Below are 72,089 nucleotides of genomic sequence, written 5' to 3' on the forward strand. Positions count from 1 at the left end.
GGCATGACGTGACGGAGACGGTACGCTCACAATAGCAGAGACCTCCACATGATGACCATCAATAAGAGTCGTAACATTCTTTGCATCTACGACAAGTGGTGAATCAAAGCCCTTGGCTTGCATAACAGCCTATGAATCCCCTACCATCCCCGGTTCTAAAACCCAAACTGTATAAAAAATGGGAGTGGACAATCCCTGCTTGGGTGAGGACCTATCATGATCTGAGGCATCCTCAAGAGAAGGCATGTTTTCAAAATCATCCTCTCCTTCATTTGTTTTATCGGAGTCAAATTGACCCAAGAGTGACCCTGCATTAGTCCCGCCAAGAACATCAACTATATTACCAATAGGGCTTTCCACAAGCGTTAGCTGCAAATCTTGCTTTCGATACTCTTTATGTTGTTTAGGAACGACAGGGCCCCCCACAACCTTCCCCTATTCCCGTGCATCATGAATTTTCTTCTTATAAGACTTATGTTGAGATCTAGTAACATGACCCTGAGCATGAATCATGCGACACTAAGCAAGTTCATGCCCAATCATCTTGCAATAAGAGCAAAATGGAGGGATTCATTCATATTCCACGTCAGCTATAAATGCAAAGCCTGAACGTTCAACAAAAAGTTGATTTGGAAGAGACGACAAAAGATCAATATCCACCAGCACTTTAGCAAACAAACACCTATTCTTTTTCATGGTATGATCATCCAAAGACAAAGTAGTACCACTGCCTCTAGCGATGGCAAATATCTCCCTTGGTCTCCAATATTTCAAAGGAAAATTGTAGATTCTAACTCAGGCCTGGGTTTTAGTACTCTTCATAGTAGATGGAACAAAGTCTTTTGTCCAGGCCAACAATCTCAAGAAACCAGAAGATAACTTCCATAAACCCACCTCAAGAACCCACCGAATGTCTTCTAAAGAAGAGAACTCAAACTCATAAAAACCCTTCCCAAGAGGGATTGCTTTCCACGGTCCAATAACCTTCCACACAAGCTGCAACTTTTTAGTTAAATCAAGGTGTGTGAGAGGTTTATCCCCCTTAGATAGAATAATCTGACCATCTAGATGGGTCTTGCAATTCTCAAGACCAACCAAGTAATCTTTTAGTTATTATTGTTGAACCAAGTGGTGTTCAAGCTTTGAAGAATCCAAAACCTTTGAAGGGTGTTGAAGCCTCTACTGTGCTGGTTTAGCTTAGTTCTAGGGTAGTTTATATGTTGTAATCCACCCTTTGATTAAATCTAAAGCATTAGCATTCTCAATCTTTGTGAAAGTAAAAATTTTTCAAACTAAGTTAAAACAACCGATTGTTTTGTCCAAACAACCGATTGTTTGTACTTAGGTGTTTTGAGAAAAAGATTGAAAACTGTTTTTAAATGGTTGACCTATTAAGTACCAAAACAACCGATTGATTCGAGAAAACAACTGATTGTTTGTTTTGGGACCATAACAGAAAAACTATTTTCTGTTTGACTGAGCTTTAAATGATTTAACTGCTTACGCTCCAGTCATTAAATGCTTTGACCAATCTTTTAATGCAATTTAAGAGTTTGTTAAGATTTGATAACAAACTACATCTTTGAATATATTCAGAAAAACAGATTTGCAAATTAAGAATCTTTGACAAGTTTTTGCTAAGAGTTTTTGAGTTTTTCAAAAAGCTGAGATTGCTAAGAGTTTGTGATTGATCAAAGTGTATGGAATAGGATTCTGCTTGTATTGATTTCAGATTATCTTCTGTAACAAGTGTAATCCTTGTACTCTGTTGAACAAGTATTCGTTTCTCTGTTTGCTGGGATTGGCTTTGTGTTCTTGAGGGGTTCAAGATCAGCAATCTTAGTGTTGGTGTGTTGGCCAAGGAGAGTGTGTTTCTTGAGGTGTTCAAGGTCATTCTCTTGGTTGTTGTGTAAGTGATCAAGTGGTGATTGCTTAGTGGATTTCCTCATGGTTTCTGAGAAGACTGGATGTAGCTCTGGATTTGGAGTGAACCAGTATAAACAACTGTGTACAATCTCTCTATCCCTATCTCTTTAAATTCAGTTTTGCTATTTGATAACTAGTATAAACAACCGATTGTTTCGGTAAAACAACCGATTGTTTTTCCAGTATTGTGCTTTTGCTTTGTGTTTTGAAAAACTGAATTCTTAATCAAGGTTTTCTTGAAGTATTTTCATTCTAGGCCTAAAAGTTTACGAAAATCTTTCTTAAACAATTCAGCGCCCCCCCCCCCCCCCTCCGTCTTGTTTAAGGCCATATATTTTAACAATTGGCATCAAGAGCTTGGTTCTTGAAAGTTATTCAAGTTGATCAAAAATCTTTTTTCTATGGCTGGAAAACTATCTTTTGAGGAAGGTGCTTCAATCTACAAACCACCTTTATTCTGTGGATTGAATTATAAGTTTTGGGAAGCAATAATGAAAATCTTTATTGAATATATTGATGAACGAATATGGGATTCAATTGAGAATGGTCCTTACATTCCAAAGTTCAAAAAGGATAATTCTTTCATTGCAAAACCTTTGTCCAAATGGACAAATGATGAATGTAACTTCTGCTCAAAACATTATAGCTTCTGCACTAGATACTAATGAATTTTTCAAGATATCAAAGTGCAAAACTGCTAAGGAAATGTGGGAGACACTCAAGGCTGCTCATGAACCAAAGGAAGCAATGACAAAGAGTCAAGCAAGAAGGAAAAGACGGCAAAATAAGAAAAGCCTCAATCTTTGCTTAATGGCTAGAAGGGTGGATGACTCAAGTAGTGTAAGTTCATCAAACTCTTCAAACTCTGAAAATTATGGTCAATTGCTTCAAGCCTTTCAAGAAACGCATGAAGAAGCCAACCGATTGGCTCTCTTGAACAATCGGTTAAAAGAAAAGAACAGCTGGCTTGAAAACAGAGTAAAGACACTGGAAGAGGATTTAGAACATTCAAAAACAGATTTTGAAAATCTGGAAATCATTTACAAAAACTCCTCTTGCAAGTGTGATACTCTAGTTTGTGAAAATTGCGAAAATGTTGAAAAGAAGGTTCACTATCTTGTTAAAATAGTGGATAAGCTTTCTAAAGGCCAATCCAACTTTGAGAGTGTTCTAGCATCTCAAAACTGTGTTTTTGGAAAATCTGGATTAAGTTTTAATCCACAAAACAAACAAGATAGATTTTCAAAATCTTTTTCTAAAATGCCAGAAAAACAATCGATTGGACCATCGAAACAACTGATTGTTACATGCTTCTATTGCATGAAAAGAGGTCATTCTGTGAGGTTCTGTAAAATCAGAAAACATGTTGTTCCTAAAGGGCTTATGAAGTGGATTCCTAAGGGAAATAAAGCTTTAATTGATAAGTATAAACCAGATGGACCCACATTCAAAAGGGGACCAAATCTTTGTACTTGAAAATCTCTTTTGTAGGAAATTTTGGAGGAGAGCAAGCAACTATGGTACTTGGATAGTGGATGCTCCAAGCATATGACAGGGGACAAATCAAAGTTCCTGAGTATCTCCTTTAAGCAAAAGGGTCATGTCACCTATGGAGACAACAAGGAAGGAAGAACAGGTCTCTTGAAGAGCTTGCAAGGACAATGCTTAGTGAATCATCACTTCCTAAGTATTTTTGGGCAGATGCAGTGAGCACCTCATGCTATGTGATGAATAGGGTGCTTATAAGGCCCATTTTGAAGAAAACTCCATATGAACTTTTCAATGGAAGGAAGCCCAAAATCAGTCACCTCAAAGTCTTTGGCTGCAGCTGTTTCGTTCTCAACAATGGAAAGGAAAGCTTGGGAAAGTTTGATGAGAAAGCGGACCTTGGGATCTTCATTGGTTATTCACTCACAAGTCATGCATATAGAGTCTACAACAAGAGGTTGATGACTGTAGAAGAATTAGTTCACATTGTCTTTGATGAGGTAGATCATAGAATCAATCAAATCCCAAAGACCAGTGTTGAAGAAGATGAATAGAACATCAGTTTGGAGAAGCTGGAAATCTGTGCAGAAAAACAACCGGTTGATTCGCAGAAACAACCGATTGAAATTCTGCAACAGAGTGAGCTGCCCAAGGAGTGGAGGATTCCTAGAGATCTGTCAGTGGATAACATCATAGGGCAGATAAAGGAAGGTGTCTCCACACGTAGCTCCATCTCAAACTTTTGTACGCACACAGCTTTTGTCTCTCAAATTGAACCAAAGTCAATTGAGGAAGCTCTCAAGGATGAGAAGTGGGTTGAAGCTATGCATGAAGAGCTGAATCAGTTTGCAAGGAATGAGGTATGGTTTCTTGTCCCTAAAACTAATGAAATGAATATTATTGGTTCGAAATGGGTTTTCAGGAACAAGCTAGATGAGGATGGTGTGATCACGAGAAACAAAGCAAGGCTAGTTGCCAAAGGCTACAATCAAGAAGAGGGCATAGATTATGGTGAAACCTTTGCTCCTGTTGCTAGATTGGAGGTTGTGAGGCTGCTGCTGGCTTTTGCGTGTATGAGTGGTTTTAAACTCTTCCAAATGGATGTCAAGAGTGCCTTCTTGAATGGCTACATCAATTTAGAAGTCTATGTAGAACAACCACCGGGCTTTGAAGATCATAAGTATTCCAACCATGTCTTCAAGTTGAAGAAAGTTTTGTATGGACTGAAACAAGCTCCAAGGCAGTGGTATGAGAGGCTTAGCAACTTTATGCTATCTCATGGTTATGAAAAAGGAATGATAGACAAGACTCTCTTCATCAAGAAGTCAAATGCAGAAATAATTCTTGTGCAAATCTATGTTGATGATATCATCTTTGGTGCTACACAAGATAGATTATGTGAAGAATTTGTGACTGCAATGAAAGGTGAGTTTGAAATGTCTATGATGGGAGAACTATCTTTCTTTCTTGGATTGCAGGTTAAGCAAACAAAGGATGGGATCTTCTTAAGTCAATCAAAGTATTGCAAGGAGATTCTCAAGAAATTTGAAATGGAGAGTTGCAAAGAAGCAAGCACCCCAATGCCATCAAGCTGCTACATGGATGTTGATGCTGCTGGAGAGAGTGTAGATCAAACAAAATACAGAGGATTGATTGGATCTTTGCTATATCTAACAGCTAGTAGGCCGGACATTATATTTGCGGTGTGTCTATGTGCAAGATATCAAGCAAATTCTAAAGAGTCACATTTCAAAGCTGCAAAAAGAATTCTGAAATATCTCAAAGGAACATCATCTGTAGGATTATGGTATCCTTCTCACTCCCCAATACATTTGATTGGTTATTCAGATTCTGATTTTGCAGGTTGCAAGCTAGATAGAAAGAGCACAAGTGGCACTTGCCACCTTCTTGGCTCAAGCCTAATCTCATGGCATAGCAAGAAGCAAGCATGTGTTGCTCTCTCTACTGCTGATGCTGAATATATAGCTAATGGTAGCTGCTGTGCACAAATCCTGTGGCTCAAGCAACAACTTGCAGATTTTGGTTTACAAATCAGCAAGGTTCCTTTGATGTGTGATAACACAAGTGCCATCAATCTTACCAAAAATCAGATTCAACACTCAAGGACCAAACATATTGAGATAAGGCATCATTTCATTAGGGATCATGTACAAAATGGGAACTGTGAAGTGAAGTTTGTGGAGACCAATCTGCAGTTAGCTGACATCTTAACAAAGCATTTACCAAAAGAGAGGTTTTTCTTCTTAAGAAATGAGTTAGGTATCCTTGATCCTAATAATCTCTCCTAAATCTGTTTTTGATACATGCTAAAGTCTATTTGTGAAGACAAATAGGGTGAGAATTAATTGGTTCTTGTATATCTTTGTCTGATACTGTATAAAATGTTAAAATCTCTGGTATGAAAGTTTTTTCTGCTACTGCTGATAGAAACAACCGATTGTTTCGTGTAAACAACCGATTGTTTATCATGTTTTATGCTTTGAATGAGTAATAAACTAACTTGCTGTTGTAAGAAGCTTTGGACAGTATAAATGCTATTTATTTTTTTGCAGGAACTGCTTCAGATTTAATCAGATTGAACACAAGCTCCAGGAATTTGTCTTCATCAAATAGGGGGAGATTGTTGAACCAAATGGTGTTCAAGCTTTGAAGAATCCAAATCCTTTGAAGGATGTTGAAGCCTCTGTTGTGCTTGATGTTGTTGTGCTGGTTTAGCTTAGTTATGGGGTAGTTTATATGTTGTAATCCACCCTTTGATTAAATCTAAAGCATTAGCATTCTCAATCTTTGTGAAAGTAAAATGTTTTCAAACAACGTTAAAACAACCAATTGTTTTGTCGAAACAATCGATTGTTTTGTCGAAACAACCAATTGTTTGTACTTAGGTGTTTTGAGAAAAAGATTGAAAACTGTTTTTAAAAGGTTGAACTGTTAAGTACCAAAACAACCGATTGATTCGAGGAAACAACCGATTGTTTGTTTTAGGACCATAATAGAAAAACTGTTTTCTGTTTGACTGAGCTTTAAATGATTTAACTGCTTACGCTCCAGTCATTAAATGCTTTGACCAATCTTTTAATGCAATTTAAGAGTTTGTTAAGATTTGATAACAGACTACATCTTTGAATATATTCAGAAAAACAGATTTGCAAATTAAGAATCTTTGACAAGTTTTTGCTATGAGTTTTTGAGTTTTTCAAAGAGCTGAGATTGCTAAGAGTTTGTGATTGATCAAAGTGTATGGAATAGGATTCTGCTTGTATTGATTTCAGATTATCTTCTGTAACAAGTGTAATCCTTGTACTCTGTTGAACAAGTATTCGTTTCTCTGTTTGCTGGGATTGGCTTTGTGTTCTTGAGGGGTTCAAGATCAGCAATCTTAGTGTTGGTGTGTTGGCCAAGGAGAGTGTGTTTCTTGAGGTGTTCAAGGTCATTCTCTTGGTTGTTGTGTAAGTGATCAAGTGGTGATTGCTTAGTGGATTTCCTCATGGTTTCTGAGAAGACTGGATGTAGCTCTGGATTTGGAGTGAACCAGTATAAACAACTGTGTACAATCTCTCTATCCCTATCTCTTTAAATTCAGTTTTGCTATTTGATAACTAGTATAAACAACCGATTGTTTCGGTAAAACAACCGATTGTTTTTCCAGTATTGTGCTTTTGCTTTGTGTTTTGAAAAACTGAATTCTTAATCAAGGTTTTCTTGAAGTATTTTCATTCTAGGCCTAAAAGTTTACGAAAATCTTTCTTAAACAATTCACCCCCTCTCTCGTTTAAGGCCATATATTCTAACAATTATTTTAATAATTATTAAATTTATTTATATTTTAATTTTAATTTTTTATATTAATATATTTGAAAAGGTATATTTCAATTATTTCTTAAATAATTATTAAATTTATTTATATTTTATATTATGTTCTCGAGTTTCAAGAAAAAAAATTCAAACCTAATCCGAAATTTGGTTTCCTACAAATTGAATTCTCACTAGGTTTGGATGCTAGAAACTAAAGCATGATGAGGTTGATGACCTTACTACAACGGTTGCATGTTATACAAAATAATGGTGAAGTAGTCTCATGCGAGATAAAAATACAATTAAGAAATAAGAATGCAGGAAAAAACATGTAAAATATGAACATGGAGAGAAAATAGAAAACAAAACTATATATTGATTCATGCATGCAAAAATGTTACAATGCAGAGAGATTGTGCAACTCTAACAAATAGGGTTGCAGAGAGAAAACGGAAAATAGAAACGGTTTAATAGTTATTAACAATAGCCCCCTTCAAGTTATGTCAAGGTTATTTAGATATCAAGTTTTGATACAATGTCGTTGAAGCTTTTAGGTTTTAAGGGACTCAGTAAATATATCGAATATTTGATGCGAGGAAGAGATGAGAAGAAGATGAAATATTTTTGCTTGAAGTTTAATCCTGAACGACATGATAATCGATCTCAATATATTTAGTGTGTTCGTGAAAGTTAGGATTGAAAGAAATATATCTTACAGACTGACTATCACAGTAAAGAGCAACAAGAATTGAAACCAGTATTCCAAGATTTTTCAACAAATATGTAAGCCATTTAATTTCAATGAGATGGTAGCCAAATCATGATATTGGGCCTTAGATGATGGGTGACATGCAATGGTATGTTTTTTTATATTTCCAACTTATGAGAGAAGAGCCGAGAAAGATGCATAAATTAGTAGTATAATGACAAATGTTGTTTGGTCAAGCAACCCAATTAGAGTTGCTAAAGCCTTTGAACTTAAGTATAGAATTTCTGGGACAATAGAGACCTTGCCTAAGAGACTTCTTGATGAACTTAAGTATATGTTGAGTGACATTCTAATGATGAATATGGTAGGAGTCTGCAAAAAATTGGTTGAGAAACTAGACAACATAGTTTATATGCTTTTGTGTTAGTTAGGTAGAAAAGTCTTCTAATGTCTAATACCAAATAGTGTCACATGAAGGTCTTATTGATTGAAAAAACACATTGTGACTTTGATCACGGGAGTTAAGGAATGCTTGGTAGCATGCAAATCGATGTCAACAAGAATGTCAAAAACATATTCTTTGACATATGTAAATACCTTTTGAGGATCTAAGAATTTAAGTCCCAGAAAATATTTTAGCTCACCTAGATATTTCACTTTAAACATTCGATCAAGATAGGAAGTAACCTTTTGAATCTCATAAGATTAATTCCATGAAAGGATTATATCGTCATCATACACAAGTAAAGCCATGAATGTGGAAACAATACCTTTAGTGAAGAGAAAATTATTAGTATTGGGCTGAACAAACTCAATATTATTTAAAGATGATGAAATCCTAGAAAATCACTATTTGCTAGTTTGTTTTAAGCTAGAGAAAAGTTTTCTAAGTTTGCAGACTTGATTGTTATCGTTGGTAAACATTCTAGAAGGAGTTACCAAATAAACTTTTTCTTCTAAATCTCCATGAAAGAATGCATTATCAACATCCAATTGCCTCAAATATTAGTTTTGTGTGTTGTAATTGGAAGAAGAACTCTTACAGTTATCAATTTTTCTATGGGTGAGAATGTGTTCAAGTAATTGATTCCTTCAAGTTGATTGTATCCTTTTTACTACTAATTGAGCTTTATATCGTTCTATGTTTCTCTCAGCTTTGTATTTCACTTTGTAAACACGTTTGCAGCGAACGAGTTTCTTACCATAGGGTAGTCAGTTATTGTCATATATTGTTACTTTCAAGTGCACTGATTTCTTTTTTCATGGTCTCAGACCATTTATGGATTTGGACAACTTGATTTTAAGTTTGATGTTTAGGGTTGGTGGATAATGCAAGCGTGAATTGTAGTTGTTTTTTTATAGAGATGGTCATAACTAAGGACATAACATATAAGGTAATTTACCTTTTTTGTTTAGAGGCAATGCCCAGAGTGTTGGCAATGTCATCATGATAGTCTTTTAGAAAAGTTGGAGCTTTTCTATTCCTTGTGGATTTGCACAAATGATCTATAATATTATATTGTATTTGCATGGCTTGTGTAGGAGTGTGATCAGTAGCAATGTTTTATCTAATATGTGCTCAAGGAAAAAGTCGAATGAATTATGCTCTTGGATAGTACTAGTTTCAATATGTTCTCATAAAAAATAATGTCTTTAGAAATCAATATTTCTTTGGTTTTAATATTAAGAATAATGTATCCCTTTGTTCAACTTTCATATCCTATAAAAACCCATTAATCTAAGATTAAGTTTAGATTTATTTCTTCCAAAAGTGGAAGCAAAACAAGGGATCCAAAAACATTTAGATTTTTAAGATCATGCAATTGTTTGTGAACAAGCAAATAGGAAGTTTTCCTATTTGTAGCAACATGAGGTATTGTGTTTATAAGATGAATTGCATGAGAAAAAGCATAAGACCAAAAATTAATAGGTAAATTTGATTGAAATAAGAGGTTGCGAGTAACATTCAGGATGTGTTGATGTTTTTTTTTTCCAATGAAATTTTTTTGGGAGGGGGATTTCAACACAATTAGTTTGCTAAATTATTCTTGTCTTATTATACAAATCATTCCAAACAAAATTTCTTTACCATTATTAGATCTAACGATTTTTATTTTAATATTAAATTAACTTTTTATAAGAGTAATAAAGTTTAATAAAACTGTTTGGTTTATGATTTAGAGTTTAAGGTTTATGATTTAAAGTTTAGGGTTTAGGATTTAAAGATTAGGGTTTAGGGTTTAAAGATTTGTTCATTATGATTAAAGAAATATTATCTTTATTCCTTTTTAATTGACTAATTTTTTTAACAAAATTTTTTTGTTTTTATTTTTTTTATTTTTACATTTTAAAATAATATTTCTTTTCCAATTATATTCTTGATTTAATTAATATACTGAAAGAAAATATAATCATGATAACATAGAAAAAGAATATAATGATATGTGCATTGAAATCCAAGAAACTGAAAGAAATATAATAGCTAAGTCGCTTAAAATTACATTAAAAATAAAAAATATTTTTCTTGATTTGGGTAAAAACTTTAAAGAAGCCATCATAAATAAATAAATAAAGTGAAAAAAAAGGAAAAAGATAGAAGGTTCGAATTCGAATTAAGTCTGGTTTTATCGAAAAAGATCTAAAGTGAAATAAGATTGTACAGCTTACATAGACGACTGACATTGTACACTATTAACATTTAGTATTTTAAATTACTTGTAAGAAAAAATTTAACGTTACATAAATTTAAATTAAAACTGTTTACTAAATTATTTAATTATATTTTATTTACTTTCAATTCCTAGTCACATAAATGAAAAAAAAAGAAAAATAACCATCGAATGCAAATTAAGTTATATAGTAAAGATATATATTATTAAAATTTTCTTTAGTTTTTTCCTTTCAAATGGTTGAAATTATTGTATTTTATTCCTATTACAATATGACACTTCTAATTAATTACTAATGTATTCAATTTTAGTGCGACTTCAGTTATTTCTATTATTATAAAATATTTAGAAAATTAAGTACAGATAATAAATTAGAAAATTATTAATTGTTATCTTAATTTTTTTAAATGAACAAATAAATAGAAAAATCCTTTTGGAAATAGAAAAATAAATAAAAATAGGGAAGTATTTTATTTAATCTTCTTTGTTATCACTTAGCAAGAACCTACAATCACTAGTGTAGAAAACTCTTAAACATTGGTTTTTTAGCTATTAGATAGTGGTTTTACAACTGCAGTCTATCAGCACGTAGTCTATACTATTGAGGAATAGACAACGGTTCCAAATCGTTGTTTATAAGTCACGTCTAGACGACAGTTCTTTTGACCAACCACAGTGTATAACGAAAATCAAATATGGCTATAGAATACTTAGGTAAGGAAATAAACGACAGTTTGCTTAATATTATACATGGTCGAGGTATAGACGATAGTTATGGCTCAAAATCGTCGTCTATTATAAGAATTTTTTTTAGTCATTTTTGTTTCATGTGTTTCTCCTTCTTAATTAACTTGTTCATTTAAAAACCCAGTCAGATACATAAATTCAGACACATTCAAACAAGCAAATTATATATATTGATAAATGTATTACAAACACTAATACATATATGTATTACAAACATTAATGCATATTCCTATCTATCTAATTCCTATATTGTTCAATGGCTATCCTACAGTTATAGTAATTAATGAAATATGTGGCCTAAGCATTTCTCACATAATCTAGGGCTTCCTAAGGTCGTGGTTGTTCATCCATAAAAAACTACATTACAAAATAAGTTCAAATTAGTGTTAAGATACATATACTTTTACTATAAAGAATAATTTAAATAATATTACCTGCTTCCAATCTTTTTGAATGTCTACTCTTACAATGGTAATCATCCATTACATAACGTAGTAGCCACACTCATAGCCTCCTGATTGTTTATTACACTACAAATCAATATAAATTAAAAGTTAATATTGATATTTTGATAAACAATGGAAAAAGGAAGACAAAAGTTACAAACCTTTAGGTTCAACCATGTCAGATTTTGATAATTTGCACTAGACCGACCTCTGAGTATGCTATATCCATGCCATGCCCTAATTAATAGAAAAAACCTTGTTAGTAGACGTTTAAGTATTATACGCAAGTAAGTTTATAATGTAATTACACATTAACTATTTGCTTTAGATGTGTGGATGATTTCTTGTGCAGTGAACAAAACCACACAACATTGTTATCAACTAAGTAACTGTTAGTGATCCCGCATTATCCATGAAAACATATAGTAAATATTTAAAACATGAAATACTAATAATTGACGACTTATAATTGAATTTACTCAATAATATAAGAGCAAATATATATTTGTTTTCCCTCTTCAATTAAAGTGTTAGTGATGTATGACTTTCTTCGCTTCAATTGGATTAATGAAATAGGGATCCCAAAATCCATAGACATCTCGATTCCCGTCATTAATAGAAACTCCAGACAAATACCTACAAGTTATTAGTTAAAGCATAATCAATAATAATTTAACATAAAATAAATTGAAATATAGGTGAAAGATACTTACATCATAAAAATTGAACGATGGTTATATAACATGTCAATTACAAGTTACGTACTAATTAACTAATAAAAAGTGATTGTTCTTCTTGTTGAACCAAGTGGTGTTCAATGTTTTGAAGAATCCAAATCCTTTGAAGGATGTTGAAGCCTCTGCTTTGCTTGATGTTGTTGTGCTGGTTTGAACTTTGTTTTGGGTAGTTTATATGTTGTAATTCACCCTTTGATTAAATCTCAAGCAATTAGCATCTCAATCTTTATGAAAGTAAAATGTTTTTCAAACTAAGTTGAAACGACCCATTGTTTTGTCGAAACAACCGATTGTTTATACTTAGGTGTTTTGAGAAAGATTGAAAACTGTTTTTGAAAGGATGAAACTGTTAAGTACCAAAACAACCGATTGATTTGAGGAAACAACCGATTGTTTGTTTTGGAATCATAACAGAAAAATTGTTTTGTGTTTGACTGAGCTTTAAATGCTTTAACTGTATACGCTCCAGCCATTAAATGTTTTGACCAATCTTTTTATGCAATTTAAGAGTTTGTTAAGATTTGATAACAAACTACATCTTTGAATATATTAAGAAAAACATATTTGAGAATAAAGAATCTTTTGACAAAGTTTTTCTAAAGAGTTTTTCAAAGAGCTAAGATTGCTAAGAGTTTGTGATTGATCAAGGTGCTGGAATAGGATTCTACTTGTATTGATTTCAGATATTCATCTGTAACAAGTGTAATCTTTGTACTCTGTTGAACAATTTCGTTTCTGTGTTTGCTGAGATTGGCTGTGTGTTCTTGAGGTGTTCAAGATCAGCAATCTTAGTGTTGGCCAAGGAGAGTGTGTTTCTTGAAGTGTTCAAGGTCATTCTCTTGGTTGTTGTGTAAGTGATCAAGGTGTGGTTGCTTAGTGGATATCCTCAGGGTTTCTGAGAAGACTGAATGTAGCTCTGGTTTCGAGAGAACCAGTATAAACAACTGTGTACAATCTCTCTATCTCTAACTCTTTAAATTCAGTTTATTTGTTGTTTGCTGGTATAAACAACCGGTTGTTTTTCTGGTACTACAGCTTTTGCTTGCTGTTTTGGCTAACTGAATTGTTGAATCAATTGGTTTCTAAGATAAATTCATTCTAGTTTTTGAAAATTTTGCGAAAACCTTTTTAAACTATTCACGCCCCCTCTAGTTTAAAGCCATCTTTTCTAACAATTGGCATCAAGAGCTTGGTTCTTGAAAGTTATTCAAGTTGATCCTAAAAATCTTTTTAAATGGCTGATAGACTACCGTTTGGGGAAGGTGCTTCAATTAACAGACCACCTTTGTTCTGTGGTTTGAACTACCAGTTTTGGAAAGTAAGAATGAAAATATTTATGGAATCTCTTGACAAAGGAATTTGGGATGCAATTGAAAATGGCCCTTTTATCCCAAAGTTTGAAAAAGATGGATCTGTCATTGAGAAGCCATGGTCTCAATGGACTGATGCAGAAAGCAAATAGGCCAAATTCGATTGCATTGCCAAAAATATTATAACCTCTGCTTTAAATTATGATGAGTTTTTCAGGGTCTCACAATGCAAATCATCAAAAGAAATTTGGGACACTTTGGAAGTCACTCATGAAGGAACAAATGAGGTGAAAAGAGCTAGAAAGCATGCTCTCATCCAAGAGTATGAGATGTTTAGAATGCTTAAAGGAGAAACAATAGCTGAGGTGCATAAAATGTTTACACACATCATCAATCACCTTATGAGCCTAGACAAGACGTTTGACAAAGAAGAGCTGAACATCAAGATCTTGAAATGTCTTGATAGAGCATGGCAACCAAAGGTAACTGTTATTTCCGAATCTAAAGATCTAACATCATTAAGTGTTGCTTCTTTGTTTGGAAAGCTTAGGGAACATGAGCTAGAGATGAATAGACTCAATGTTCAAGAGAGTGAAGATAAGCACACAAGGAGCATAGCCTTGAAAGCATCCAAGCACAAGGGAAAGCAAGATTCAAGTGATGATAGTGATGAGGAAAATCTTAGCTTGCGGTCAAGAAAGTTCAGCAAATTCCTAAAGAGAAACCGCAACAAAGACAACAACAAGGATAGGTATGAAAACCAAGAAACCCAGTGAATTTAATTCAAATAACTATACTTGTTTTGGTTGTGGTGAGCAAGGTCATATAAAGGCAGATTGTCCTAACAAGAGCAAAGAGAAAAAGACTAGTTACAAGGAGAAGAAAGGCAAGACAAAAAGAGCCTACATAGCTTGGGATGAAAATGAGGTGTCATCATCAAGTTCTTCATCAAGTGAAGATGAAAAGGCAAACATATGTTTGGTAGCTGAAAATGATGATGAATCTTGCAGCTCAAGTGAGGTAAGTTCATGTGCTTCCTTAAATGAACAAAATTATAGTGAATTGCTTGAAGCTTTTCAAGAAACACATGATGAAGCTAATAGATTGGTTCTTTCAAACAACCGATTGAAAGATCTTAACAGTGGGCTTGAAAAGAAAGTTAAATCACTTGAAGAGGATCTGAGAAAAGCAAAAAGTGATTTTGAAAAATTGGAAAATCATTTCAAAAATGTCTCTTGCAAGTGTGATACTCTCATTTGCACAAATTGTGAAAATCTTGAGAAAAAGGTTCACTATCTTGTTGAAACTATGGACAAGCTTTCAAAGGGGAAATCAAACTTTGAGAATGTCTTGGCATCTCAAAGTTGTGTTTTTGGAAAGGCTGGTTTAGGCTTCAACCCACAGAACAAGCAAGATAGGTTTTCAAAAAGTTTTTTAAGAAAATATGAAAAACAACCGATTGTTAAGACGAAACAACCGGTTGTTACATGCTTTTACTGCATGAAGAAAGGCCACTCTGTTAGATTCTGTAAAATTAGAAAATATTATGTTCCTAAAGGTTTTATGAAATGGATTCCTAAGGGATGTGATGTTTCTAACTGCAAAGAAAAGTCAAACGGACCCAAATTTGTAAGGGGACCAAATCTTGCTACTTGAAATTGTTTATGCAGGAAAAATAAAGAGAAAAAGAAGAACTGAGCCATCTGATCAAGCTGTTGAAGAAAAAGGCAGTCATTGAAGCTGAATCAATGCTATGCAAAAGATCTAAACAGTGAAAAGGAGTTTTCTTGATCAACAAGCAATTGGCTCATTGAAGAATCAACATAAGGATAAGACTTTCCTTTATTTGTTCTCAATTTCTGTTTCAAAGTTCTTTCTTGTGATAAATTTTCTTTTAATCAATGTCATCTGTTTTAAACTGCTTCTACTTATGGTTAAAATTTCAAAATCAAGTTTTTAATTGCTGCAGAAAAACAACCGATTGTTTCTTCGAAACAACTGATTGTTTTGAAACTGACAGCACTATGAAGAAATTGATTTAATTGCTATTTTGAATTTCTATCCATTGCAGATCAATTTAAAAGAGAGAATCTTGGTCAAAGGATCTGTGTTGAAAGCTGATTATGATCAGAAAGAAGTTACAACAGTCAAAAAGGAATATATTCCAAAATCTTGGAAATTCAAGAGCCTTAATGACTAGTCAAAGATCACATGTGAAGACCATGTGATTTTCAGCTTTTTCTGACATTTTCTGTGCATAACAGAGTCAAGTCCTCTCTCTCTGAAAATCAGATGAAACTTCTGAGCTGGTCAAGTCAACTCAATAGTTGAACAATGGATCACTCAGCAAGATGGGCTTTACAAAAGTAGGTGGAAAATGGATAAGCAAGGATGGTGATCATGGTGCCTCATCTAGTGGTGCTGCTAATCTTGAACAAGATGAACCTGCTGATATGGATGTTCAACATGAAGATCCAACTGAAAATTTTCAAGATGCAGGACCTAGTGCTGCTGATGGACATCAAGGAGAAAGAATGCAAACCATGTCGTCTTTCGAAAGACTCATGGTGAATAGGCTTGATAGCTTTGCTGAAAATCAAAGGAGCCTCCATGATCTCTGTGTTAGTAATTTCCAAAGGATTGTCACCAGGTTTGACAACATGGATGCAAGGTTTATGACTCTGGATGAACATATTGAAGCTATCCAGAATCAAATCTTTGATCTTCAGTTTGTTGATGAAGAAGAATGAAGGAAAAACAACCGATTGGTCATCGAAACAATCGATTGTTTTTTGTTGTTCTTTTCTGGTTTTAAAATTTCTTTCCTTCTGCTATTGCTGTTTTATTTTGATGTAATGACAACAATATCTTGTTTTATCTATTATCTTTGTCTATTTATGAAGACAAATAGTGGGAGATATATGCTGTGTTTCTAGTTTGTTTTAAGTTTCTGTTTTTCAGTTGATAAAACAGTTTGGAATATGTAATATATCTCTGATATTAGATGTTTTCAGATTTAAACTGTTTATCTGTATGCTAACAGAATATCAGAAGTTCAATGTATTGCTCAAAGTTCTATTGCAGGAACTGCTTCAGATTTAATCAGGTACAACACAATCATCAAGGATTTGTCTTCATCAAATAGGGGGAGATTGTTGAACCAAGTGGTGTTCAATGTTTTGAAGAATCCAAATCCTTTGAAGGATGTTGAAGCCTCTGCTTTGCTTGATGTTGTTGTGCTGGTTTAAGCTTTGTTCCGGGGTAGTTTATATGTTGTAATCCACCCTTTGATTAAATCTCAAGCAATTAGCATCTCAATCTTTATGAAAGTAAAATTTTTTTCAAACTAAGTTGAAACAACCGATTGTTTTGTCGAAACAACCGATTGTTTATACTTAGGTGTTTTGAGAAAGATTGAAAAACTGTTTTTTAAAGGTTGAAACTGTTAAGTACCAAAACAACCGATTGATTTGAGGAAACAACCGATTGTTTGTTTTGGAATCATAACAGAAAAATTGTTTTGTGTTTGACTGAGCTTTAAATGCTTTAACTGTATACGCTTCAGTCATTAAATGCTTTGACCAATCTTTTAATGCAATTTAAGAGTTTGTTAAGATTTGATAACAAACTACATCTTTGAATATATTAAGAAAAACAGATTTGAGAATTAAGAATCTTTTGAAAAAAAATTTCTAAAGAGTTTTTCAAAGAGCTGAGATTGCTAAGAGTTTGTGATTGATCAAGGTGCTGGAATAGGATTCTACTTGTATTGATTTCAGATATTCATCTGTAACAAGTGTAATCTTTGTACTCTGTTGAACAATTTCGTTTCTGTGTTTGCTGAGATTGGCTGTGTGTTCTTGAAGTGTTCAAGATCAGCAATCTTAGTGTTGGCCAAGGAGAGTGTGTTTCTTGAAGTGTTCAAGGTCATTCTCTTGGTTGTTGTGTAAGTGATCAAGGTGTGGTTGCTTAGTGGATATCCTCAGGGTTTCTGAGAAGACTGGATGTAGCTCTGGTTTGGAGTGAACCAGTATAAACAACTGTGTACAATCTCTCTATCTCTAACTCTTTAAATTCAGTTTATTTGTTGTTTGCTGGTATAAACAATCGATTGTTTCTACGAAACAACCGATTATTTTTCTGGTACTACAGCTTTTGCTTGCTGTTTTGGATAACTGAATTGCTGAATCAATTGGTTTCTAAGATAAATTCATTCTAGTTTTTGAAAAGTTTGCGAAAACCCTTTTAAACTATTCATCCCCCCTCTAGTTTAAAGCCATCTTTTCTAACACTTCTCAAACTGTTCACCTGGACAATTCAAGACTCAATACAATCCTTTGCTTTAAAAAAATAAAAAATTACAATTGGAAGAGTAGTAGACAAATACATGTATTAAATCTCAAACAGGAAACTAAGGGTCTCTCATACGGGAAACAATTTTCGAGGGTCGAACACCCCTAGACTCAATACCAACACGTACCAAAGAATTATAAATATACATACAATATAAAATTAACAAATTTAATCATACATACAATTCAATAAATAATATTAATTATAAATTATTAAATTATTTGTAAAATAATATTACTCTGATTAAAATCTAACTAATTAATAATTCTAATCCAATAATTAACATAATATAAATTAACAAATTATAAATTAACATAATATAAATTAATAATAGTTACCTAAATAATTATAAATACTAAAATATAAAAGTTATAATAAATAGTAAAATATATAAATTATCATAAATACTAAAAAAACAAATAAAAAATATTTAAAAAATTAAAAAATTGCACCAACCTACAGCGATGGTGGTGATGGGCAGTAGCAACAACGATGAAGGACAATAGTGGCAACGACAACAACAAAACAAAGAAGAGCGCGCGATGGTGGAAGCAAAACGACGAACATGGTGGTGGCAGAGACGACATACATATTAGTGACGGAAAAAACGCAAACAAGAACCTCAAGCAATGGACTCAAATGGAAGAATGAGCAATGAGGGTGGAGGAAGAATAAGCAATGAGGGTGGTGGAAGAACTTACAAAGACAATGAGTTGAAGAGAGTTGAAACCGAAACGAAGAGAGCAATGAGCACGAAGAAGATGAAACGAAAATGCAGAGAACGAAAGCATAACTGGTGGGCTTCGAATTAGGGTAAATAATGGAGGTATAGAGACATTTATACCTAAACGCATTGCAATATACAACGATTTTAATAAAATCGTTGTATATTTTACATTGATAGACAACAGCTTCACCCAACAATCGTCGTCTATTTTCCGAGTAATTAAAATATACAACAATTTTAGTAAAATCATTGTACATTTTTCATTAATAGACAACGGTAACAACTGCGGTCTATTTACCAAGTAATTAAAATATACAAACGATTTTAAAAAAATCGTCGTCTATATCTTTGTTTTAATTTTAAAAATGCCACTATATTTTTTGATTTACATTATTTAACAATGAAACTGGTGCATATTAGTCGTAAAAGAAAGTTGTAGCTATTACTATGTTATGTTAAATGTTACTATTATCCTCTTTAATTTTATAATATTTTATTTAAGTTTAAGTCAATAGAATATTTTAAAATAAATATGAAAAGTAAATGTAATTTTATTAAAAGCATTAAAGAGTTTAATTTTATTTATTATAAGTAGAAAAGGTTGAATTATTTATTTAAAATTAGAAAAATAAGTGTCACTTTATTAAAAATACAAAAATATGTATATTTATTTTTAAAATATTCATTTAGTATAATTTCTCATTATCAAATCAAATTTATTATCCATTTATGAAAAAGATATATAATCTATCTTTCCCGATTTGCTTTTCAGATTTTTTTAACTTTGAATAATTCTTTATTGTTGCATTGCATTGATTGTCCCAAAAATTTCTAAATTCATGTATAAGTTCCCATTTCTAATATACACTCCAAATAAAAGACAAGACGTGTTCCAAAGTGGTCACTATTGGTTCTAGTAATTTATTTTCAAACACTAATCAGTGTTATTATGATATTGATTAAGAGTTAAATTATGAAATTTTAGTGTGTGTATAAATGTGTTTTTCAATTTATTTTATTAAATATGTTCTTTTTCCGTTATTTTAATATAAAATTGGATTTTTTTCTAGTATAAATTTTATATTTGTTTTTTTTAGTCTAAGTTTCTTGGAGTAATAAAAAAATTATTGAAATGGATCCTTGTTAATTTTTGTGATAAACAAATTTTCAGTGTTAAAAAAAATCATCATTTCAATAATTTTTTTAATTAGTTATTTAGAAGTTTTAAAGTTTTGAACTATAAATAAAAAATAATTTAATAAAAAGAAAACATATTTAATTTTTTAATATGTTAAACATCTTTTTTTAATTTTTAGAACAATGATTAACAGGACTTTAGTTTTATTTTTTTTATTGGAGAGATGTGCATTGTGCTAACTTTGTTGTAAAGAGTTGAAAAATAAAACCAATTGAAATTAATTGGCTCCTGAAAATGATACAAACTTTGTTGGGTTGTTAAGCTGTCTCATGTCATGTCTTGTTTTTGAACCCATGTGACTATTTGAGACCATTTCTCAAGGTCATTTTCAAAGACAAAACCCTAAGTCAATAGTGGTTAATTAATATTAAACATTTGGTGATTTGAGGGAAGCAAATTTCAAGTTTCACGTGGGTTTGGTTAAACACACACTACTCCTTATTCATCACTTTCCACTGTTACTTCAACCTTTCATTGAAATTTAGGGGCCATGCAACTGTTTAATTGGGTGGACATGTACCATTATTTCCTGTGCCCTGTGTCCATTATAAAATAGGACATCTTAATTTACAATGTTTTTTATTTCATTTTTTTTAGAGACATGTGAATCATTTCAAGGAGTTATATTAATATATTAACAGTGTTGCTTTATTTACCTTAATATTTAATTATAAATTATTTTGCATGAGAAGTTGGTTGATTTCTATTAAAACCTTAATGTGATTTTTAATTGATTGATTTGTAAAGATTTTTTACATTGAAGTTGCATGAAAATTATATATATGGCAATTCTTTTACTACAATATTCCTAAGCAACAAAAGTATTTTCCTACTGAGGTAAGTTAAGCCAGGTTGGAAAGGCCATTCAATTTTATTTTTTTTCTTATTTGAGTACATTTTCATGAAGTCATACCTACGTAGTTATATGTAGTTAGTTACAAATCACATCAATACAAAATTTGGATGTTGGTATATGAAAAAGAACTTATTGAAAAAGAGAAATGTTAATAGCTCACTCTTTTAATATACTATTTATAATATATTTTCTTTTATGTGTTAAAACAAATTTTTTTCTATTAAAAGCTACCAAATCATGAGTGTTCATAAACAGAGAATGAGATTTATATAATTTTTTTATCTCTAATATTTTTAGCTAATCATAAAAAAAGTGCTAAAAAGAGTATATTGTTAAAATTTCTTATCACAAAATAATATGGCATGTATCTATACATTTTATATGGCGTTGTGTTGAAGGATGACTTAATTAAAAAAACTAATTCTCAATATATAAAAAAAAATAAAAAAAAGTCAAATTTTAGATAAAGTTGTGTTTAGGGTTTAGGTCAAATTAATGATATATGCATTTTCCCAAATATTACATAGCTTTCATTAAAAACATATTGTTCTATTCTTAAAAAAAAATATCAGAACATCTATAGGGAATTCCAAGTTTTATCCTTTAAATAAAGTTTTACTTTTTCCATATAAATTTGTATAAGAATAGAGACCTCAATGAGTTAAAACAGTAATATTTTATTAATTAGATTAAAAAATTTATAAAAAACTAAACAACTTAAACCTTTTTTATAAAATTACTATCACTCTAAAATATATATATATATATATATTAATTATTATTTTTCTTTAAGTTTTTTAATGACATATTTTTTTCAATATCCAAACTCATTATACTGAAGTTAGTAAAGAGAAATCAATCATAATTTCGTCTAAAGCATGTTTTTTCTTGGGTTGATTGCATGTGGATGGTTGCATATATGTCATTGCATGTGTGATTTGTTGGGCAAAGATGGTGTTTTGTCAATCTAAAGTTATAACATACCTTTAGTTTGATGATTAGAGTTTTCTTTAGGTAGGTTTAATTTTCTTATGTTAAAATTAAGAATTTTAAAATTTTGTTTAGAGAAGTTAGAATTTTAGGTAAAAGAAGCTAACCATAATTTGGTAACACTTGGAGTAGAAGACTTGGACTATGTAGATGTGACTTGGTCACAATTATGAAGTTTTGTGTAATAATATTATATTTATGTAAATTTTCCATATTGAATTATTTTAAGATGTAAAATATATGATCATTTTGATGGAGATTTGTAATGTTGGAAGTTGTTGTCGGACTTGTGTGTGTTTTTCACTAGAAATTGTGAAAATGTGAACATGTTTTAATTTGGTAAAAATAATAGTTTTAGAATAGAAATTAGAACTTAAAATTGAAAAAACTTATGATTTAGAGATGTTTGGATATAAATGTGTCACATAATATGTATTTGTAGATTTGGATGTTGAATGTAGTAAGCTTGAACCAATTTGATCTCTATAAAATTGAAAAATTATGGGACTTTACTTCTTTTCAAAAGTTAGAACATATTAATATTGGTTGGATCAATTTGGCACATGTCTTATACATGATTGCAGGTCTTTAGTTTCTGTATTTTTCGCTCAAGCCGTACTTTGATCACTAAAGCTAACATGTAGTTGAGAAGAGGGCCCAATTCAAGGTGATTTTCCTCGAGTGAAAATCTTTTATATTAGAGAGAGGTTTGACACAACTCAATTTTTACTCAAATGAGGTTTTTGTCGCTAAAGTGAGAAAGAAATTGTTTAAGTGGAAGAATTTTCGCTTAAGCTAAAATCCCTAAAAGTACTTTGAGACTTTAAAAAGTGTTTATTCAATTAAATGAATATGATTATTATACGCGCACACACACATATAAGAGAGAGAGAAATGATAAAATTATATATTTAATATTTTTTTTTCATTTTAGATGAATTTTGTTGTATAAAATATGTATAGTGTAGGATGAATTATGAGGTGTAAGTTTATGTGAATTGAATATAATGAAGTGTGAACGTGATGTTACTAAGGAGTTAATATTATTTGTTATGTAATTATGAATGTGTTGAATTTGGTGATATATGTAAAGAGATTATTCTAACTTTAATGTTTACTACACTTGCACATAGAAAAGTATTAGGTAGTGAGATTATAGAGAGGTTTTTGTGACTTAACTTGTGTGAAATCAAACTAGTTCTTGTAAATCACAAGAATTTATCATGTCACATAAGTAGATAGTGTTTCTATCTTTGGATGGAGTGTCGAAAAGGACAATATATATAGAATATTGGGTGTCTCAATTCAACACATCTATCTCTTCTAAAAGTAAGTGTCTAGTGTAATGGACCTCAAGGTGCATGAGTATGATGTGTCAAGTGATGCCTATAGATTTTGACATGTGATGAATAAACACTTGAGTTGATTCTATGTTTGTTAATATGTTTGTAGTGTGAATATAATAAGTAAATGTGAGATGTCTGGATTTGATTATATAACTTGTTTTATATGTGTGTATGTTATGTATGTTTTTTTTTTTTTAATAAAGATTTTTTTGTTTTTCTCTTTAAGTCTTGTGGGACTATGTCCATTAAGAGCTAAGAAAGTATCAACCAACAATATAAAACTTTGTTTTTTAATAAAGATTTTTCATTGTTCCTCTCCTCGAACTTAGGAGATTGTTTAAACTAAAGACCGAGAGAATCTTAATTAAAGATATTAAGTTTTCTTTTTTAATAGAGTCTGGCTCGTCTTCTTAAATGTACACTAAAGACTAAAAAGATCTAGTCCAAAGATATAAAATTTTCTTTGAACTCTTAATATCATACCCAAGCATGGAAGTCAATCTACAACCTAGTACCAAGAACATGTCAAACACTTAAAACAACATTGTCTTAGATTAATCACATAAACAACATTATAATTATAATCAAACTAAAAAGAAATTGAGATGAATATATCTAGTTAAACACAAGGTTATCTAGGCAAAAGGTCCATTCAATATAAATGTGACACATTTATTACCTTATTTAAATTTCTTATCAATGTCTTTACAAATACTCATTCTCTTTTGAACAAGGAAAAGAAGGGTACCCTAAAAGTTGTTGAAAGAGTATCTTGGCAGAAGAATTAAAAAAAGAGAAAATAATACATCATACAAGGTCCATTCGGGTCTCACCAAGAAGAATAACAAACCAAGATCACTCGAAGATATACTCACGTTTACTGTCCTTTCCAAACAAAATTGACTAAAAAAATTATAAAACTGCTACCACATAACTACTAGAAATCTATTTAATGAAATTCAAAACATTAATTCTTGTACTAAAATATGGTTGACCCAGCTAAAGAGATTAACAGTTCATCAATGAAAGGTTAAAAAAGAAAATCCAAAACAATCTTTGAAGTTCATATTGATCTGTTTTGCGTTTCCTTTCTGCTTAAACATCCATGTTAATCTGCGAAATATGTATTAATCATAATGTATCATCAAATCGGCTGTTCATCCCTGATCTATTATTTAAGTAAAATCATCACACTTGCAACGATTTGTAAGATCAAAATTGCACCTGATGTCTGCATTTACACATGAACTTGAGGATGATAAGGGGGGGTTTCCTAATTAGCAGCGATTTATATTTTTTAAGGGTGGGAATGACCAGCCAACTATTCAAAACATCATATGGAAAAAAAAAAATTGAATGAATGAAATTGGAAGTGTCACCATGTACAAAGGTGTGATGGTAACAAATGAGAACAAGAAAATGGAAGGATAAATGGGTAAGGGTAGTTCCTTGGGCAAAATGATCAGAAGTGGTGATTTTATATACACTACACTACAACAAGTAAAGGGCATCTTCCCAAGATAAAATGGAAGACAATTAGTTTAAGAGAGAATGAGGAAAGGGGGTAAAAGAAGACTGAGAAGAGAATAAGGATAGACATAAGAACCACCAACAAACAAGGATTCCTCATGCATTCTTGCTTCCCTACAGTGTTGCTCAGTATGACAAAATGTTAATGGAGCCTACTCCTAAGTTTGGGAAAGAGGTGAACCAGCCCCTTCCGAACTTTGTGCCGCTTGGCTGGCAGATTTGTCTGCACTGCGAACATTGTATCTTTCATATACCTTATCCCGGTTCTCCAACCACCAGGTTTCTGCTTGGTGCTCTCCGAATCTCCTTCGGCTGCAGTTACATTTACCATCAAAGAGAGTATACATATGAACAAAGGTTACAAGAAAAAAACATCTCAGTTTTAAGCAATAACAATCATGTATGAAACCAAATTAGACTAGGTCGTGTAAAGATGAAAAAACATAGTTAAAGTTCAGATTTTCAAATTCCATATGGGTACAGTAACAATCATGTATGAAACCAAATTAGACTAAGTCGTGTAAAGATGAAAAAACATAGTTAAAGTTCAGATTTTCAAAATTCCATATGGCCACCTACAGTAGAACAGATAAATATGCAAGTAAAGCAGATACAAATAACCTGGTCAAGTGGAGGACTTTTGCTTACCTGAAGCGCACTCGCTTCAGATCTCTCGTTCCATCACGGAGTGCCACAAGTGTTATGTAGACACCAGGTTCATACTGTTCAATCCATTCTGCCTCAATTTGATTAGTATTAGCAGTAGGTGCAGCATTTCTTGATTTCAGACCACTCTCGTCGTTGTGAAAATTCCCAGAATCCCTACCATCATCAGCTGTGCTACCACTGCCTGCCTGAATTAAGCCACCACCATTTGGCAATTTAACATCTGAATAATTATTGGTCCCATTAGAGGTCACAGGGCTCCGGATTTGCTGGTGAAGATTAGTTCCTGGTGAATTCCGTGCAGTTCTATTCAGTAGAGAGGATTCGAGTCCCATGGAAGCCAAACTAGAGCCACTGATTGACTCTGGCCTGGGGTGCTGCTGCTCTCCATTTGAATCTGGAGAGTGGATGCCATTTGGATCAAGACCATTTGGTAGGTAAGCTGGTCTTATGTTCTCAGCATCATAAACTCCAGGAGGAAGCTTCTCAGCTAGATCTTTGAGCTGAAACAATGTTGATGGGCAATCAGTATAAGCGTAAAAAAACAGCAGCATAAGAGAGATGTAAGATAAATTATTCTGAAAAAAATAAATGCAGAGAGACTCAAACCTGTTTGTATACGTCCCAACAGATAAAATAATGTAATTATTAATAAACGGTTAAACCAAAAGAAAAAAAATCAAAAACTGAAAACGAAAGATAATTCTTAAATCCTATGGCTAAAGTTAAGAAATTTTATGGACATAAACTTCAACTTGATAGATGATTCAATCTTGATGTTCATTTTATCATTGCAGAAAAGTTGAAATCAAGTTACAAATAATATAGCATCACGAGAAAATAAACCAGATCAAAGACATCTGGCACCAAGAGAAGTAAATTAACAAGAAAAAACCTGTGCTGTGAGTGACTTTATAACTTCTTTTGCAGCTTTACATTTAGCAGATTCCTCAGCAGCCAGGGACATAGCTTCTTGAGTCTTTTTTGCTGACCTTTGAAGCTCTAGTTCTTGCAGTTCACATCTCTGTTTCAGACCCTCAACCTAATGATATCTATAATTAGACTTGTCTTGATACCATAAGTGAAAGAAACAACGTATTGTTATATATACGTGACATTAACTTTCTGGCAATTTAAGCAAAGTGATACTGACTGTGTTTTGCTAGGCTAAAAATTGGTAGGATAACTGTACTGTGTCAAAGAAGGAAAGCTCTACTACTTAATTTACATGAGAGAAGGACAGCAAGAATGCACCTGAGCATGTAACTGCTGCACTTCTTGATTTAAAAGCTCATTTGTTTTCTTCAAACTTTCAGCAATACTTTTCGAGAAGGAAAGTCCTGAAATTGTTGGAATTGGCGTAGCTGAACGAGGGGGACTTGGTCTTCTAGAGAAAGGTGACACAGATCTAGAACTTACTCCTGAAGGTGCAACCACTGGTCTTGGAACTGTTCGTCTCAGATCAAGAGCAGTGGACAAGACAACATCTTTCAGTTGTAGCAGAGAAGGTGGTTGTGAGGTCCGTACCAGTGAGAATGTATCACTTTTCTTTCCTTGCTTGGCTGCCTTATTATCTAGTTGCTTTATCAAATCCACATTAGAAGGAACTATTGCCTTGGATAATCTTAGGTCAAATTTGTCTAGCCTATCCTTGTTTTCACCTGACAAACGAGGCAAGGCATTCCTTCTATTACTATTGCTAGCTTCAGCAACCTTGTTCAATTTTACATAACAAGAATCACAAACACGATATGGTTTGCCGGGATTAGGAGCCAATGCTGCTCTTAATGCTTTCCTTGAACTGCACGAATGGCAGTGGACAAGTCCACAGTTATAACAATTATGCCTCTTTCTAGTAAAGCCAAATGCCTGTCTACAAGTACAGCACTGAGACTGCTCGGCACCAGATACCCACTTATGAAGGCATATGGCAGCAGAGTAGTTTGAACCACATGCTATATATTTCACATGTCTATCCTTCAATGCTTCAATCAAAGCTGGTGTTTTTCGATCTTCAATATCTCCATGACCCAATCTCCCATTTGCACCTTTACCCCAAGTATAAACTTCATTTTTGGATGTTAATACAGCAACATGATATGCACCACATGCAATTTCTTCAACAGATTCCCCAGCAATCTTGTCTCCAACCAAGCATGGAAGCTTCCCATCAGACTGCGGATTCCCAAGTTGACCATAAACAGTACTTCCCATAGTAAAAACACGTCCAGATGTTGTTAGGCCCGCTGTCAAACTGTGCCCACAAGCAATTTTATGAAAATTGTAATCAATAAGCGCAGGCACACAAGTTGGTTTAAGACGTGCCTCCTTGTCCCCATGTCCAAGGCGATTTTTGTCTCCATCACCCCAAGAAAACAATTTACCTGATGATACACTTGTACTGGAGTGTGTTGCAATAACCTCTACAACAGCTGCAGTATGCCACACTCCACATGCTACAGCTATTGTCCTCAGTCCACGCAAGGATTCCACTTCTTTAGGATATGAAACATTTTCCCTATCTCCATGGCCTAGGACACCAAATGTTCCATCACCAAATGTAAACAGCTGCCCTGTTGAAGTTATCAAGGCAGTGTGCCATGGACCACAAGCAATAAATGCAATTTGAAGTCCCTCTAATGGACCAACAACTCTCTTTGGTATCCAATGACTGACATCACTTCCATGACCAAGAAGTCCTGCGTTATGAGTACCATCACCCCATGTGTATAGTTCCCCAGCCATTGTAACAGCACATGAATGGAACTCTCCACAGGCAACAAAATCAATAGTTGTAGAAGTCAATGCTTCAACTAGACGAGGTTGAACCAAATTCTTCCCAACACCATGGCCAAGGCGTCCTCCTGATTCTTCGCCCCATGTAAAAACTTCACCTTGCCTAGTGACTAGAGAAGCATGTCTAACACCACATGCTATATGATGTACATCTAAAACTACATTGGCTTCCAGCGGTCTAGGGAGAAGTACATCTGTCCTTGGGCTGAAATAATTGACATTTTTATCAGCACCAATTTTAATATTATCACAGATAACCTCCCCCCATATGTATACATCCCCCAGAGCATCATAGTCATCTGGTGCAGATCCATGACTTGAAGTACTAGGGGCACTTGAAACACTGACACGAAAAGCATCTGAACCAGATCCTTTCACTTGCATGTTTGTTGGGTCTGGTGGCGCATGTGACCTTTCAGAAATTGTATTGTCAGGTTGAAAGGACTTTGGTGAAGTATTTGGAAGACTCACAGAAATGTCGGGAGAACTGATGCCTCGTGAAGTGCTAGCAGAACTTTCACTTGGACTTTTTGATTTTAAGTCTCTGTTATCCTGATATTATTTGAGCCAGAGAATAATAAGCAATTAATCCATTATTTCATCATGAGCTATGGAAGCATAATGACAACGGCAGAGGTACAGGAATTAGGAAAACTTTTGTACAATGAGTTCATCTTTTCACAAAAACACACATCATAGAATAAGTGGTGTAGATCAATCAGAACAATCACCCCAAATAACAATCGAAGAAGAGCAAGAGTGAATGGCAATCTCTTTCAAATAAATAAATAAACAAACAGTATATAGCCCTTCATAATAAGCTATGTGAGAAAAGAAAATAAATGCTAGCTTACCCTAAGAGAAAATAACAAATAATCACTCTTGTAATGGAGCAAATAAGTTCAATCCACCTTGATTGGTTGAAAATATACACCAATAGTAGCATTTGGTGTGGTGACAAAAGAATTGAAAAAAAGAGAGAACAAAATGAAATGATTCTGTTTTGTTCTGTTCTTCTTAGTTCCACAATGTTTAGTAAAACCAAAATGTACCACTTCTAAGCCTCATGTCTAACACTGTTCCATTTTTAAAATGCACCAGACATAGAACACCCCATATGTCGTCCCATTTCATTGTAGCACATCTCTCAAATGGAAAATTATTCAAAACACAAATATTAACCCACGACTAAATCTTCAGAAATAGTACAAAACACAACATGCCCAGAATTCGTTTTAACTACAAAAAACCACATGTTAGCATATTTACATCAAGAATGAGACCCCCGTCACTCCATCCATCAATTTTGGACCGGCCACCTTGACCAGAAGATATCAGTCCTTTGAGGCCAGCAATCCACACTTCTGCCTCAGCTTTATCTTTACAAATCTGAAAAGCAATACACAGAAGGTAATATAATAATAAAAAGTACAGAAAATGAAAACAAATAATGATTTAGTGATGCATGAAATAACATAATTTGTCACTAACCAAATCAAGCGATCGCTTTCCGTTACCATAAATAAGTGAAAAGGACAAATAGTCCTTCTCGGGACGCAAGTAACGTTGAAAAACAGCCTGCCAAATGGTTGATGAAATGAAAATACAGAACAAATAAGAGAAGTTTGTGAGACAAAATTTTAAATCACTTTGCCGGCAAAAAAGAAAGTCATGGTATTGTATGCAATTAATTATAAATAAGGGAGAAAACTCACAGTTCTTTGTCCGGGAATAATTCTAGAGACAGAAGATAACTTCAGATTTCTTTCTCCGCTACTTGTAATCCAGATTAAAGATGATTCGTCCTACAGTTTACAGATATTTAATGTGCATACACGGAAACAACTTGAGAATATAAAAAGTCAAGTCAAGGCTACTACCACATATGAATGTTCAACTGTATAGTCTTCAATCAATGAAGAACAGAAAAGATGCAATTTTATTAGAATTTTTTTTATACAACCATGAAGGCATACACCAAATAAGAAATGTTTGTCCAGCAATAAAGCTTCAATAGCGCTGCTTGTTAGCAGTAGCACTAATTACTAAAATAAGGAAATTCATTCTAGATAGTAATTAAAATCTACGCAAAATCTGGATATTAATGACACAAATTGACCTGAAAGGTAACACTAGAATAGAATGCAGCAAACCCAGATAATTCACAGTGCCAACTCAGGAAAGTATTGATTTTAGCAAGAGGAAAATTTATGTAATGTAAAATACATCAAGATGTACTCATCTATTTCCTATGTATTAACAAGTTACAGATAATGGATATAAAAAGTTTAGAAGCGGGCTATACAATATTGTTAACACGTGAAAGTTAGTTAAAGATTACAATTTAAGGGGCACTCCCAACTGAAATGGAATCACAGAGCACACTCAGAATTCAAAACATTAAAAAACACAAGACCTAATCGAATGTAGGGCTAGGTGTAGCAATACCGGTTGGCTCGCCGTGGCCAACTTTGACCCGCACAAAACGAGTCAACCCAGCCCACACATATTTGTTATTTGGGTTTTGTGTGTTAACCCGCCCCATACTTGATCAGGTTGGCAGGTTGACCAGCAAAAATCCAAAACCATTGATGGTGGTCGGTGGGTCAACCCGTTTTTTAATTTTAAATGCAATAAAAGTAAAATAAATATATAGTAAATTCAAATTAAAACTAAAATTCTTAACCTAAAAAGATAATATATACTGGCAAATAAAATAGGAATATATGAATTAATAGAATTAATTAAAATAAAAAGTTAGGAGGGTTAATCCGTCCCAGCCTGTTTTTAGATTGGCCTAAACAAACAGGTTACGGCAGATTGGTGGGTTTCAAATAGCAACCCAGCCCACCAAAAACACGGGTTGGGATGGGCCCAACCCATTTTGACACCCCTATGCAGGAGAGTAAAAGAGCGAAGATACAAATTAACATTCTGTTCACACTAATATTGCTTGTATTGTTTTAGCATCAAAACCATGTAATAGTAGCTATATGTCATGACCACATAATCAATTAAGAATGGCCCAATTGGGCAATTAGAAAGACGCGAAGTAGAGAATCCACAAACACTCCTGAAAAGTCTTTACTTACACTGGAAAGTCTAAATGGACAAAACTTGGGCTTTCCTTTACGACCATATTTAAGAAGTTGAGCACCCTTTTTCAAAGCGATCAATGCCTGCAGAAGCAACAACATAAACACCAATAAGGATCAAAGAGACTGAGCAGTATACATAATCAAATGAAATTGAACATGAGCAACATGTTAAAAGGTTTTTAGCCCTATGAAAAAGGGTAGAGGAAACCCAAAGATATTAGAGGAAATGTTATGAGGGATCTCACAATGAAAAATGTCCTTGAGAATTTGGTTTTTAATAGAACCCAATGGAGTTGTGTGATCCATGTAGCTACTTCATCTAGTAGGATAAGGATTTAATCGTTGTCAGTGATATTATGCTTTTAGGAGCAAACTTGATTTCAATTAGCAGAAACCAAATAAGGCAACAACTTTTAACCTTTTAATATGATCTTTTGTGAATGTTCAAGAAATGGGTTTTCTTTTGCCGAGCAAATTACTCTTCTTTTCCTTGAGAGATGTTTAAGTTATACTCCCCTCATCTCTTATTTTAAAATATGCACTATCCTCCCTTAAAAAAAAATATGAGTAACATTTTGACCCTTCTCAATATAAACAAAACTCTAAAGTGTGGAAAATAATTATGAATGTGCTTCTCAATGACGTTTTGTCTTCTTTTACAACTTTTGTGTTACCAATACCAAATTTTAAGCATCCTATTATTGATATCAGTATTTTTAAAGGATAGAACAAAGTTTCAAGTACATTTATCCATTTATTGTTGGCTTTGAAATTTCATCTAAATCTTTATTTCATATTCTAAATCCACAAAATTGATAACAGACATTCAAAATTAACTATTAATCATGACGAGAATCGTCATGAGAGAGGAAATCTCTAAAAAATCATTTGCATTAAAATGAATAAAAATTGTATTTATCTTTCAACGGTGGGAAGCATATATTTTAGATTAAGAGGAAGGGAGAATATAATACAAGCATCCCTCGGTGAAGGGAATGTAGTTCACATTTTCTTTTTATAATAGAATTGTCCTTTGAGTGTCTAGCCATATGGAAGAACTGACTCAGGTGCCTAAGCTCATGAAAGATATATTTTTAAATCGACACATAATGCTCAATGTCCAACACATCATAAAAGTATCAGTAGTAGAAGCATGTCCAACATGGTTATAAAACTAGCAAGTTAACTCGGATTTTCAATTGTGTTTACTTTTCCACGTGGAGAAAATGAGTTGAATTGCATTTTTGGTTAGTAGACTTGGGTGGAATTGGGTAGACTTGGGTCATACATGAATGACTTTGAGAGTTTTTTGGATCACATTACTTTTGCCCAAACCAAAATGCAACATTTTTAGCTTGAAATGATTCAGCCAACTTTAGCAAAATGATTCTTATAAGTTTTACCTTCAAGCTTAGAAACACAAATCAACCTGCCTCATTCACTTATATGCCTTAAATTCTTATTTAATTCTTTTAGGAAAGCTCTTGTGAATTTAGAAGTAAGGTTTATCATAGAAAAGCTTCACAACTTTACATAATCTCTCAAGTTTAGAAACTTCAACACCCCAAGCAGGAGTGTCCATATTTCAGACTCAAAGAAATATAGCAAGCGCATATGGAAGAATAGCAAAGAATAATAATTTGCTCCATCCTATACTATAAGAGCAGTAAAACTCCATAAGAAAACCAATACATCACAAAATTGATTAAACTTCTATGAGTAGTCTATCTCACTTCCTTCTTAATATTTTGACCTAAAGTACAAGTTAGAGATGTAGTACTGTTGTTAAAACAACTAAAAAACAGCGGTTGCTGCTTCAATTTCACTACATAAATTTATATTTAGTCAGCTTCCATTTAGAACTAAATCAGAAAATGTTCAGTCAGTGAGTGCAATCAACCCTTTAAGGTTCTAAAAATAAATAGCATTCTCACAAGCTTCAAAGTTTCTATTTGAAACAACCCCAGTGAGCTATAAATTGCTGCCCTATCAATACCTTATAACTAAAACATGCTCTCCAAAGACATTTACTCACTTATAACAAAAGCAAGTTGCCCTCCACTGAAACACAGACATGCATGCCAGTATCTCACCATCTTCCGTACTCCCAATTCTATTAAGCATTCATCCATTTAATCAACAAAAATCTAGAAGGGTCGGAAATAACACTTCTAATCCGCAACATGAAACTTTCAAAAAAAGCTACAACTAACAAGTTTATCTAACTTGTCACCCCCAAACAAAGAAAAGAAAGGCAAACGCACACAATCATAATTCATAGCCTCAAGCATTTCCAAAGGAGGTGGAGTTGCTTAACTCACTTTTGATGGACTCTACAATGTCATCCTATGGTATAGTCCTTAAGAACTTAAAATAGGTTTCAGAGTGGTTTCACAACTCCAAAAAACTGTTATGAATAGTTGCTTAAGAACAGTCACATCAGTTGCTCCAAAACTGCATAAAAACTATAATAGAATCGCCTAAGCACCAACTGTACAATATCAAATATGCTCTTGAGAGACCATAAACAAATTTAAAAGGGAAAAAAAAGAGCATTAAACCATCTCCAACCTTAGAACAAAAACTGAAACAAAGAATCAAAATTTGAGAAAAAAAATTGTAACTTTCCCACCAAACTTACAACCTTCCCATATAGAGAGAGAGAGAGAGAAAGAACCTACTTGTTCAATGTCACGGTTGGCATTCCCGTAGCTAGCAAGATCTGCCATTCCATGTGAGAGATTGACCGACGCGCCACCACCCTCTCCGATCACTCGCCGGAGCTCCGGTCATCATAGACAACTCCAACCTCTTCTTCTCTTCACAACCATTCACCCTTCACATCAAACCAAAACCTCTCTCTCTCTAGAAAAAACTCCAAACCCACTTCCTATTCTCGCTCTAGAACCTTCCTGGATCCGCTCTTCTTCGCAGAACTCAAAATCCCCGAAACTCCACTCACGGTTCCAAGTCAAAGACCAAACAGGGTTTCTTGAACCGGGAAAAAACCAGCTTTTCGAGGAGGTTGAACAGAATTCTCGAGAGGATCGCGGTGGCTCACCGCGGAAGAGCAGTTTCCGAAGGGAAATTCCGGCTACGAATGTTGGCTCCGGCGAGGAGACAGAGGAGAGAGAGAGAGAGAGAAAAAAGAAAAAGAAAACAGTGAAAGGTGAAGAGAGAGAGAATCGGAGGATGTAAAAGTACACCTAGTCAAAGATTAAGAAAGACGGAAAATTATTATTAAATTAATAAAAAAATAATTCATAATAGTTTTTTTTTTATTTCAATTTTCTTCTGTGATATAAACAAGACTCGTGAATCTGCAGCCTGCGATCAGTTCAAAAATTTTAACATAAAGCAAAAGATTTTAACATGTTAATTTCCTTTTAATACTTTTAGTGTCAGTTTAATTTTTTTAAAGTATTCACTTTACAATTTTTAAAAATTAAAGAAAACGATTATTTCCCTGAAGATAAATATGTCAAATATATATATATATATACTTATATAGAGTTTTGTGTTTATAGGTTTAAAATATGTATTTACAACTTTTAATAGAATCATATTTATTTATATTTATGAAAAAGGATAATAAAATTTTTGACGTAATTAATATGCAAACATAAAAAATTATTCCTTGTGGCAAGTACTGGGGCTTTTTTTTATCTATTTTTCTTTTGGTGAAATCATGCTTACTTTTGTGATGGGGACTTTTCAGATAAAAATAATAAGTTTATTTATTTATTTATGCAATACTAGCAAAAATAAATAAATAAAATACACTGAACAATAGCTGAAAAAAACATTTTCTAAACACTTGACTTTTTCTTTTAAAACTATTATTAAAAAGTGACATAATTTTGAATTTGTAAAGGGATTTTCATGTTTGGGAAGGAGACACGTAGGAATGATGAAGATGTTTTCGTAATCCGAAGGGACAGAGCAGGTAACTTTGTGCTTATGTTTGGCTAAAGTTGTAATAAATGAGAAAATGACAAAATAAAACTTCCCACTTTTATTATTTTGTTTGGGAAAATATAAATTCCAATATATGAATGAACTTATGATAAAAAGTTTCTTACTAAATTCATATTTAAAATTATTTACCCAAATAATATACATTCAAAATAATTATCAAAACAAATCAATATGATAACTAATTTAAAATTTTATTTTTTTTCTCTTCAATTTTGTCACTAATTCTCCATTTCTTCCCCAAATTTCATTGCATTTTTTTTCTCCACCCCTTCTTAACCTTGTTTTTCAATCATTGAGTGTTGTTTATATGTTGAGTGTTGTGAACATATCTTATAAGATTTTGTGTGTTGCTTATATCAATATTTTTAATTATGGTCATGATAATGAGTAATATTAAATAGTTAGTAGGAATAATAGTTATTAAAATGAAGATGTGTTAGTACCGAGGAAGGTGAGTTTATAAGAGTAGTGGAAGACCTCGAAGAAGAACATACCCTGAAGAATATAAAACAATACAAAATTTGATGTCGAACATGAAAGAATATTATATATAATCATTAAATGGAGAAATTTTTTCAATTTCTAAACTCTTTTAAAAAAAATTTATATGTGATATCAAATTAAGAATATTATTTTCTATTCCATAGTTCATTTCTTTGTATTACACCCATCTAGGTGTTTTTCCTTTCATACTTCTTTTCTTATACACATTTTTCTTTTGACATACATATTAACATTATTATCTTATAAAATGATATAAACAATTAGAAAGGGAATTTCAAAAAAATATATTTTACAATTAGTTTAAATTATTTTCAATTAAATATAAAGCTATATTTTATATTAAATATATTAATAATTAAATATACTATATGATTTTAATACTTATACAATATTGAAATGGTAAACTCATTTAAAATTATATATGAATAGTTATATCATTCACATTGAATATAAATACATCAGGTGTATAATTTTCAATACAATATATGATATTTTTAATACTTGAAGTAAAGGGAAATAATTAAATTTTATAAATTTTAAATGATTAAAAAAATAATATTATCATATGTGTACCACTAAACATATACATATTGTATAATATTTTATACATTCTACTAGTTGTTTTAATTTTCTACAAATTATTTAACTAAATTACTTGAAAATAAAAATAATATTTTTTAAGCTAGATTGGCGTAACTAATATTATTTCAACAATTCACTTTTAGTTTATATTTTTTATATTTCAAAAGATTATTAATAAAATAAAATAACATTTTTTTAGAATAATATTATAAAATAATTGAATTTCTTTTATCATATAACATTTTTAAGATTGTTTCTTTTCTTGCCTTCTTCATGTGAAAGTATTTATTTGAATGGAAGCATTTGAAAAAAACAACTCAAAGTCCTACATTAATTAGAAATAATATCAAAATATAATATATAAATAGGAGTAATTTTTTTTCTAAAAAAATAATTTTTAAGATTAAATTCCCTCCTTTCAATATTTGATTATCTTAATTTTTCTATCATCACAATGCTCCAATTTACATACTATGGCATATGCATATATTGCATTCACCCTTAGATTATCCACTTATTGATTTAAAATTATGGCTTGGTTGCTCCTAAGATTGTTTTGAGCAAAAAATAAAAATAAAAAAGTTTTTGAAGCCCTACTTTTATGGTGCATATCCTTTGGTGTGAATCAAATTGAACACCAATATTGATTTGTGCCATCATTGAAAATGATGTCAAAGATTGACTTCAAATTATATAATCTTCCACAAATAATGTTGACCAACATATTTGTGATGGGAAGCAACCTTCATTAAAATGAGCTCCTTTAAGTATCTACTTAAAATCATAAAGAAATTCACCCTCCATTTGATAAAGGCTTATGAGCTCATTCCTTATCTTCACAATGGAAGATACTCATTCTTTGTTTGCTATCTCTTTTTTTTTATCAGTGATTTATTTCTGGGAGTTTGGATTGTAAATTATAAAGAGACACATTATTCTTAGAATAACAAATATTATTTAGATTTGTTTCTAATTATTTTCTCGTTTAAAAATTATAAATAAATTAATAAAAATAGAAAAAAAAATGTAGGGATCTTTTTTTTTAATTTTAGAATAATAAATTTTATAACAAAATTTATTTATGTGAATTATTTGGTAATTATTTGGAATTCATATTTTTAATGACCAAAGTACCCTATTTAGATGTAATTTATAAAAAAAAAGTGTAGAAGTTTCATAAAATATATATTTAAGTGAGGAATGATTTTATAAAATATTTATAGTAAAATTCAAGTTAGACGAAAAAATTACCTTTAAGTATTTGAAAATTAACAAAATACCACTGGACACCAAATTTAATTAATTCCACTATCCCGAGCAAACCATCCTGCCTATGTAATTTTCTATTTGAGATAATATTGAAATTAAAATAAATATAAATGGAAAATTATAAAATTTAATTTTCATATTAAAAGTGTGGATACATTATCTAACTCGCATATATGGATCACTTAAAAAAAAAATTCTCTCTTTCTAATTATGAGGCTCGGACACTTATCACTTATCTTAAATGACGTGTCCGTGTCAGACACACGTATTGGACACAACACTCATAAGACACTTGTAGGACACTTATCGGTGAAATGTCAAATTCAAAAAATATTTCTAACAATTTTAGCACGATTTTAACACAATTTAAAAAAAAATACATTAATTTTCTAAAAACTCAAATTTATTGCATAAATTTTTATTATGATTATAAAAATAAGAAACAAAACCTTTTGAACCAGTCATGAAAAACATCTTTATGCTTAAAAAAAACTAAAATATACTTATACATATAAATCTTTATTGTCAATTTATATAATTCATAATTATATAATATATACATTCGTGTCTCTGTGTCCTACATTTTAGAAATTATACGTATCTTCGTGTCTATGTCCATGTCGTATCGGTGTTCGTGTAAGTGTCTCAGTTACATAGCTTCCTAGTCTAAAAAAATGGATAAACATATTTTTTTATATTTTCTTTTTTAAAATATTAAGAGTAAGTTTAAAAGAAAAAACAATTGAAATTAAATTCTTTATAAATTAAAAATATTTATGCACAAATTAATTTGTAAAATTTCTCTCATATTTTCTTCTTTTAAAATTTGTGTATAAACTTATGAATTTCAACTTTTTATTTTTCTCTTTTACATTAACTTATAAAAAAGTTCATCCAAATATATTTTAATTGATAATTAAGTTAATTAGAAAGTTATCATCTCTTTTTTTAAAGCAGTGGCTATGCTTAAGAATAAAATTTTCTGCCTTTTCTCTTAACGACATGGTTTAGTGGTAGAAGGGAAGGGAAAAATTATTTTGTTATTCAAATGGAAGAGATTGAGATTTACCTCTAAATTATATCAGTGATTGTTTTGTTATGCTTTAATGTAACTTTATCACTATATAATTTATCTTAAACAAAATATCAAACATAGTTTACACATATAAAAATATACACCAGCATAAAAAATGTTATTAAAAACCAAAAAAAAATATTCATTAAAGTAATTACTATATAAAATATTTTAAAACAATGAGAAGTAAAAATTATAATATAAAACATTGCATACCATGTTGATGTATGTAAATAATTAGAATAGTTATTTTTTAATATAAATTATATAGTAGTGTTTTCAACTAAGAAACCATATGGCATTATCAGAAATATGTCATAATCTTTTAAATTACATTTCACTAAAATAAATCTTTAAATAATAATCTTAGAGGAAAAAATAATTAATCACTATATTAACCAAATTAGATAATAATTTAGAGATTAAAAAATTATTTATATCTAAAGTGGTTTTTATTATTAATAAAAATTTATAAAATAATTTCTAAATTTGTATCTAAATTAGTTACCTAAATTTTAACGACTAATATTTAGATTTTAAATTAGTCTCTAAAAGACTAATAGAAACTAATTTAAAATATAAAGTAGTAAGTAGTTAAAACATTAATAACTAAATGGTTATATACTAATAGTTTTTTTAGTTTATAAAATGGTATCTAATTTAATCAAATAACAATTAATTATTTTGATTTATAAAATTAGTTTTCATCTAATGATTTTTTTTTTAATGCAATTTTTGAAATGATATTAAGTAAGCTAGAAACAGTTTCAAATAGAACTATATTTGAGTTCACAATTTTTTATTTATAATTGAATTAAATGGAGTGTACAACTTTTACATGCCCTCTAATCAGAATAGGCCAATCATTATAAAGTAATGACTTAAAATTTAATGGTTGAAAGAGAAACCGGTATTAAATACAATTATTTTAATAATTAAAAATATATAAGATAATATTAACAAAAATATAATATTATATTTTGTGGTGATAAAAGCTCAAATATTTATATATAAGAATACATTTCTATTCACATTTAAGAAATATTGATATTTTTTTTCACTGAAAACCATTGATTAAAAACCAACTTTAGAAATAAAAAATAATTAATTGTTATAGTGACGGAAGAGAATAAAAAAATTTGGTTTCTAAATTGGTATTAAAACTTGATAGTTAATTAGATATCAATTTAGAAACCATTTAATAATAATAGAAACTAATTTATAAACTAAAAAAAATTTAGTCTCCGAAATAAATGATCTCTAATTTAATCATTACAACAACTAATTATTTTTTGTCTCTAAAATTTTTAATAATGATTTCTTGTAATGTTTATATGGTGACTGAGAATAAATTTACTAATTTAAATAAGATTTATTTAATTAAATGTTAATTAAGATTATTGGCTATATTTAGATTTTAAACATATTTTTTTCACTTTTTTTCTAATTATATGCAGGGATTATGTGTCTTGATAATAACATTTCAAATGAAGAATTAAAACATTTGAAGTGTGAAAAAGTAAGGAGTAGATGATCCATTATAATGATTTTCCTATATTATTTAAAGCTGAGTGTACTTCTCTAAAGAAGAAAGACACTAATCCTATAATTTTGTTGTTTGCTAAAGAAATAAATTCCAAATTCATTCAAATCCTCACAAATACATTTTTCAAGATTTTTTAAAAGATAATCCTTTATAATTTTTAATTAATTTAGAACAAATTTTCTTCAAATTTTCTGCATTGTGTCGGCCTTAGTTAATAAAAATGTAATCCATATATCTCAAACAAGATAGACAACAAATTATAAATGATCAAAAATAAAATCTAGAACAAAATTGAAAAGAAAATATATGTGATAAATAAATGATATTAAGGAGGTTTGAAAGACAATATCTAGTACAAAATTTCGATCCAAAATCCATGAAGAAAATAGAACTTTAGATAGAGCTTCAAAAGAAGAAAGAACACCTTCCAAACCTAATTTTATTCTATTTTATAATTTTTTTTTATGCAGAAGATTAAACCTTTTTTATATTATATATAAAAATATATTTGTCATACTTGAATTGAAAATTTAATAATATATAATTATCAATAATAATAAGTTTAAAAGTAAAAATATATTAATATTTTAGTTTTCTTTATAAAAAAAGGGTTAAAATTGATTTATTAATTTTCTACAAATTCAACCGACTTTTAAATTAGTTTCACATAAACTTGTACATCATTAATTTTACATTAAAATCTATTTATTAAAACATCAATTTTCAGTCAAATTTTATCAGTTTCTACAATTTTGAGAACCCTAAAATAAACACTAAACTCACTTTCATGACAGGAAGCATATCTAAATCATAAATTCAAAATTTAAATCTTATTTTATAAAACCATTCACATATAATATGATATAAAATTTAAGATCATTGATCTTAAATTATAAAAATAAATAATATTTTTTTTGTTTCAAAAGCATAATTTTATATCAATAATTAATTAAAAAAATTAAAATATGAAATTTATAAGATGAATATTTTAAAACAGAAAGTAAATTAAAATAGAATATAATAACTCTAAGAATAAATTTAAAAGTTTCTACATTAAATAAAACTAAATACTATTATAAATGCTGTATAATAGGCTAGGAGTTACTGTGGTAAAAAAAATGCAAGCAATAATTACACAATTACAAGAATTGGGAACATGATCTCCTTGAAAGCCAATTATGTTGATTTGGTGTGAGTTTTATTGGTTAAAAAAGTGAGTAAGATCTAGATCCAAGAACACCAAAGCTTACAATGATGGAAAAGAAAGATAAAAGAAAAAGAGGAAGAGAGAAGATTATCCAAATTCAAAATATTTACGAACAAGATGCCAAAATTGTGAGCCCAATTGAAGGTCCCCACTACATTTAATAAAATCACACAAACCAACAACTCCTCAAGCTCCCAACCTGCACTTTTCAGATTTTAACCAAGAATTTCAGAACACTTCCCATTTTTTTAAAAATTTTGATCACCAAAAAAGCACATAAAAAACGAAAACATACAAATCCTAAGAAGTTCGATCAATGTAACATACATTTGATAGTTTTGACCTTAAAACATACAAATTAATTCTGTGCTTTGTTGTGAAACAAAAGATCGATCTTCAGTACTTTGATTGGTTGGTATCATGTTTAGAATCATACTTTGAGAACTCTTGCCTAAACCAATGCTAATTAATCAATTAATTAATTAGGACACACAATCTGGTGAGTCACTTTTATAGCTTTTACTTTTTGCTTTTTCTGTTCTGAATTATTACACAATGCATGTGACCACAGATATGCTGAGCCAAATTTGCACACACTAACAAAACCAAAACCAAATTGTAGATTTAGTACAACTCATTATAGTACAACTTATTGGACATAACTAGCTAGTGCTCTTAAACAAAGTAACTTTGTAGGCACAATCTTCACCATACATGCATTACACGTACCCTAAAGAAAAGTGGCTTCCAAGTAAGCATGTACTTTGGTCTTTGGCCTCCCTTTTCTTAGAGAGGGAAAAGGAGAGACACTGAACTTTGTTTTGATGGGCCAAACTTGGCGTGATTGCAACATTCCTAACATGAACACTACTTTCTTAGTACACTTTAAAGCCACAAATAGTTGCATGCCTTTGCCTATTGTCTTATTTGCTGGTGACCCTTGTCATTGTCAAAACAATATTATAGCTTGGATGAAGAAAAGCTTATTCCTTCTTGAATGCATTCTGGTTAAATATATCATGGTGGGGCAAAATGGATCTTCAAATGGAATGGATGAGATGCTTCCCTATAGTCATGTTTTGTGACTTAGACTTGTCTTCATGCGTTCGCATCATAGCATTCACCCTACACGCCTATGTGTACACCTTTCACAGAATCAAGTTTAAATCATGGCCGTTTTGGTGTGATTTCTTTTAGCTTTGTTGTTTTGAAAAATTGAAATCCATAGTTGTATTATGTCATGGATTGCTTTTTTAAATTCCAGTGAAGTGAAATGCTGTAGAGCCAACATATAAAGTTTTAAATTGGTGGTTGTAATTCACCAGAAAATACATTATAGTTGTACATATTTATATATATATATATATATATATATATTCTTCTTCTTTTAATTAGAATATATACAAATATGTTTTATAGATTAGAAATATAAAAAAAAAAAACATATTCTTTCTTTGCCTGAATGACCTCTTATAACTTAAGTGATACCACAATTTTTTTTCCAAGACATCATACTAACACCTAAGGGAGAAGACCCTTGTGTAATCCAACAATTTTAAAAAACAGAGTACATTATTTCTTCAACACTTAAGCAACCCTATTATTTCTTCAACACTTAAGCAACCCTATTATTATTTAAGCAAAGTCACATGTTTGCATGATCTAATGTATTTCACAAAGCACACCATGCACTATGGTTACACCTTAATGCTTTGAGCACACTACAAGAAAATCACGAAATAGAAACCAATTTTATAGATCACAAATAATTAGTTGCTATAGTGACTAAATTAGAGACCATTTTAGAGACTAAAAAAATTTTTGGTTTCTAAATTAGTTTATATTATTGTTAAATGGTTTCTAAATTAGTATCTAATTAGCAACCAAGGTTTTTGCTACCAAATTTAGAATCTAAATAATTGGTAGTTAAAACCTTGGTTGCTAATTAGATACTAATTTATAAACCATTTAACAATAATAGAAACTAATTTAGAAATTATTCTTTTTTAGTTTCTAAAATGATCTTTAATTTAATTACTATAACAACTAATTATTTTTTGTTTCTAAAATTGGTTTCTATTTCATGTTTTTCTTTTAGTGGCAAACACTTGTTGCCTGAGCGTGGAGTGTTAGGAGAGATAAGGAAGACACTTTGTTGCTTGAGGAAGACACTCTATTGCTTGATCAATGACACTCGGTGCATGTTGTCATTGTATACTGCTAGAACAATAGTGCATCGTTTGAATGTTGTAAGTCTAGAGCCACGAAATTACATGTGTTACCATCCTTAAAATATCAATTCTTTCATGTATACCTCATTTTAATTACACACTAAGAAATAGTTATAATTTCTTTTTAAACTCCATATTAATATTAGTATTCTCCAACAATTATGCATAGTTACATATAATTATATTCTAACAACAATACTTTACCCTCATTTAATTCAATACATGCAAATGTACTGTATATTTAAGTAATTACTAAGTAAATAGATAGAAGTTCGCACTAATATTTATAAAACAACATTTTCCCTCTCATCAAAGCAAAAATGTATACTTTAAAAAAAAAATCATTGAGACTAAATTTATTAGTTTCCACCTCCTTGAAGTTATATTTAGTTTTAAAAAAATAACTTTATAACCCATGTTGCTAGAGAGTAAAGATAATTTAGAGGAAAGATTTCTAAATAGATTAAACTTTTAATAAAATAAAAAACTATTATGACTTATTTATATTTATTTTATTCATCAAACTTTATATATCCAAAAATGATATAGGTCAGACTCAATTTGGTGGAGAGATTTGAAGGAATTGTGAAAGTTTGAGGATAGTGTTAAATGGGAGGTCAGGAATGGGAGAGACATAAGTTTGTGGGAGGACCTATGGGTGGGAGGCATGTGCCTCAAAGACAGTTTTTCGAGACCTTTTTTTATTTGCTCCAGTAAGGAAGTCAAACTTTGGCAAGGAGGAGTGTGGAATAATAATCTAGAGTGGTTAGGGAAGATAGGTTGGAGGAGGAATTTGTTTGAACGGGAGAGAAATCAAGAGCAACAATTGGTTCACCTTATGGATGAGAAGAGTTTAAAGGTGGATAAGGCGGACATATGGATTTGGAAAGAAAGCGAGACAAAAGATTTCACGGTTAAATCTGCTTACAAAATCCTTAAGAGGAAACTCAGGGGATGATGTAGTTATGTATGAAAGTTTTTGGAGGATAAAAGCACAACCATCATCTCATGTCACAACATGGAGGGTCTTGGAAGATAAGATTGCATCTAAAGAGAATTTGGAGAGAAGGGGGATAAGTACGGGTAACAATATGTGTGGTTTATGTGGGGAGGTAAAGGAAACAACGTCCCATCTTTTCTGTACTTGTAGATTAGCTTGACGGGTGTAGTTTATGTGCTACGAGTGGGTGTGACTTGCATCGACGGACTATTGGGAGCCAAAAAAACACTTTTTAAATTTTAAGATAATTGGGGCTAATGAGATTTTCAATCAGATATGAGATTGTGTGTGGATAACAATTGTAAGTGAATTGTAGAGACATAAAAATCATAATTTTTAAAAATGGAAGGATAGATTGTATAGAAATCTAACTATAGTGCAATTGAAGGTATGTTTGTGGGTTTCTTCGAAAGTTTGTCTAACTAGTTTTTCTTACTTTGATTGGTGTTTAGAGCTGTCAGTTTGCATGAAATCTATAAAAAAATATTAGGTGGGGTAGTGACTGCTTTAAATTGGTGTTTTGCTTTGAATCTCTGCAACAATGTTAGTAGTTTTAGACTAACGTGCTTGTATAAATGTTGAGGTATCTCTGAAATATTTCTATTATTTATTCACATTTTACTGATAAAAAAAATCTAAAAATCGGTATGGGATGAAATATTACATGATATGGATTAACAAGAAATTATTCAAGATGTGGTATCTCATCCTGGGTTTGAAATTATTTGAAATCATTTGAATAACTCATTTTAAAGAAATGTTCTAACATTTAGGAACTAGTTGAATAATTGCAAAGGGATAAAATTACTTGTATTTTAACTTTAGCCATAATTCTTAGAGTAACTTTATGGACAATTTTCACATGTACTAGGTCTACAGTATGTCTTAATTAAATAACAGGTATTTATATATAATTATTTTTGTCAATTTTTATAACCATATCGAAGTTTTAAATTGAAATTAAGACTTTAATTCTCTGAAATCTCGTTACAAAACAGTCCTAATTACATTACACTACAATTTTCTTACAACATTAAGGTATTTTAAGACTTCTCAGTCGTTGACCACGACTTCAATTTAAAATTTTGGAAGTGATATTATCATCTGCTATCCCAATCATACATATTGTACTTCCCATGCATTTGTGACCCCCAAATAGAAAAAATAACAAGAAGACTGAGTAGAAAAATAACAAATTCGAAAATCTAAATTATAAAGTAGAAATTAGAACATAGAGTAGATATAAATATAGTATGAGGATTTTGTGAAAAAAATAAAACTAAAGAATTATCAGAGAAAAACATGATAAAATTAAGAAGATTTTAATGTAATTTAATTTTTTCAAATTATATTCATACCTCTAAGGGTTATTGAGTTTTCATATTTTTTTTAAATGTTTGAAATAAATTTCCTTAGAGATGTGCATTGTGTATTTTTATTTTTTAAATATGAAGAAAACTAGTATTATGTGTAAAAGATGTTAGTATAATATTTTGAAACAATTAAAATTTTTTAGCGTGAAAATAAAAACAATAAAGTATATTAGAGAGAATTTTAAAGAAATGGAAGAAAATGTTGCTATATTTTTTTTTCTTAGTATGCATAGTGTAATATAATTTGTACTAAGTAGAGAAGGAAAAAAACATAAAGAAAATGAGAATTAAACATTATATATATATAGATTTATTAACGTATCTCATTCAGATTGTGTCACGAGATGATTAATTCACCCATGATAATTATTAGAATATAAGAGTCCATGACAATCTACATTGTTACTAGTGTAGAAAATGAATTTTACACCGGTTCCAGGATGCATTTACACAGGTCCTACAACCAGTGTAGATGTGGGTGGTGTAAAATGTCAATTACATATAACACCGGTTAACCCATATTACATTGGTTGACTCTAGTAACCGGTGTAATATGAGGCCTTTGGAGCACATTTTTATTTAATTGAGCCCCCAATCATAAATAAAAAAAGAGCACATGATGTGTAGCATTTAACACCATTAGAGAACAAAAATCAGAACGATACGAACCTTTGTATATGGTCCCTTCACATCCATCCTTCTTGATAATTGGCTTTGGAACACGCTGGGAAGGGGCATACTTAACAATCAATTTATGTTGAGCACCTGATTGAAGATTCACCATTGATAATTAAAAAGAGCAGTTACATAGTGAGTTAAAGACGTGAAGTGTAAGAGAAAAAAAAATAGAAAAAAAACTACCTCTCTTGTTAACAAAAACATGTCCATCGAAGAAGTGAGCAAACTCGAAAACATCATGAGGAGAATTGAAGTCTATATAGGCTTGGGAATGCCTCTGACGCTTGTGGTTGCAAATGCGGTTAGGGTTAGGAAAACAATGGAGGAAAGAAAGAACAACGTTTGAATGGATCGAGAGGAACCTGGTGTTGTCGGGTCTGAAAGAGAACCAATTGTATATATGAAATTACAAATTAAAACTAAAATTAAAATTACAAATTAAAAATAAATTTACAATATTTGAAAATAAAAAATTCACCTTGGAGCGTGAACGGAGGAGTTGTGGCTGCGGAACGAGTGCAATGTGGTGCGACTGTGGAGGCGCATCAACGGAAGGATTGGTGGCAACAAAGAGGAAGAACGGTGACACCGAAGAGGAAGAGTGGTGGTCGCGAATGTATTGAAGGACTAATGGCCGCAAAGAGGAAGGAAATATATTGAAAGAGTGGTGGCAATGGAGAGGAGATCAACAAAGTTGGGGACAACGGTGGAGAAAGAAAAATGGAGACACACGAAGGTGGAAGCTCAATGAAAACTAAGGTGGAAGCGGCGGTGGAAGACAAAGTAGTAGAATGGAGGCAAATAGTAGAGTAGCGCGAATGAGCAGTGAGACGCGAACATGAAAATAGGTTAAAAAAAATTATATTACACCGGTTCTTAACAATAACCGGTGTAATATATATATTTTTTACTCATAAATGGTATATAACAATAGTTGTACATGGCAACTGGTGTTATAAACCTTTTTTAAAACTTATAAATCTTTTTTTTTTCCTCTGAGGCAATACATATTACACCGGTTGGGTTATCCAACCAGTGTAATATACTGTTGTAACACTTACATGTTACTAACCAGTGTAATATATGCTACTAGCAAAAAAAAAAGTTTTAAAAAAATGTAAGTATTACAATAGTATATTACATCAGTTGAGCTATCCAATGTTGATTTTTCTCGACAAGTGTACCGAATCAACTGTAATATAGTACTCTTTAAAGTACAAATGTCGAACTCACAAGGAACAATTCTAATTAAGATGTTCTGTTATAAAACTCATTAAGTATAGAAAATAATTTTGAGACTTTGTTCATAACCAAATTAAAGATTTCACAAGTAACTCAAAGATTTAGGGTTTGATTCAACCAAAAACAAAACTAACTTATCAAATATTAGAGAAAGATACTTGGTATTGAATTGCGTTTATCTCAATCATCTGTATTTTGGAATAATACAATATATAATACTCAAAACTACTTATTCTTGATGCTTAATTTAAAGTCATTCACCTTGATTCCTCACAGATGAAATTCATAAGATAATTTCTCAAACACTGATTCCTCAGATATTTAACAAATCATCCAGCTTCAGGAGCAGAATTATGATGCAATAAATAACCTGGAACCTATTCCTAGCATTACAAGTTATCAAGTATTTTTGTCTATTTCAGATCCTTAAAGGTACTTTCCAGTTAAACTTAAGGATCAAAATCAAGACTCTATTGATCAGACAGAATCAAGCAATAAACGTAAAACAAAAATACCAAGAACAAGTAGAAAAGAGAATATTATATATATATATATGTATATATATCACCAATAATACATTTGATCAAGGTAAATTACATTCAATCCCAAGTTAGAAAGAACTTAGCCACTCATGACAACTCCTCCAATCTTCATTCTTGATATGGATTGCATAAGAAGGACTGATCTGAGCACGTTCTTCTCCTAAGAACAGAGGTCTCCTTCTTCTTCTCTCACTAACTTCTCTCTAAAGATCCAATCTTTTTCCACCGCTCCCTTTTGAGTTGTGTTTCAAAATTTATATAATGAACTTTAACTCAAGTTAGCCAATTTAGCTTAAGCTAAATCTTTCGGTGCATTTTTTTTAATTATCGATACAAAATATTAATATCAATTTAAAGTAAAATTGATAAATTATCAGATATCGGAATTATTCGTTAATTGAATTAGTAAATGTTGTGAATTGGTGTGTTTGAGCCAACTTCTTTGTAAGAGTGTGAATAGAAAACTCCTTAACGAGGCCGAAATATGTTGAATAACCAAAATAAATAACTTTTACTTTCTGCACCCCAACTAGTACTAACTGCACCACGCCACTCTTGCTATCATCATAACATTGCATTTGCATTCTTCACTGCACTCTTTGAGAGGAAGAATAAGAGAGAGCTCACTCCGAAAAAAAAGCTTGTTCCTGAAAGTTTGAATCAGAAGTTATTATTTACGTTTAACAAATCTTGTTCTTGGAAGCTTGAACCAGAAGATATTATTTACATTGAAGAAAGCTTGTTTCCATAAATTCTATTATGAAAAACTCATTCCATAATGCAATTTATATGTTTTTGGAAACTTATTCTGATAAACATGTTTTTGAAAAATTCATTTTGAAATGTATCACATATATTTTAAAAAACTGAAAATTCTATTCTTAAAAACTCAATGGTTGAATTTATTTCATGTGTTTCAGAAAGTTAATTATGAAAATTACTGGGTACAGAAAGAAAAAGTGGAATAAATAAACATAAAATGCAGGGAGAGCACACAGGTGTACGAGTCCAACAAAAGTAATTTGCTTTTAACACCCTCCCTTTTTCTGAACAGTGTGGTTACTGGTTTCATTATTCCAGAATTCAAATTCTGATTTTCAAATTAAACTTCCAAAAGTCTAATTATGATACACGTTAAAATTAAAATTATAGAAACTTGTATTTTCCACAATTAAACTTATGGAATTCTATCAGTTATATATTTTTTTGTAAGTCTACTGTTAGACCTTCAAAAGTTTTATTCTAGATTTTTGTAATAAATAGACTTTCGAAAGTTTAGTTCCTAAATATATGAAAAGACTTCCATAAGTTTCAGAAATGTATAAGATAGGTTTTAAAAATTAATTATGATAATCAAACAGAATATAACAACTTTATTGAAAAAATACAAAATATTTAGGTAGATATAGATAGTTATTTTTTTATGAATAATGACTAAAAAAGTTCATTAAATAAAAACTGTTCTAGAAATACAAAATATTCAGTGACTATATACACGAATTTAACAATTATTTTATAATTTCAGTATTATTAATATTTAAATCATATCTTATTTTCATTAAATAAGTTTCTACATTAATTATTAAATTGTTTTCTGTATTGGTCAGAGTCGGATAAGCCATGTCATTCGGCCTCGTTAACCGACTGACCGAATGATAACCACATTAAAAAACAAATTGACACTAAATGACAAGTAAGAAACATCTTATACATTCGGATCACACCGCACAAAATTCGGGTGATACTTTGAGAAATCAGTTAACATTGGTTTATTGAAGAAATGTGCCAAATATTACCCATCAATAAAATAGTCAATTACCAAACATTATAAATAAGCCTTTAACAAATGAGTAAGATACACTTTTATCAATTTTACATCATACACTCTCAATACAAACTACTTACTCGTTGAAAAACCTTTTCCAAATTTACTCTCGATTGAGCACTAAAAAACTAAAGAGTTGAAGGATTGAAGTCTGAGATAGTGGCAGAGGTGAAGAACTAAAGTGTAAGGTAGCACGACCGAAGACACAACTATTGAGAGAACGACCGTCACAAACAATAATTGTTACAGTTAATATCAAGTACTATCTAAACTCACCTTGTCTGTACAAGTAAATCTTCAAAATTAACAACCAAAATTTAATTAGTTTAACTTTAAATTTAAATTATTTTACTGACTAGTTTTTTAAATTTAAAAACTATTAATCTAATCTCTTAGCAAACAATTTTTCATGTAAATTGATAACAATTTGATTTATGGCGGAGTTTAATAATTTTGTGTGATCTAAAAACTTGACCAAATAGAATAAAATATTATCAATGATATTCTTATATAAATGTTATTCATATAATAAGATAATCAATATATTTTATTGTAAAATAAAATATTGATATATTTATTTAATTTAAACAGCGATGAGTATCTGTATTTTTTAATTTTATGATAAACTTATGTAGCTGTATTTTTAAAAGAGAAAAAAGAGAAAAAAGAGAAAACAAAGAGAATGAGACTTAGAATATCCAATTTAAAGAAATGTTGTAACTAATAAAGCAAATAAAAGTTACTAAACTGATAAGAAAAATTATTAAATTGTCAACTGTTATTTTTTAAAGATAAAATTGATTTCTTTTATTAAACTAATATATTAAATTAACTATTATTTCTTCATATATAAAATGAGAAAAATTCTTATTATATATTGCTATAGATATTGCATATTACATAAATAATTTTATATATTCTTTGCATCATATATTATAATTTAAAATTTTGTATATTTATAAAAATATTAGTACTTTTAAATAATAAGAAAATATATATTGATTTATCATCAATATGATTGTTTTCTTATATTCTAACTTTTCTCCTGGGTTATAAAGTTAGGTAACCACATCAAAATTTGAATAAACAAAAAGCAAAAGGACTTTGATATTTTAGTCTTTGCAGAAATTTCATGCAAAGACAAATTTTGTTGATAGCGAGTTCTATAAGAAATTATAGGACCAATTTTCTAAATATACAATGAAAAATATGGCTGAAAGGTTGCTAAGATTACTATATTTTTATAATAAACCTAATATGTAATTTATATACATATATATATATATAACAATTATTTTTATTCTAATAATAATTACATAAAAAACTTTTAATTATATTTATTATGTTTTATCATCATAAAAAATGTGGATATATAGTGTTGCCACTACTTACGCTCTCTCTCTCTAAATAAAATATTAATATGTTTTAGTTCTTAAAATATATAGTTGTATTAGTTTTTCGTCTAAAATATGGTTTTTTTAACATTTTTTAATGAATTAGAAAATTAGATGTGTTATCTCATCAAATTGAAACAATTGCATAGACTTTGAAAAGTCTTTGCAGAATTTTTTTGTGTAAAGACAAAATAAACTTTCATATTCCATGCTTTATTGAAATATAATTCATGCTTTTGTGAAATCTAAATTTCTTTAAAAGCAAAGTTAGATTTTGATTCATTGTATTCATCGATGTGTCGCCCAAAGACGTTTTGCAAGATTCGTCGCCGAGCTGTGGCCCACATCGTCGCAGAAGAGGAGGTGACAGAAAATCATGGAAGCATTGGCCCAGCTAGACCTCGGGGAATTGGTTGTCTTGAACCCATGAGGGTGCATGAGGCGATGACAGAGAAGAAACCTCCGGCAAAGCAGCCGCCATATGAGCCCAGGAAGCCTCAAACCAGGGCACGAATGAGGGAAGGCGCTCTCACTAGGCACAGTGATGAAACCATCCAGCCACACACAACCCCCATATTAATGAAGAAGAAGAAGCATTGGATTTGAGGACAAATCCTTTTCAAGAGAGAGGGGATGATGGTAGAGGCAAAAGCCCAAGCCCAACACATAGAAGATCTGGGCCAACTAAGCATCATTAGATGTCTCTTGTTGTAATAACTTTTGAGTAGTTTTTAGTAGAACATAAAGGGAGGTGTAGATATAGATATTAGAGGTGCAAATGTATAAAGATAAGTCACACCTTCCATGTGACATAAAAAGAAGGTGTAGGTGTAGATTTAGGAGGTGTCAAAGAAAGAAACCAAGTCACACTTCCCTTGTGACTAGGAATTGGCACCAAATTCAAATGCTTCTCATTTGAATTTTCCCACTTTAATTTCAGCCCTCTCACACTATAAATAAGAGGGCTTGGCTCATGTAATTGGAAGATTAATCAATGAGTGAATTGGTGCCAAATTTGTGCCAATTACACTCTTGTCTCCTACCCTCCCTAGGATAGACGTTTGACCTTCAATTTTTCACTAGACCAAGTGATTAGGCCTCACCTATCACTCTCCATACCTATCCTTCACCTTCAAGGAATCCATAAGCTCTAAGTGAGCTCCTTGTCCTCTACAATCCATGAAGCTTCCTCCAATCCACCAAAGAAATCTCAAGGATTAAGGCACCCTTCCATCACACAGCTTCTGAATAGACCTTAAGGAGCTGATTGTTATCCCCAACGTGGCAGATAGGCTGAGGTCACCTACAAAGATCGATAGAAGACTGGGGCCCAACAAGGACACTTGGTGCGAATTCCACCAAGCCTTTGGCCACAACTTGCGTAACTACTTAGCGCTGGGACACCAGTTAGATGAACTAGTGAGGAATGACTTTCTGAAGGAGTACCTACAAGAGAAACAAGGGGCACTGATGTAAGTGGCCCCAGTGGGAGATTAGGGGCATGATATACCAGTCCATGGAGAGGTCAACACAATCTCTGGGGGTTTTTCGGGGGGAGGATGCACCGCCTCCCAGAGAAAGAAGTATGCTAGGGACGTAATGGCAGTAGAAGCCAGCGAGCCTGACTAGTCCCCCGAGCCCGACCTCTTCTTCACAAAGGCTGATCTATGTGACGTGATCCCACAGGACAATGACCCAGTGGTGATCTCTATGGTGATGGTAGGGAGAAAGGTGCATCGAGTCCTTATCGACCAAGGGAGCTCGACAGATGTGATGTTTTGGTCGACCTTCAACAAGCTGCAGCGGTCACCTGACCAGTTGAGACCTTACGACGGCTGCCTATACGGTTTCGTGGGCAACCAAGTGGAAGTGAGCGGACACGTAGAGTTGAGGAGGACCTTCATAGACGGCACTGCATCCCACACTGCTAATATAAGGTATCTCGTTGTCAACGCCCCTTCAACTTACAACATCCTTTTAGGGAGACCTGCCCTAAACATGATAGGAGCAGTAGCCTCGACGAGTCATATGAAGATGAAGCTATCCTCACTTGAAGGAGCCGTGATTACCATCAAATATGACCAGAAGGCGGCGCAGAAGTGCTATGAGAATAGTATGAAGACAAAAAGAGGAGTGTGCACCGTGACTAACCAGCCTCAAGGGGAGAGGGGGTCGCCCGAGTTGAGATCGCCTGGGAAGGGTGACTCGAGCCTGCAAAGGAGGTACTGGAAAAGGAGATTGGGGGAAAAAAGTTTAAACTCGGCAGGTCCCTGAGTCAGGAGGCACAAGACCAGATTGCCGAGGTGATAGCGCGACACCTGGATACCTTTGCGTGGTCTGCCTCAGACATGCCTGGCATCGACCTTGATTTCTTGTGGCATCGTCTCACCATGGACCCATAGGTTCGGCCTGTACCCCAGAGGCGGAGAAAGTTTAACGAGGAGAGGTGAATGGTCATCGGGCTAGAGACCCAAAAGTTGTTGAGTGCTGGTCACATAAGGGAAATCCAATATCCTGAGTGGCTAGCCAAATTAGTATTGGTCAAGAAGGCCAATGGTAAGTGGAGGATGTGCGTCGACTTCACAAAACTGAACAAAGCTTTCCCGAAGGACTCATATTCGTTGCCCAACATCGGCGCCCTGGTGGACAACGTGTCGGGCTGCAGGCTTCTCAGTTTCCTGGATGCTTTCTCCGGGTACAACCAGATCTGGATGCATCCCAGAGAAGAGTGCAAGACGGCGTTCATGAAAAAACTCTCCTATTATTGCTATAAGGTGATGCCCTTTGGGCTCAAGAATGCAGGCGCAACCTATCAGAGGTTGACAGACAAAGTACTCGCCCCCATGATAGGGCGAAACGTTCAGGTGTATGTGGACGACATGGTTGTCACCTCCCAGGTGAAGGACCAGCATGTTGCCAATTTAGATGAGCTATTCACCATGATAGCCAAGTACAAATTGAAGTTGAACCCCGAAAAATGCGTATTTAGGGTAGAGGCAGGAAAGTTTTAAGGGTTCTTACTCACCGAGCAGGGAATAGAGGCGAACCCCGAGAAGTGTGCAACAATTATAGCTATGAGGAGCCCAATCTCGGTGAAGGAGGTGCAACAATTGACAGGGCGAATGGCCGCCTTGTCTCGGTTTGTATCGACACGAGGGGATAGGGGACACCCCTATTTCCAGTGTTTGAAGACAAGCGAGTGCGAAGAATCGTTCCTCAAGCTGTAAGAATACCTAGCCAGTCCAGTGTTGTGCAAACTGCTGCTAGGTACTCCGCTCCGCCTATACTTCGCCATCACAGAGTGGGCGATTAGTTCAGTCCTCGTCTAGGAGCAGGACCACGTGCAGAAACCTATATACTTTGTCAGCAAAGTCTTGCAAGGGCTTGAGGTGCGATACCAGGCCATCAAAAAAGCAGCTCTAGCTGTGGTGTTCGCAGCACGAAGGCTCTGCCACTACTTCCAGAGTTTCTTTGTGATTGTGATGACGAACCTTCCTATTCGCAAGGTCTTTCAGAAACTTGATGTGGCAGGACGAATGGTGCGTTGGGCGGTTGAGTTGTCAGAGTTCAATGTACAGTATGAACCAAGAGGACCTATCAAGGACCAGGTTTATACCGACTTCGTGGTAAAACTCTCCTCGGCAGCCACACATTAAAAAGTAGTAGACTTCAGGTGAGTCCTCTCCGTGGACGAGTCCTCCAACCAATAGGGCAGTGGGGCTGACGTCATTTTGGAAGGGCCAAATGGGTTACTGATCGAGCAGGTCCTACGGTTTGCCTTCAAAGCTAGTAACAACCAAGCCGAATATGAGGCCTTGGTCACAAGAATGTTGCTAGCCAAGGAGATGGGTGCTAAACGTCTACTGGCAAAGAGTGATTCGGTGTTAGTCACAAGGCAGGTTACAGGTGAGTACCAGGCCAATGACCCCCACATGGCCGCTTACCTGGAGTACGTCAGAATCTTGAAAGAGGCTTTTTTTTTTGGAATTCGAGCTGTTACACATCCCCAGAGAGCAGAATGCCCGAGCTGACGTGCTAGCAAAGCTCGTCAGCTCAGGCAAGGGGGCAGACAGAGGACAGTCATACAGGAGACCTTGAGGACACCCTAAACCACCACGTCGAGCAAGTAAGCATTTCAAAGGGCGAAAAAAGAGGTCAACGATCGTTGACTCAGGAAACACTGAAGACACCCAGGATAAACGTATACGATTCGCTAAGGGGGAGAGTCATTGCACGTCTGCCTAGTCGACGAGGGTGAAACCTGGATAACGCCCTATAGAAGCTACCTAGTTGATGGAGTGCTCTCGCTGGAGCCAGCGGAAGCCATGGTCATCAAGAAAAACACAAATAGATATACCCTGGTTGATGGGAAGTTGTTTAGACATGGTTATGCTCACCCTATCCTGTCTTGTGTAAGCAGTGCACACGTATCATGGTAGAGCTTCATGAAGGGATATGTGGGAGTCACATCGGCGACTGAGCTCTCTCATGAAAAGCCATTCGGGCGGGTTACTATTGGCTGACCATAAGGGAGGATTTCACAAAGTACGGACAACGATGCAAGCAGTGCCAACGGCATGCCAACTGACATCATGCGCCCCCGGAGGAGCTACGATCGATCCACAACCCATGGCCTTTTCACACCTGGGGAATCGACATCCTGGGGCTTTTTCCTCTAGCGGTTTGTCAGATGAAGTACCTCGTGGTCGCTATAAAGTACTTCACAAAGTGGGTAGAGGCCGAGCCCATGGTGCAAATCACAACCCACAAAGTTCAACACTTTGTGTGGAAGAACATAGTTTGCCGCTTTGGAATCCCAAAGCGTTTGGTGTCCGACAATGGCACCCAGTTTGCAAGCCAGAACTTAGGCAAACTATGTATGGAGCTTGGTATCAAGCAGGTGTTTGCATCAGTCGAGCACCCCCAGACGAATGGGCAGGTCGAGTCCGCCAACCGAGTTTTGCTCAGGGGTCTAAAGAAAAGGTTGGAGAAAGCCAAAGGAACTTGGGCAGACGAGGTCCCCATAATTGTGTGGGCCTACCACACCACTCCTCAGTCCACCACCAAGGAGACGCCTTTTAGCCTGGTGTATGGTTCGGACGCCATGATTCCTGTTGAGATCCAGGAAAGTTCACCTCGTTTCCAGAACTTCGTGGCCGAGGAGTCTAACGAGGAAAGAAGGGTGAACTTAGACTTGCTGGACGAGGTCAGGGAAGAAGTGCACATCATGGTTGAAGCCTTAAAAAGAAGGGTAGAGTACAAGCACAAGTCCAAGTTGAAACCTCGGCAGTTCCAGGTCGCCGACTTGGTGATGAGAAAAGCTCACCCCTACCAGCTGGAAAACAAGTTATCTTCTAAGTGGACTAGTCCATTTTGTGTGATAGAAGCACCCGGGAACGAAGCGTACAGACTTGAGACCTTGGAAGGTGGGACGATTCCCTAAACATGGAATGAGATCAACCTTAAATTTTATTTTAGTTAGTCATATCGTTGTACACAGTTAAGGGGACACTCTTTTTCCCTTATCAGGGTTTTTTAACGAGGTCACCCAATAAAAAAGTTAGTTGAATAATATGTGGCGATGTATTATACAGTAAAAAATGTGAACCTCGCCTTTGCCTTTATACGCCAAGGTCAAGAACAACAAGTGAACCTCTCCCTTGCCTTTATACGCCAAGGTCGAGAATAACATGGTTCCAAGTAAAACGTCTCCCTTGCCTTTATACGCCAAGGTCGAGAATAGTATGGTTCCAAGTAAAACGTCTCCCTTGCCTTTATATGCCAAGGTCGAGAACAACAAGTGAATCTTTCCTTTGCCTTTATACGCCAAGGTTGAGAATAGTATGGTTCCAAGTAAAATGTCTCCCTTGCATTTATACGCCAAGGTCGAGAACAACAAGTGAACCTCTCCCTTGCCTTTATACGCCAAGGTTGAGAATAGTATGGTTCCAAGTAAAACGTCTCCCTTGCCTTTATACGCCAAGATCGAGAATAGTATGGTTCCAGGTAAAACGTCTCCCTTGCCTTTATACGCCAAGGTCGAGAATAGTATGGTTCCAAGTAAAACGTCTCCTTTGCCTTTATACGCCAAGGTCGAGAACAACAAGTGAACCACTCCCTTGCTTTTACATGCCAAGGTCGAGACCAGTAAAGTTTCGAGCAAACGTCTCCTCTGCCTTTATGTGTTAAGATTGAGAAAGGTAAAGATCGAGTAGGAGCAAGTTAGTAAAGGGACGTGCTACTTTGGTAAGGGCGATCATTGACGCGTTGATTGGTTGGCAAGATTGTTTCAAAACACGCAAGATAACTGAGAATAGGCACAAGACTAAGTTCGAAGAAGGAAGCATTCACACATAGAAGGGACAAATACAAAAAAAAAAGACTTCATACATAAATATATATACATAACCACCAAATGTTCATCAAGTTACATAACAAAGTCATTAGCAAGAGGATTCACCACCGCTACTCAGCGTCCACCGATTGCCCATCAACAATGGTCTTGTTCAAACCAGTTTGAGAAAGGTCCACCCCAGGATGCACGCAGGCAACCTAGGCCATGGCATCCTCAAACCCTGCTGCGTAGGAGTCAGTAGCGTCACTAGTAAGCTCATCTTTGGTCTGCTGGAAGAGTTCATCCTTGTGGACCACTTCCTCCTTCAGCTTGGCCATCTCCTCATCCAGCTTGGCCAATGTCTCCTTCACTTCGGCCATCTCCTCATCTTTGCCGCCAAGCTCTTTCTTCAGACATTCCACCTCAGTGCGGAGGTCGCTGTTTCTAGCATATATCCTCAAGGTCTTTTGAGATTTCTCAAACAAGAGACCCTTGGTTTCTCGGTTAGCTTTGCGAAGCTCCTCCACCTCCAAGGTAAGCCTTGTCACTCGGCGTTTCAGTTTAGTGGTTTGGAGGGCTTCTTGGCTAGCCTACTCCTTTGCCCTCCGTATCTTAGAGAGGAGAAGGTTGGACCCAACAAGGGTTTCCCCAAGGTGCCTTGACACGTGCTCCAACAAGGGGTCCTCCTCCAAGCTCCCCAGCCTCTCTTTGGTTTGGGTGGATTGCAACACTTTCTGGAGAAAGGAAGACAGATCGGTAGAGGGGTCCCACTGGTCGCCCTCCGAGGCACTCTCCCCTACCTTCTTGCACCATGATGTCGCGAGGAGAAAAGGCGCTAGGAGGGCACTCCTTGTAGGAGGGGGCCTGACCATCCGAGTCTGATGGCACAGAAATGGCGGCATCGGCCTTGCGCTTCCTTTTACAGACGAGACCTGAGTAGGTATCCTCGTCCTCGGAAGGAGCCACCTCAGCAACCTCAGCTACCCCTTTGAGCCTCTTATCCTTGACCAAGGGGCCTGGGGCAGAGGGGACAAGGGCAAAGGGGACATGAGCAATCTTTTTTTGCATGGCCACGATAGTCAAATGTCTCCTCTTCTCCGCGTCGAGCACCATGCCTACATAAGAACTAAAGGAATTCAAACAAACAACACACATAAGCAAAGCAATGCTAACAGATATAAGGGGGAGGGGGTACCGATGTAAGCCTTAAAGGATGTGGGGCAGTACTCGTGCTTAATCAACTCGGAAGAGCTGAACACTACTCGGAGGTTGGAGAAGAACTCGCACATCTCTCGTTCCTGCGCAGGTAAGTCTTCAAGGCACCTGGGTTTCTTGAGCCCAGGTTTCTTTGTCCAGTACAGGGGAAACCCATCCAAGTTGCAGCGGATCTTGAAGAACTTACCCTTGAAGCCCTTGTACGATTGCTGGAAGAGGGTTATGAAAACTCTCCTAGCAACCCCATTGAAGCTCACCCACAACTTTTTGCCCGAGCTTTTGGCTTCAAAGAAGTAGAGGAAGACATCCACTGATGGCAGATTGCCAAAGTGGTGACATAGGATAGAGAACGCCCGAACGAATGCCCAATTGTTTAGATGTAACTGGGCGGGGGCGACATTAAGCTCGGTGAGGAGGGCTCGTTCGAAACTGGCAAAGGGAAGGCAAAGGAGGAGCTTTTTGAAGATGGTGGAATAGATAAAACAAAATGGCCCCTCTGGGTCCAAAGACTTGTCGCAGCAGACCGGTTCACCCACCCTGCAAGGCACAACTTTGACAAACTTGTCGTGCTCCTTGCCAAAAAGACCGTGTTTTTAGGATCCTCACTCTTCCTATAAGTCACTATACTCGCGTGGGTCGTAAAATCGGAGGTCTCTCCTAAGAGGTTACTAGGTGCCCAGGGGTATAGGGATTTGTAGTTAGGGGAGGGAGGAGCTGGGGTTGTTTGATCCATCTTGTGGAGAAAAGCTAAAAGAAGAAAGAAGAAAAAACGTAAATTTCAGAAGAAGAAATTGTGTGTTTCAGAAAGGAAAACAGACAAGTAGAAAAATAGAGAGCAACGATCATAAAGTGCGAGAAATGTAAACAGACCCAGCGCAGTTAAAGCAGATTAGGAGCATCGGAATTGTAAGGCGAAGGAAGGTATAAAATAAAAAACATACCTTGGAGTGATTATGCTTCGAGGAGACGAAGTGTTCTGAGGAGAAAGACAGAGCGTTTGGAAGCAGAAATGTTTGAAAAATGCACAAGAGAAGGAAGCATGAAAATCGAAGGGTTAAACCTATAAGGGGCAGCGCAAGCGCCAACGCGCCTCGGCCGTTGATCTAACCACGTGTACGCTGGGGAGAAAGTGTGGTGAAACGTCACCTCGAGGCACTGTGCGCATCCTGTCACTCATCCACCACGTAGGTTGCCATAGGCGAGCAGTTAGTCTCTTCGCTGAACAATTTTCAGCTCGAGCCTGAGAGGCTTGTGTACTAGCCAGACCTTGAACATTGGCATCAGACATCGACACTTGTGGAGCAGGTCGGCTCGGTGGACTAGTCACGATGGACCCAACAATCGTATGTAGCAAAGATTATACAAAGAAAGACCTAATTCGCGGGAGAGTCCATGCACGTGGTGTGTATAGCACATTCGGGTCTAACACATATAAGTATTCCCTAGAGGTGCCTAAGCCCACGAGTGCTAGGATTTTCAGGGAAAGCTGCATGCATGGCACGTGAGGAATTAGGGCACCAACAGAAAGTATGGAGCTCGCAGAGTTGGTACCCTGGTGGCCATATCGTCAGACTTTGCACTCCAAAAGAGGAAGGTTCTTTGCGGTTGTTGTGCTAAGATTGCGTAACAACGCGACATGATGTCCTCCTAGTAACCTAATTTCACTAGAGGAGAGGCTCTAGTGGGACAAGGAGTTAACCTAATAAAACCTATAAAAGGGAGTTCAGATCCTTGATAAAGGTATGCCGTTTCTAAGACTGAAACTATTTTACTTACTCATTGTTTCTTAGCCCAGTACTTACTTGATCGTTGATGTGTAATCAACAAGTAGGGCCCCCTCTGTTTCAACGAAGCCGCTCTCCATCACCTAGAAGAGAGCACATAAATCTCCATAAATAGGAGGAGCCATCGCCTACTTTTGAAGTCAATGGCGGTTTGGTCAACCGGCGAGAACATTCAACCAATGTGTTAATTTCTAGCTTGTGTTCTCTTAGTTTTCCAAATAAGGATGTTATAATCATTGAGGATAAGTCTTTTGATTTCAATATTGTAGTGATCTTAGGTTGTCATCTCCTATCCAAGCATTGCAACACCTTGATGTTCAACTTATATTTTTCAAAAACATTTCCAGGTCCAATAAGATGGGTTACAATATGTGTAAAGAATTTCGACACATCTGGAATAGTTTCTCTTTGTTGCATTATAAAGAGTTCATACTTTGGATCAATTAATGCTTCCTAACACTTTTAATGTTTGATGTAACTTCATGTGTGACTTTTAGAGTATCACACACGTCCTTTGTTGAGCTTCATTGAGATGCTCTAAAGAATTCATCAGGATTTAAAGTTTTTTTTTCCATATAATCATATTAAGCCTGTTTTATTTTCAGCAACAAACTTTTCAAACCATGTTTTTCCAACAAATGTATTGCCAACAACATGTATATGAATGAAATGACCATTAATAATTGTATATTTGATTCCTCTATTAATGGATTTAATAAATATTTTCATTCTCACTTTACAAAATTGGTAGTTAACCCGTTCAAACATAGGTTGTCTATTTAGATGCACCTACATAAAAGAAAGCTTGTTCTCAACCATTTTCTTGAAAACTATATTAGAACTTGAGTAAATTTCAAGAACTTGCTCTTAATACCAATTGTTAAATTCTAGGGGTCAAGTTCAAGAGGTGGTGAATATAAATATTACTAATTTTAAAATAAAATGATAAATGATTAATGATTTTGTTGATGGAAATGCAATACACCAATTTAAGTGCATAATTAAAGATCAGTTGAAAGATATTTCAAGATATAAGGTATATGACAGGTATAATGTGCAATATAAGAAGAGAGCAATATACAAAAATATTCTCATTGATTTGTTTTATCACTAGAGCTATATTCAGTTGCTTAGCCACACCATTCAAGCGCCACATTATATACTTTAAGTATTACAAACACTCATCAAAATAGTGAAATAAAAACTACAGAAGAACCTAAGCCTTGAGCCCTACAAGACTTGGTATCACACCTTGTAACACATTATTACAAGATGAACCTGGAAACCCTATCCAAGCCACTATATAAACACGAAAACATAGCAAAAACAAGAATAATGTCACCTAGACAAAGATAATAGCAACAATAGTAAGATAAACTAGGTGAGAAATAATGTTTTATTCTTCAACCATGATATTGATAATAATTTGGTTAAAGAAAACTTCAAGAAAATCTCAATTGATTTTTCCACAATTTGGTTTTTGAAAAGAGTGGAATATATAAAATCTCAATCTAAGTAATCAATTAAAGTAGAGTTTCGAAGGAGACACTTAGTTTTTATTGATTAAAGCATCAATTAATTGATTAAACTTAGTGATTTTAATCAATTAATTGATTAAAATAAAAGGATTCAAAGGGTCATGGGTTTTTACGAGATCTTCAAATATCTTCGATCTAGTATGTAAAATAGTTTGATTCATCAAATAATATGATCATAGATTCAACAATAATATGATGTGTACCTTTATCATATTGTAAATGTACTGTCTAGGCTAAATGGTCGAAAGATCAAAAGGCCGCAAGGTTGACCGAAAGGTAGAAAATGCTAATAATAAGATTGAAAAACAAATAAGAAATGAATAAAGAATTAAATAGTAAAATACTGTAGTAAAGCCCATTATATAGGCCCAAACACGGTGGTATGTTTAATAAATATTAGGTAAAAAGAGAAAAAGCCCAAATGGGTATTAAACCCAACAAAGGACTACTATAAATAGGTGAACAACCTAAGAGGTAAGTAGAATGAATTTTATCTGATAATTAACTAAAACCAATTATGACTTTTTTATCAGAGCCCCTTGCAGGTACACCACCCCGAGAGTTGATAACGAAGATAAAGGTCGAGAGTTCTAGTTGACGAAGCCCATCAAGTGAGAGCCCACAACTTATATTCAAGCCCAAATCAATCAACAATGTAGCCGACAACCCAAACCCAAGAAGCCGATAAGTCTAGAGAAGAGGAGATTCTTTGTTTCTAGGCCCAGTAAGAACAATAAACATTGTGAAATGTATGATTAAATGCTTTTGATATGTGATTGTATGATATACATAAATTATGTTGTACATAAATATTTATATGGTGTTGTAGATGTATGTGGATGCCTAGCGTTAGAGCAAAGTCCAATGATCATGTAGTTTTGACTAAGTGTTTGACAAAACAAAATGTGAAACATGAAGAGGCTTTGCTGAGTGACTTTGTTTTGTCAAAAAGTGTAGATCATGTAAGACTCAAGTGTCATCTAACAAACACTATAACATCTTGTGTTTTTCATTTGACTTATTAAATGACCAAACAATAAGTACACATAACCTTAAACTTACTTTGTATCTAACAAAAGTAATTATCAAAGCTTAATACTGTGTTGCAGAATGTCTTCATCTTCTGCCTACCTAGATTTTTCGTGCAAAGCACAAATGTAGATCAAGATCTTTTGGGATATGAGCTAATGCTATTTTGGTTCAATGATCACGCCACTACTACTGTCATTATCGACACTGCATCTCTATTATTTACTGCACTATTTACGATAAACATGTTTTGCAAAGTTCATTCTAGAAGGTATATATATTCTAAAAGGTTTGTTTTGAAAATTCTATTATGAAAAGTTCGTTCTTGAATGTATTTCATGTGTTTCATAATTTTTTTAAAGTGATATGAATAGAATTTCATAAGTTTCATAATTTTATAAGGTAAATTTTAAAAATCAATTCACTTAATTTATGCTAATTCTGGAATAATCAAACAAAAAATAAAATTTCATAGAAAAAAATAAAAAATATTTAGGTAGATGTAGATAGTTATATTATTTTTTATGAAAAAGTTCATTAAATAAAACAATTTTTCATGCAAATTGATAACAATTTGATTTAAGGTGGAGTTTAATAATTTTGTGTGATATAAAAACTTGAACAAATATAATAAAATGATTATTGTACTGGACCAGAGCGCTGGGCTCGGTGCTCAAGTGATTGGATACATGCACCTACGTGGAACAGGTTAGCTCGGTGGTCTGGTCCAGATAGTGGGCCACGTGAGTGGGCCCCAAGAAGGCATGTGTTGAAACCCGTATATATGCAAAGCCTGACCAACGAAAGTGCATGTGGTGTGTATAGTACATTTGGGTCTAGCACAAGTAAATACCCACTAGAGACGCATAGGCCCAAGAGCGCTAGGGTTTTCAGGGATAAGTTGCATGCATGATACGTGAGGGGCTAGAGCGCTTACAGTGACAGATGGGCCCCATAATGCTGGTACATGAGTTGGTACCCTAGCGGCCATGCTGTTAAGATTATGCACTCTATGGAAGAGGATTCTGTGCGGTTGTTACACTAAGATTGTGTGACAACGCAATAGAATGTCTTCCCACCATACCTACTTTCACTCAAGATAAGGTTCTCGTGAGAGAGGGGTTGTTATAATGAGGCAACCTAAACAGTCTATAAAAGGGACTTGAGATCCCTGGTAGAGGTACACTGTTTCTAAGACTGAAACTATTCAACATTCCAAGGAAAGAGCAAATTCCAGCAGAGGCGACCAGGTCAACCGGTAAGAACATTTGGCGCCCACCATAGGGCCCGATAAAACTAGGTCCAATCCACAGTTGTGATCAGAGCTATCAAACGACATGGGGAATACAAGACAAGGTACATTTTTTTGAACCAAGTGTGTTCAAGCTTTAAAGAATCCAAACCCTTTGAAGGTTGATGAAAGGCAGGATGTGCTTGCTGTTGCTAAGCTGTCTTTAGATAGGATCTGGGGTAGATTAATTGTATATATCCACTCTTGATTGAATCCAAAGCATAAGCATTCTCAAACCTTTTAATTAAAAAGTGTTTTTTCAAATTAAGTGAAAAACAACCTGTTGTTTTGTCGAAATAACCGATTGTTTTATACTTAGGTGTTTTTAGAAGGGTTGAAAACTGTTTTTGATGGTTGACTTGCTGTCAAACCAAAACAACCGATTGAATCGTGAAAACAACCGATTGTTTGTTTTGGGACCATAACAGAAAACTCTTTTGTGCTTTGACTAAGCATTAAATGATTTTCTAACTGTTTACGCTCTAATTTTAAATGCTTTGACCAATCTTTAAATGCAATAAATAATTTGTTAAGATTATGCAACAAACAACTTTGTTTTAATCACAAAAAAACAGATTTGAGTTTTTCATAGTTTTGAGCTTTTGAAAAGTTGAGAATTGCTTAGAGATTGCATTGACCAAAGAGTGTGAGATAGGATTTTCATCTTGTATTGATTTCAGATCTTTTCTGTAACAAGTGTAATCCTTTGTACTTTGAAAGAAACTCTGTGTGTATAGCTGAGAAGTGCTGTGTGTTCTTGAGGGGATAAAGATTAGCATTCTTAGTGGTGTTGTGCTGGACCAAAGGAAGTGTGTGTATTGAGGGGATCAAGGTCACTTCTTTGGTTGTATTGTAAGTAATCTAGGTTTGATTGCTTAGTGGATTCCCCAATGGTTTCTGGGAAGACTGGATGTAGCTCTGGGTTAAGAGTGAACCAGTATAAATCTCGGTGTGCATTCTCTCTATCCTTAATCTCTTTAAATTGAGTTTTTATATTTGTAAACTGGTATAAATAACCGATTGTTTATGCGAAACAACCGATTGTTTTTCTGGTGTTGTGCTTATTTTCTTTGTGTTTTGGCAAACTGAATTCTGATTCAAGTGTTTCTTGAAGTAATTTCATTCTAGGCTTAAAAGTTTGCGAAAACCCTCTTTAAACCATTCACCCCCTCTAGTTTAAAGCCATACATTCTAACAATTGGCATCAAGAGCTTGGTTCTTGAAACTTATTCAAGTGTGATCCTAAAACTGTTTTTTAAATGGCTGATAGACTACCTTTTGGGGAAGGTGCTTCAATCAACAGACCACCTTTGTTTTGTGGTTTGAACGAAGAGTTACGCGAGGCCAATGAAGAATTGCGTAGAGATCTGCAACGCATGGGGGAGCAAGCATCAGGAGAGCACAACCCGCCCATTCCAGTTAGGGCTCGCCCCATGCCATTCTCCAAGGCGATCATGAATGTCATGATACCCACTAATTTCATAACTCCAAAAATCACATTCATACGTACTGAAGACCCGGAGGCTCACATCACAACTTTCCACACTCAGATGATGATCTCGGGAGGAAAAGACGCCATGGACTGCAAGTTATTCATGAGAACGTTTTCAGGCACATCATTGGATTGGTTCATCAGTCTCCCCGATGGAGACATCACCTCATTCGATCAATTCTCGACACTATTCAGGGAGCAGCTCATAGTCAACCGTGCTCCATCCCTTGTTTCTTTTTACCTTTTCGATGTGAAGCAGTACTAGGGGGAGCCTCTGAAGGACTTCCTAAATCGGTTCGGGGCACTGGGGTAAAGTTGCACACCAAGGATGAAGTTATGATGGTGCATGCCTTCAGGAGGGAATGCTGTCAGGGCCCTTCAACGACTCCTTAATACGGTGTCTGCCAAAGACGTTTAGCAAAATCCGGCGCCGAGTTATCGCCCACATCGGCGCAGAAGAGGAGGTAACGACAAAACGTGGAAGCGTTGGACTGACGAGAGCTCGGGAGAGTGGCCGAGCTCAACCCCTCAGGGTACATGAAGCTGCGACGGGGAAGAGATCATCGTCCAAACGTGCGCCCTATGAGCAGAAAAAGCATCAGACTAGGGCACAAACGAAGGAAGATGTGCCCTGCAGGCACTAGTTCAGGGTAGCTCTCAAGGAGCTGATCGCTATCCTAAATGTGGTCGACAAGCTAAAGCCACCCCCACATACTGACAAGAGGTTGGGGCTAAGCAGGGACACCCGGTGTGAGTTCCACAAGGCCTTTGGGCACAACTTGCACAACTTTTTGGCACTTGGACACCAGTTGGCCGGTTTGGTAAGGAAGGCTTCCTAAAGGAATACCTAGAGGAAGGGCACGAAGCATCAAGGGAAGTAATCCCAGGGGGGGGGGATCAGGGATACGAAGTACCGGTCCATGGCGAGGTCAACACAATCTCTGGGGGTTTCTCAAGAGGAGGATGCCCTGGTGGATAGCGCGTCAGGTTGTAGACTTCTTAGTTTTCTGGATGCCTTCTCAAGATATAATCAGATCCGGATGCATCCTAGAGACGAATGCAAAACAACATTCACGACAAAGCTCTCCAGCTATTGCTATAAGGTGATGCCCTTTGGGCTCAAGAACGCTGGCATGACCTATCAGAGGTTGATGGACAGGGTGCTCGCCCCTATGATAGGGCAAAACGTGCAGGCGTATGTGGACGATATGGTCGTCACCTTCCAGGAGAAGGACCAACACACCACCGACCTAGAGGAGCTGTTCACTACAATAACCAAGTATAAGTTGAAGTTAAACCTCGAAAAGTGCGTATTTGGGGTAGAGGCAGGGAAGTTCTTAGGATTCCTTCTCACCGAGGGGGGAATAGAGGCAAACCCCGAGAACTGTGCAACGATCATAGCAATGAGAAGACCGACCTCGGTGAAGGAGGTACAACAGCTGACAGGACGAATGGCCGCTCTGTCCCGGTTTGTATCTGCAGGAGGAGATAAGGGGCCTCCCTATTTCCAGTGTTTGAAGAGGAACAATAGGTTCATGTGGACAAACGAGTGTGAAGAATTGTTCCTCAAGCTGAAGGAGTACCTGGCCAGCCCGCCAGTGCTGTGCAAGCCGCTGCCAGGTACTCTCCTTCGTCTGTATCTTTCCATTACAGAACGGACGATCAACTCAGTCATAGTCTAGGAGTAGGACTGCGTCCAGAGACCTATATAGTTTGTTGGCAAGGTACTACAAGGGCTTGAGGTGCGTTATCAGGCCATTGAGAAGGCAGCTCTAGCAGTAGTATTTGCAGCATGAAGGCTCCACCACTATTTTTAGAGTGTCATGGTGATCGTGATGACCGACCTTCCCATCCGCAAGGTTTTGCAGAAACCTGATGTGGCGGGTCGAATGGTGCACTAGGCGGTCGAGCTTTCCGAATTTGATGTACAGTATGAGCTGAGGGGACCAATAAAGGGTCAAGTTTATGCTGACTTCGTAGTAGAGCTCTCCTCGGCAGCCACACACCAAGACAGTGGAGGTTTCCAGTGGGTTCTCTCTGTGGACGAGTTCTCTAACCAGCAAGGCTGTGGGGCTGGTGCCATCTTAGAGGGACCAAACAGGTTACTGATCGATCAATCCCTTTGATTCGCTTTCAAGGCTAGCAACAAACAAGATGAATATGAGGCCTTGGTTGCGGGAATGTTGCTAGCCAAGAAGATGTGATGTGAGTTGATCAAGAGATGAATCATTATATGACACTTTCAAGAACTTGAATCAAGACTCTTCAATAATTTAAGAACACAAACAAGAACAATAAACCGAATGAAAACTAAGATACAAACACACTAAATCAAATAGAAACCCATGAACATGAAGATGAACAGATTGAATTGATGTAATGAAGCAAATGAACCGATTAAAATGAAGATTAACAACAACTACCGAATGAAAACAGCAAACACACAAGTTCTACCGATTAGAAATAAGAACAAACATCAAGATATGTTTTAGATTTTTGTTATGACATGGAAATGGAAGAAGAAGATGAAAGGAGAAACTTATGTGGTTGTAGACATGGAAATGGTCACGCCACTTGAAGGATGATTGGCTCCAAGATGAGTGAGAGTGTCGCCACTTGAGAGTTCCCAAAACCCATTAGATAAGACTAAGAAGAAGGAGAACAAGTCTCACAAAGAACCCACTCAAATTTGAGGAGAATAACTATACTTTCAATTTCAATATCAATGTGTCTTTACAAAAACCCAAGCTCCTCTTTATATAGAAATAGGGGACCGGTCATGAATAGGCAAGGTACATGAAAAGGCATTGTAAATGAAGAGGCAAGGTACATGAAAAGGCATTGCAAATGCCGCCCCTTTCAAGTCACTTCCTTTTTTAGAAAAAAGTGACTTTTCCTACTACTTCCCTTTTAATGTTCTATCTTGAATCTATTCGAAAGATATTACAAAAAAGATATTAATTGGGCTTGGGCCTCATTTTGAGAAGACTAATAAGAAGAAATTCAAATGCTTTGGGCCTTGTTCATTTTTTTCTATTGATGAAGTCTTTATTTGCTTGTTGAGATGACCCTTCAAGTATAGCATCCTTGGTCATCTTCATGTATACGACTTGTTAGTGGGAGAATCGTTGCATGTTTGTCTGGTTGACAAAGGTGAATCCTAGATGACACCCTATAGGCGTTACCTGGCTGATGGTCTACTCCCACAAGAGCCAACAAAGGCCATGATCGTTAAGAAGAATGTGGGCAAATATACCCTGGTGGATGGGAAGTTGTTCAGGCATGTCTACACTCACTCTATCCTGTCCTGTGTAAGTGGTGAGCAGTGCTCACGTATAATGGGTGAGCTCCATGAAGGTATCTGCGGGAGTCACATCAGTGGACGAGCTCTTTCATCGAAGGTTGTTTGAACAGGATATTACTGGCCAACCATGAGGGAGGATTGCACGAGGTACTCACAGAGGTGCAAGCAGTGCCAACAGCACGCTGATTGGCATCATGCACCCCCAGAGGAGTTGTGATCGATCCACAGCCCGTGGCCTTTTCACACATGGGGGATTGACATCCTGGGTCTGTTTCCTCTTGCAGTTTGTCAGATGAAATACCTGGTGGTAGCCATCGAGTACTTCACCAAGTGGGTAGAAGCCGAGTCTGTCGCACAGATCACAACCCACAAGGTTCAACACTTTGTGTGGAAGAACATAGTTTGCCATTTTGGAATTCCGAAGCGATTAGTATCTGACAATGGCACCCAGTTCGCAACTCAGTAGCTAGGAAAACTATGCATAGAGCTCAACATCAAGCAGATGTTCGCCTCGGTAGAACACCCCCAGACGAATGGGCAGGTTGAATCTGCCAACCGAGACCTGCTTAGGGGCCTAAAGAGAAGACTGGAGAAAGCCAAGGGAACTTGGGCAGACGAGGTTCCTAGAATTGTGTGGGCTTAACATACCACTCCCCAATCCACCACCAAAGAGACACCTTTTAGCCTGGTGTATGGATCGGATGCCATGATTCCCGTTGAGATCTAGGAGAGTTCACCTTGATTCCAGAACTTCGTGGTCGAGGAGTCTAATGAGGAAAGGAGGGTAAACTTAGATTTGCTCGATGAAGTGAGGGAGAAAGTGCGCATCAAGGCCGAGGCCTTGAAGGGGAGGGTGAAGTATAAGCACAAGTCCAAGTTGAAACCTCGACAGTTCCAGGTCGCCGACTTGGTAATGTGAAAGGCTCACCCCTATTAGTTGGAGAACAAGTAGTCTCCCAAGTGGACTGGCCAATTCCGCATGATAGAGGTGCTCGAGAATGGAACGTATAAACTCGAGACCTTGGAAGGAAGAATTATTCCCCGAACATGGAATGAGGCCAATCACAAATTTTATTTAAGTTAATCACACTATTGTATGCAGTTTGAATGTTCAAGGGGACACTTTGTTCCCCTTATCCAGGTTTTTTAATGAGGTCGCTCAATAAAAAGTTATTTGAAAAATATGCTTGCAATACACTGTGCTAACAATTAGGGTTCATCACGAATCAAGGTTCATAACGAACCTCCCCTTTGGTAAGATACCAAAAGTGGGAACAACCAGGGTTCATAATGAGCCTCCCCCTTGGTAAGATACCAAGAGTGGGAACTGTTAGAGTTAAGCAGTGTCTAAGTTCAAGAGGGGAGGGGTGAATTGAACTTATCAAATTTTCGCAAAAGAAGCTGATTTACAATTTAACAGAGGTGAAAAGAACAGATTGATTTTAAGCGAAACAGATTGTTTTTACAAATGAATTTAGCACAAACAGAACTTGATCAACACAGTTTAGATCAGCCACCAGAAGTAACATAAACAAATTTATTAACTTTCACAGCTTATAATGTTGCAGTTTGTAGCACAGGATTAATCAATTTTACCTAATACAAATCATATAGATTAATGAACACATGTCACAGTTCAGTCAAGGAAAACAGTTCACCCTTTTGCCATATTACAGATTCACACAGTAGCTTGATTTATATTTAGAAGATTGATTAACAAGCAAGAACAGCAGATTTAACCAGGTCCAGAATTAACAAATTTAGTTTCAATAGAACAGATTCCTGACAGATTATGTAAAATAATTGAATTAAGTGTAGGGATAAGAAGAGAAACACAAGAGAATTTTTATACTGGTTCACTCATCAAGAGCTACGACCAGTTCACCTTACTCCAAGGTGGAATCCACTAAAAATAGATACAATCAACTACACACACACAACAGTTCTTGAACCCTTAAAGAACTTCAACAACCAAGGCTGAAAAACACTATTCCAGCATACCTTGCACTCCAAGAAACCCTATCTAGAGTGACTAACACTTAAACCTATTACAAGAATGAATAAGGAATAGATTACACCTGAAATTGTATTGCAAGAACATAAACCAGTTGTTCTATTTGCTCCAAGACAGTACCATCACCTTCAACCAGCACAAGGTTCTTCAAGAACAAGCTCACATGTATTTCAGTTTTGAAAAACCTTTGCAAAACCTTTTCAATTCTCTTTCTCACACAGAATGTGGTATTTC

General features: G+C 34.3%; 2 protein-coding genes across 2 annotated transcripts; one reads left to right on the top strand and one right to left on the bottom strand.

Annotated features, from left to right (window-relative positions):
* The first annotated feature begins 4,964 nt into the window (after positions 1-4,964).
* Positions 4,965-6,005, top strand: LOC137838635 (secreted RxLR effector protein 161-like). Its single transcript, XM_068647874.1, has 2 exons — positions 4,965-5,474; positions 5,988-6,005. Exons 1-2 carry the CDS (start codon positions 4,965-4,967, stop codon positions 6,003-6,005), a joined length of 528 nt encoding a protein of 175 aa, XP_068503975.1.
* An 18,651-nt stretch (positions 6,006-24,656) lies between these two features.
* LOC137837523 (PH, RCC1 and FYVE domains-containing protein 1-like) lies at positions 24,657-34,627 on the bottom strand. The gene is made up of 9 exons (XM_068646539.1): positions 34,090-34,627; positions 31,403-31,489; positions 30,026-30,115; positions 29,802-29,888; positions 29,580-29,699; positions 26,769-28,862; positions 26,410-26,556; positions 25,497-26,017; positions 24,657-25,160 (listed from the first exon to the last, which is right to left on the bottom strand). Exons 1-9 carry the CDS (start codon positions 34,135-34,137, stop codon positions 25,007-25,009), a joined length of 3,348 nt encoding a protein of 1,115 aa, XP_068502640.1. The 5' UTR covers positions 34,138-34,627; the 3' UTR covers positions 24,657-25,006.
* Positions 34,628-72,089: the final 37,462 nt, after the last annotated feature.

The sequence above is a fragment of the Phaseolus vulgaris genome, chromosome 4 (assembly GCF_000499845.2).
Source record: "Phaseolus vulgaris cultivar G19833 chromosome 4, P. vulgaris v2.0, whole genome shotgun sequence".
Taxonomy (NCBI): domain Eukaryota; kingdom Viridiplantae; phylum Streptophyta; class Magnoliopsida; order Fabales; family Fabaceae; genus Phaseolus; species Phaseolus vulgaris.

Coding starts and splice junctions, on each gene's coding strand:
- LOC137838635 (XM_068647874.1), top strand. CDS start 4,965: ATGGAGAGTTGCAAAGAAGCAAGCACCCCAATGCCATCAAGCTGCTAC.
- LOC137837523 (XM_068646539.1), bottom strand. CDS start 34,137: ATGGCAGATCTTGCTAGCTACGGGAATGCCAACCGTGACATTGAACAA. Junction 31,490..34,089: donor CCAACCGTGACATTGAACAA/GTAGGTTCTTTC, acceptor TTGCTTCTGCAG/GCATTGATCGCTTTGAAAAA. Junction 28,863..29,579: donor ACGGGGGTCTCATTCTTGAT/GTAAATATGCTA, acceptor AAATAATATCAG/GATAACAGAGACTTAAAATC.